A 72,089-nucleotide genomic window follows, 5' to 3' on the forward strand; every position below is an offset into this window, starting at 1 on the left:
TGTATCGATGGTCGATAGAACTTGAGGGGATATTTGTTCTACCTTTAGTTCCTCGTTGGGTTCGACACTCTTACTTATCGAGAAAGGATGCAATTGATCCCCTATACTTGTGGGTTATCAGGGGCCTCTAGCGTGCCCTGATGTCTAGTGGGCCCCGTGGGCCTCGTGTACTGCTCATTCTTGGCTTCCAAGTTTCCTTGTGGTCCAAAAAAATCTCCATAAAGTTTCGTGGCAATTGGACCTCATCTGATATGGATTTTCTGTGAAGTTGGTGGTATGTCAAAAAATAGCAAAATCAACAACTGGCACTAGGCACTATGTCAATAGGTTAGTCCCAAAAAATGATATAAACTTGCTATAAAATGATCATAAAATATCCAGGAATGATAATATAAAAAAATGGAACAATCAAAAATTATAGATGCATTGGAGGCGTATCATTCATCATGCCCATGAAGTAGGCGGGAGCGTTGGTTAGTCCGAAGGATATGACGGTGAACTCGTATAGACCATAGCGTGTGGTGAATGTCATCTTGGGAATGTTGGAGGGCTTGATCTTCAGTTGGTGGTATTATTGGAAATATGCCCTAGAGGCAATAATAAATAGTTATTATTATATTTCCTGTTTAAAGATAATCATTTATTATCCATGCTATAATTCTATTGAATGAAAACATAGATACATGTGTGGATACATAGACACAACAATGTCCCTAGCAAGCCTCTAGTTGGCTAGCCAGTTGATCAAGGATAGTCATGGTTTTCTGTCTATGTGCAAAGTGTTGTTGCTTGATAACTGGATCACATCATTAGGAGAATCATGTGATGGACTAGACCCAAACTATGAACGTAGCATATTGATCGTGTCGTTTTATTGCTATAGTTTTCTGCGTGACAAGTATTTGTTCCTATGACCATGAGATCATATAACTCACTAGCACCGGAGGAATGCCTTGTGTGTATCAAACGTCACAACGTAACTCGGTGACTATAAAGGTGCTCTACAGGTATCTCCGAAGGTGTCCGTTGAGTTAGTATGGATCAAGACTGGGATTTTCTCACTCCGTGTGACGGAGAGGTATCTCGGGGCCCTCTAGGTAATTCAACATCACACACAAGCCTTGCAAGCAATGGGACTAAGTGTAAGTAACGGGATCTTGTATTACAAAACGAGTAAAGAGACTTGCCGGTAACGAGATTGAAATAGGTATGCGGATACCGGCGATCGAATCTCGGGCAAGTAACATACCGAAGGAGAAACCGAATGACATACGGGATTATATGAATCCTTGACACTAAGGTTCAACCGATAAGATCTTCGGAGAATATGTAGGATCCAATATGGGCATCTAGGTCCCGCTATTGGATTTGACCGAGGATATCTCGGGGCATGTCTACATAGTTCTCGAACCCGCAGTGTCTGCACACTTAAGGTTAAGCGATGTTTTAGTATAGTTGAGTTATATGCGTGGTTAACTAATGTTGTTCCGAGTCCCGGATGATATCACGAACGTCACAAGGGTTTCCGGAATGGTCCGGAGACGAAGATTTATATATAGGATGACTTCATTTGGTTACCGGAAAGTTTTTGGGCATTACCGGGAATGTACCGGGAGTGACGAATGGGTTCCAGAAGTTCACCGGGAGGGGGGCAACCCTCCCGGGGGAAGCCCAAAGGACATATGGGTGGCGCACAAGCACTTAGTGGGCTGGTGGGACAGCCCAATAAGGCCTATGTGCCATAAGAGAAAAACCAAAGAAAGAAAAAAAAGGTGGGAAGGAAGAGAAGGACTCCACTTTCCAATCCTAGTTGGACTAGCATTGGAGTAGGACTCCTCCTCCTCCTCTTCGACGGCGCACCTTGGGGGCTTGGCCCTCAAGGCAAGTCCCTCCCCCTCCCTCCTATATATAGTGGTGATTTAGGGCTGATTTGAGACAACTTTGCCACGTGCAACTCACATCTAGACACCATAGTTTTACCTCTAGATCGTATTTCTGCGCAGCTCGGGCGGAGCCCTGCAGGAGTAGATGCTTCACCACCACCGGAGAGCCTTCACACTGCCGGTGAACTCATCTACTTCTCCATCTTGCTTGCTGGATTAAGAAGGCCGAGATCATCGTCGAGCTGTATGTGTGCTGAACGCGGAGGTGCCGTCCGTTCGGCACTAGATCTGAGCGGATCGTGGGACGGATCGCGGGAAGGTTCGTGGGACGGTACGCGGGGCGGATCGAGGGACGTGAGGACGTTCCACTACATCAACCGCGTTTCTTAACGCTTCTTTCTGTGCGATCTACAAGGGTACGTAGATCCAAATCTCCTCCCGTAGATGGACATCACCATGATAGGTCTTCGTGCGCGTAGGAAAAATTTTGTTTCCCATGCGATGTTCCCCAACAGTGGCATCATGAGCTAGGTTCATGCGTAGATGTAATCTCGAGTAGAACACAAAGGTTTTTGTGGACAGTGATGTTCGATTTTCTGCCCTCCTTAGTCTTTTCTCGATTCGGCGGTATTGTTGGTTGGAAGCGGCCTGGACCGACATTATTCGTCGCTTACGAAAGACTAGTTTCATCGCTTGACATGCAACCTCGTTGCATAAAGATGACTGGCGGGTGTCGGTTTCTTCAACTTTAGTTGAATTGGTTTTGATCGAGGCGGTCCTTGGAGAGGTTAAATAGCAATTTTCACATCTCCGTTGTGGTTTTTGCGTAAGTAAGATGCGATCTACTAGATACCCATAGCAGCCACGTAAAACATGCAACCAAAATTAGAGGACGTCTAACTTGTTTTTGAATGGGTATGCTTGTGATATGATATGGCCAATGACGTGGTGTGATATATTGGATGTATGAGATGATCATGTTGTAATAGTTAATATCGACTTGCGCATCGATGGTACGGCAACCGGCAGGAGCCATAGCGTTGTCTTTAAACTAACGTTTGTGTTTGCAGGTGTGTTTACTATATTTCTAGGACGTAGCTTTAGTAGTAATAGCATAAGCAGCACGACAACCCCGATGGCGACACATTGATGGAGATCATGATGATGGAGATCATGGTGTGGCGCCGCTGACAAGAAGATCGTGTCGGTGCTTTGGTGATGGAGATCAAGAAGCACATGATGATGGCCATATCATGTCACTTATAAATTGCATGTGATGTTAATCCTTTTATGCACCTTATTTTTCTTAGAACGAGGGTAGCATTATGAGGTGATCTCTCACTAAAATTTCAAGTCGAAATTGTGTTCTCCCCGACTGTGCACCGTTGCTACAGTTCGTCGTTTCGAGACACCACGTGATGATCGGGTGTGATAGACTCAATGATCACATACAACGGGTGCAAAACAGTTGCACATGCGGAACACTCGGGTTAAGCTTGACGAGCCTAGCATGTGCAGACATGGCCTCAGAACACATGAGACCGAAAGGTCGAGCATGAATCGTATAGTTGATATGATTAGCATAGAGATGCTTACCACTGAAACTATCCTCAACTCACGTGATGATCGGACTTGAGCTAGTGAAATTGGATCATGTACCACTCAAATGACTAGAGAGGTGTACTTTTTGAGTGGGAGTTTAGCAAGTAATTTGATTAGTTAAACTCTAATTATCTTGAACATAGTCTAAGTCCACTTTGAAAATATTTGTGTTGTAGATCAATGGCTCACGCGACAGTCACCCTGAATTTTAATACGTTCCTAGAGAAAGCTAAGTTCAAAGATGATGGAAGATACTTTGTAGACTGGGCTCGTAATCTTAAGTTGCTCCTGCAAGCTGGGAAGAAGTATTATGTCCTTAATGCTGCGCTAGGAGATGAACCACCCGCCGCGGCTGACCAAGATGCAAACAACGCTTGGTTAACACGCAAGGAGGACTACTCAGTTGTTCAATGTGCAGTCTTGTATGGCTTAGAGACGGGACTTCAACGTCACTTTGAGCGTCATGGAGCATATGAGATGTTCCAGGAGTTGAAGTTTATCTTTCAGAACAACGCTCGAACCGAGAGGTATGAGACCTTCGATAAATTCTATGCTTTCAAGACGGAGGAGAATTCGTCTGTCAGTGAACATGTGCTCAAAATGTCTGGGTACTCAAACCGTCTAGATGAGCTGGGGATTGAACTCCCGCAAGAGGCTATCACTAAAATAATTCTTCAATCACTGCCACCAAGCTATAAGAGCTTTATGTTGAACTATAACATGCAAGGGATGAACAAGTCACCCGGCGAGTTATTCGCGATGCTGAAAGTCGCAGAGTTAGAACTCCGTAAAGAGCATCAAGTGTTGATGGTGAATAATACCACTAGTTTCAAGAGAAACAACAAAGGAAAGAAGGGTAATTCAAATAAGAGCGGCAAGCCTGTTGCCAATCCGACGAAGAAACCCAAAGCTAGACCTAAGCCTGAAACGGAGTGTTATTATTGCAAAGGTATGGGTAACTGGAAGCGCAACTACCCAAGTATTTGGCTGATAAGAAGGCGGCCAAGGAAAACTCAGGTATATTCGATATACATGTTATTGATGTGTACTTAATCAGCTCTCGTAGCAGTGCATGGGTATTCGATACCGGTTATGTTGCTCATATTTGCAACTCGAAACAGGAACTGCGGAATAAGCGAAGGCTGGCGAAGGATGAAGTGATGATGCGCGTGGGAAATGGTTCCAAGGTTGATGCAATCGCCGTCGGCACAGTTTCACTTCAGTTACCATCAGGATTAGTTATGAACTTAAATAAATGTTATTTAGTGCCAGCGTTAAGCATGAACATTATATCTGGATCTTGTTTATTGTGAGACGGTTACTCGTTTAAGTCAGAGAATACTGGCTGTTCTATTTCTATGAGTATTATCTTTTATGGTCATGCACCCAATGTGAGAGGATTGTTCATATTGAATCTTGATAACGGTAATACACATATACATAACACTGAGACCAAAAGAGTTAGAGTTAACAATGATAGCGACATGTTTTTATGGCACTGCCGCTTAGGTCATATTGGTGTAAAGCGCATGAAGAAACTCCATACCGATGGACTTTTGGAATCACTTCACTTTGATTCACTTGACACGTGCGAACCATGCCTCATGGGCAAGATGACTAAGACTCAGTTCTCCGGAACAATGGAGTGTGCACGTGACTTGTTGGAAATCATACATACCGATGTGTGTGGTCCGATGAGTGTGGAGGCGCGCGGCAGATATCCTTATTTTCTCACGTTCACTGGCGATTTGAGTAGATATGGTTATGTCTACTTGATGAAGCACAAGTCTGAGACGTTTGAAAAGTTCAAGCAATTTCAGAGTGAAGTCGAAAATCATCATAACAAGAAGATCAAGTTCTTACGGTATGATCGTGGGGGTGAATATCTGAGTTTCGAGTTTGGTGCTCACTTAAGACAATGCGGAATTGTTTCACAGTTGACACCGCCTGGAACACCACAGCGTAATGGTGTGTCCGATCATCGTAATCGTACTTTATTATAGATGGTGCGATCTATGATGTCTCTTACCGATTTGCCGTAATCGTTTTGGGGTTATGCATTAGAGACAGCAGGATTCACTTTAAATAGGGCACCATCAAAATCCATTGAGACGACACCATACGAACTATGGTATGGCAAAAGACCAAAGTTGTCGTTTCTTAAAGTTTGGGGATGTGATTCTTATGTCAAAAAGCTTCAGCCTGAAAAGCTGGAACCCAAAGCGGAAAAGTGCGTCTTCATAGGTTACCAAAAAGAGACAGTTGGGTATACCTTCTATCTCAAATCCGAGGGCAAAGTGTTTGTTGCTAAAAACGGAGCTTTTCTTGAGAAGGAGTTTCTCTCGAAAGAATTGGCTGGGAGGAATATAGAACTTGATGAGGTTGTTGAACCTCTAATTCCTCTTGATGGTGGCGCAGGGCAAGGGGAAACCCCTATTGCTGCGGCGCCGGTTGAGGAGCAAGTTGATGATGATGATCATGAAACTTCGGATCAAGTTAGTATCGGACCTCGCAGGTCGACAAGATCATGTACTGCTCCTGAGTGGTACCGTAATCCTGTCTTAACGATTATGTTGTTGGACAACAATGAACCTGCGAGTTATGAAGAAGCAATGGTGGGCCCGGATTCCAACAAATGGCTGGAGGCCATGAAGTCCGAGATAGGATCCATGTACGAGAACAAAGTGTGGACTTTAGAAGTACTACCTGAAGGCCGCAAGGCTATTCAGAACAAATGGATCTATAAGAAGAAGACAGACGCAGACGGTAATGTTATCGTTTATAAAGCTCGACTTGTGGCAAAGGGTTTTTCATAAGTTCAAAGAATTGACTACGATGAGACTTTCTCACCGGTAGCGATGCTTAAGTCTGTTCGAATCATGTTAGCAATAGCTGCCTTTTACGATTATGAAATCTGGCAGATGGATGTCAAAAGGGTGTTCCTTAACGGTTTTCTTAAGGAGAGTTGTATATGATGCAACCCGAAGGTTTTGTCGATCCAAAGAATGCTAACAAAGTATGCAATCTCCATCTATACATTTATGGACTGGTGCAAGCATCTCGGAGTTGGAATAAGCGCTTTGATGAGGTGATCAAAGCATTTGGGTTTATACAAGTGGTTGGTGAATCTTGTATTTACAAGAAAGTGAGTGGGAGCTCTGTGGCGTTTCTAATATTATATGTGGACGACATATTGTTGATTGGAAACAACGTGGAGCTTTTGGAGAGCATAAAGGATTACTTGAACAAAAGTTTCTCTATGAAAGACCTAGGAGAAGCTGCTTACATTCTAGGCATTAAGATATATAGGGATAGATCAAAACGCGTGATAGGACTTTCACAAAGCACATGCCTCGATAAAGTTTTAAAGAAATTCAAAATGGATCAGTCCAAGAAAGGGTTCTTGCCAGTATTACAAGGTATAAAATTGAGTAAGACTCACTGCCCAGCAACTGCGGAAGATAGAGAACAAATGAGTTCCATCCCCTACGCTTCAACCGTAGGTTCTATCATGTATGCAATGTTCTACAGTAGACCAGACGTCAGCTTGGCCATAAGTAGGGCAGGCGGGTTTCAGAGTAATCTAGGAGTGGATCACTCGACGGCGGTCAAGAATATTCTGAAGTACCTGAAAAGGACTAAGGAAATGTTTCTCGTGTATGGAGGTGACAAAGAGCTCGCCGTAAAAGGTTACGTCGACGCAAGTTTTGACACCGATTCAGATGACTCTAAGTCACAAACCGGATACGTATTTATTTTAATGGGGGTGCGGTAAGCTGGTGCAGTTCCAAGTAGAGCGTCGTAGCAGATTCTACATGTGAAGCGGAGTACATGGTGCCTCGGAGGCTGCAAAGGAGGGTGTCTGGATGAAGCAGTTCATGACAGATCTTGGAGTTGTGCCAAGCGCACTAGATCCATTGACTCTGTTATGTGACAACACTGGTGCCATTGCCTTAGCAAAGGAACCAAGGTTTCACAAGAAGACCAGACACATCAAACGATGCTGCAACCTCATCCGCGACTACGTCGAAGCAGAGGACGTGAATATTTGCAAAGTGCACACGAATCTGAATGTAGCAAACCCGCTGACTAAACCTCTTCCACGGGCACAACATGATCAACACCAGAACTGTATGGGTGTTCGATTTATTACAATGTAAATCGCATGGCGATGTGAGGACTAGATTATTGACTCTAGTGCAAGTGGGAGATTGTTGGAAAGATGCCCTAGAGGCAATAATAAATAGTTATTATTATATTTCCTGTATAAAGATAATCGTTTAGTATCCATGCTATAATTGTATTGAATGAAAACATAGATACATGTGTGGACACATAGACACAACAATGTCCATAGCAAGCCTCTAGTTGGCTAGCCACTTGATCAAGGATAGTCAAGGTTTTCTGGCTATGTGCAAAATGCTGTTGCTTGATAACTGGATCACATCATTAGGAGAATCATGTGATGGACTAGACCCAAACTATGAACGTAGCATATTGATCATGTCGTTTTATTCCTATAGTTTTCTGCGTGTCAAGTATTTGTTCCTATGACCATGAGATCATATAACTCACTGGCACCGGAGGAATGCCTTGTGTGTATCAAACGTCACAACGTAACTAGGTGACTATAAAGGTGCTCTACAGGTATCTCTGAAGGTGTCCGTTGAGTTAGTATGGATCAAGACTGGGATTTGTCACTCCGTGTGACGGAGAGGTATCTCGGGCCCCTCTCGGTAATACAACATCACACACAAGCCTTGCAAGCAATGTGACTAAGTGTGAGTCACGGGATCTTGTATTACGGAACGAGTAAAGAGACTTGCCGGTAACGAGATTGAAATAGGTATGCAGATACCGACGATCGAATCTCGGGCAAGTAACATACCGAAGGACAAAAGGAATGACATACGGGATTATATGAATCCTTGACACTGAGGTTCAACCGATACGATCTTCGGAGAATATGTAGGATCCAATATGGGCATCCAGGTCCCGCTATTGGATATTGACCAAGGATATCTCGGGGCATGTCTACATAGTTCTCGAACCCGCTGGGTCTGCACACTTAAGGTTCGGCGATGTTTTAGTATAGTTGAGTTATATGTGTGGTTACCGAATGTTGTTCGGAGTCCCGGATGAGATCACGGACGTCACAAGGGTTTCCGGAATGGTCCGGAGACAAGATTGATATATAGTATGACTTCATTTGGTTAGCGGAAAGCTTTCGGGCATTACCGTGAATGTACCGGGACTGACGAATGGGTTCCGAAAGTTCACCGGGAGAGGGCAACCCTCCCGGGGGAAGCCCAAGGGACTTATGGGTGGCGCGCCAGCCCTTAGTGGGCTGGTGGGACAACCCAATAAGGCATATGCGCCATAAGAGAAAAACCAAAGAAAGAAAAAAAAGGTGGGAAGGAAGAGAAGGACTCCACTTTCAAATCCTAGTTGGACTAGGATTGGAGTAGGACTCCTCCTCCTCCTCTTGGCCGGCACACCTTGGGGGTTTGGCCCTCAAGGCAAGTCCCTCCCCCTCCCTCCTATATATAGTGGTGATTTAGGGATGATTTGAGACAACTTTGCCACGTGCAACTCAGATCTAGACACCATAGTTTTACCACTAGATTGTACTTCTACGGAGCTCGGGCGGAGCCCTGCAGGAGTAGATCCTTCACCACCACCAGATTGCCGTCACGCTACCGGAGAACTCATGTACTTCTCCGTCTTGCTTGCTGGATCAAGAAGGCCAAGATCATCGTCGAGTTGTATGTGTGCTGAACGTGGAGGTGTCGTCCGTTCGTCACTAGATCGGAGCGGATCGTGGGACGGATCGCGGGACGGTTCGTGGGACGATTCGCGGGGCGGATCGAGGGACGTGAGGACGTTCCACTACATCAACCGCATTTCTTAACGCTTCCTGATGTGCGATCTACAAGGGTACGTAGATCCAAATCTCCTCTCGTAGACGGACATCACCATGATAGGTCTTCATGCGCGTAGGAAAATTTTTGTTTCCCATCCGACGTTCCCCAACAGGTATCTTGTATGGAGATCGATCTTGCAAAACACTTGTGCACCATTCAATTGATCAAATAGATCGTCGATGCAAGGGAGCGGGTACTTATTCTTGATGGTGAAAGAGTATAATGGGCGGTAGTCCACGCTCATCCTCATTCTAGCGTCCTTCTTTTTGATGAAAACTACTGGTGATCCCCAAAGTGATGTGTTTGGACGGATACATCCTTTCTCGTGTAGCTCGTCCAGTTTCTTCTTGAGCTCGACCAACTCAGTGGGCGACACGTGGTACTACTTCTTGAAAACTGGTTCCGTCCCTGGGATGATGTCGATTGTGAACTCTAATCCTTTATCAAGTGGCATCCCTAGTAATTCCTCGGGGAATAAGTCGGTGAACTCTTGAACCACTTTCACCAAGTTCATATCTACGACAATTGTTAAGCAAACCATGCTCTTGACTGTGTGGTCTTGTTGGCCATGAAGGTGAATTTCTTCCCATTTGAGTTGACTAAGGTTACTTCCCTTGTTATGCGAGATGCACACCATATCTGCACCAACCATCTCTTGATACCACAAGGAGAACAAGATTCTTCAACATCAACATCTTCGGTAAGGGAATGATACTCAAGCATCACCGTCATCGAATCCAACCACCGAAGACCACATTTTAGGTTTTCACCCCAAAGAACCCCAAAGAACAACTTTGAGCACATTGGAACAATGCCTTGAGCAAGGCCACAATGTGGTGATGGTTGGCCCTTTGTCTAGGACTGGGTAAGGGTAATGGTTCTTACTAGCATTTCATCCTCTGCTCTTGAAAAATATGTCACTAGCATACTTCTTCCAGGATGGGAAAGATATTGGTAGTAATAACTAAAAATGACATTGTATTACGGAATTGAGTTTGTTTCCTACCTTGGGGGCTTGGAATAGGCTTCGATAAGATTGCCCACCTTGGATATATCCAATCTCTTACAATAGCGGAGCTTGACAAGAATCTATAGGGGGGCGAAGGCGAGTGGCGAAGGGCCGAAGACGACGGTCCTGGACATGCCATTTTTTCCATCTTGGGCGTCGGGATGTTCGCCAGCCACACGCGCGGATCAGGGCGAGTTTTTAGTCGGCGTCGTTGATAAGGGAGTGCGGCGGCAGGGCCACTAGTTGCCTGGTTTGTGGATAGAGGCGATTAAACGTTTGCGAGCGTGGCTGGGTAATAGAGGCAAAGCAGCCGAGCGTGAAATGTGTGCGCGTGTGATGGACTGATGATGCAAAGATGTGTTTGTGCATGCTGCATGCATGCGGATGTCATGATGTGCTATTCCCAAAGTTGTTGAGAAGCCACGGAGTAAATCGGGAACTCCTATCTGCGGCGTGGTTGCAGCAAATTGCCGCCGCTTCGCACAAGCAAGGGAGCTAGCGAAGCGATTGGGCCGGCCCTGTTAACCAGCTCGTTTTTTTTCTCCTTCTCTTTGTTCCCACTTTTTCGCTTTTTATTTACTTATTTTCCTTTTCCTTTTTTTCTTTTTTCACTTATTCTTTATTTTCTTTAGTGTTTCTCTTCCTTTTTTTTATCAAAGGTAACTATTTTGAAAAAAAAATTGAATTTCTGAAACTTAAACAGCTTTTGTATTTACTAACAAAATTTATAAATGGACATATTATTGAATTCTTTTAAGGATTTTCAAAACACAAACATTTTTTTAATATGCGAACAATCCTCGAAACTATGATTTTTGTTTGAAAACAAGTACATTTTTTCAAATTCTGATGCTTTTTGAAAACACGGATATTTTTTTGGAAACACAGATGCTTTTAAAATTTAATACTCAAATTTGTAAAATAGGTACATTTGTTGAATTTTTTATTAATTTTGACGAACAAAATATGACTAAGTTTAAATTTGTGAACAAACTTTTTAAAGAGATAAATATTTTTTGTAAAACAGAAACATTTTTATAAAATGAGAAAAAGAACGTTTTTTGAAAACTGTGACCAATTTATGAAGAAAGGAACATTTTTTGAAATTTGTGCAGTTTTTTAATATAAGAACAATTTTTGAAACACGGATTTGTTTTTTAAATATGAATACATTTTCAAAGTAATAACATTTTTTGCGATTCCTGATTTTTTTTTAAGCACGAACATTTAAATAAAAATTTTAACATCATAATTGTTTTGAAATTCAAAAAAAATGTCAAACAAAAAATAGGAAAAGGAAAAAAGGGAATGAAAAATTTGAAAAAAAACAATAACATTTTTGGAAAATAATGTTTTTTGAAATAAAACCGAACATGTTTTTGAAAATATCAGTAAAAAATCATACACATTTTTAAAGTTATGAATCTTTTTTTAAAACGGAAATAATTTCAAATTTAGAACATTTTTATAAAAACAAGAACATTTTCTTAATTTCAAGAACAATTGTCAAATATAAACTTAGTTCAAAAAAATACCTTGGCAAAAAAGAAACAGAAAAGAAAAGAAACGAAAGCAGAAAAAGAAAAGAAGACCGGAACAGAAAAACGAAAAAACAAAAAAAAACGGTTCTGGGAACCTCCTGGAATGTTTCCAAAATTGGTGACAACCGAAACGGGGCTGGCCCAAGTCTTCTGAGAGTGCGTGCGAAGCCTCGTCTATTCGCCGCAAAGCGCGGCGAATAGGGTTTTCCATGTAAACCTGCATGTGGAAAGCACACAGACTAAAAAATAAAACACATTTGGGCTGGGAAGGACACGCCCCCCTTGGACTTGTGCATAGCTCCGCCGTTAATCTCTCTGGTAGTAGCCCATATTGTCCAATGGTGCGTGTTGTTGCACCCGTTTATTTTGACAACATAGCAATAATAAGTATGGGACATTAGTAAGGGAAAAAACAAGGGCATCATTTATCAAATAGCATGTCGATATAACCATGGGGCAAACAAAGTAAATACATGCATGTATTGTAAGCAATGACCAAGGGAAAAAAAGGTTATGGCAAGGAGAAATGATAATCAAAATCTTGTGTTCCTGCCGACAACAAAAAGAAAGCACTCCAGTTGTTCACCAGCATCACATACAAACCAAGATGATTTGCCATTTTTCATCGACATCACATCTAGATACATGGATTTGCAAATACTGGTAGCAATTCTTCAATGACATGTGGTCCTATGCTTGTACTTGGAAATTTGTCTCCCTCATATTGTGCTTCCATGATCTTAGCTTGAGTTGTATTAGAATAAACAAAGTGTTGTACGAGTGCAACGTTTCGGTGACTAGACTCATCTGCATCCGGTCAGAAAACAAATTAAAACAAATATTAAAACAATTCAAAAATATCCAATTTTTTCCCATGATAGATAAGTTCTTGCATGAGGTCCGCTCCAATTTTCAAGTTATTTAGACATCTGAACAACTCTCAGGAAAAAAGACAAATCGGGTCAAAAGAGTGCATGAAGAGTAACCTTTTTTAGAGACCCTGAATTTGTCTTTTTGCCGAGAGCTGCTCAGATGTCCAAATAATTCAAAAATTGGAGCGAACTACACGCATCAAATTATCTACCATGCAAAAGAAAATGGATTTTTTTGATTTTTTTTAGTATTTGTTTTAAAAAAATTATTGAGTGCGGGTGCAGATGAGCCCGGGCTCATAAATGGATTTTCGGTGTTGTACTCCTTATTACATGTAATCCTACACATGCTCAATATAGTTTGCCTCTCTAATTTGTGTAATAAGAAGGGCCCATAGATATGCTAATTTTCCACAAAATGAGGCAGCCCTGCGACCGAAGATATGGAGTGCTGCAGTAGGACTTTAGAGTGGCAAAGTTAGTTATGTAAGAGTTCAAAGTAAAACAAAAGGAATATCAAATAGAGTACCATATAGCAGGAACTATTTAGGGAGAGATCATGAATGCGAAATATTATTTCATTGGGGTAACAGAAACCCCACGGGGAGGGTATCATATTAATAAACCGATCATACTGAGATAAAACCAATGACTCATAACAGTTTTCTTTTCATCCATTAACAATGTTGGCTAATGAGGCAGAATAATTTACATGTCGTCGGCGGCAACTGCAAAAAGAACATAGCATGTCAATGTCAGTTGTAAAGAACAAGCTCATAATCATCTCAATTGACTATAAAAACGTCTGTGCATAAAGAATTCAGTTCACTATCCTGCAAACCTAAACAATCGTGTTATACATGCATGACTAAAAATACGTAATTTAATATCCCCACATTCATTATGAATATATGATTATTGTGAAAACATGATTTCTAAGGAAGTGTAGCTAAAACAAACACATATTTTTCTCATACACTTGGAGTACCACTAAACACTAAACTTGATCAAATGAGCTATCTTACCACCCAGGTCTAGTTCGTTTACACCTCTAAAATCTAACGCCTGAACAAATCTCTCAGACTTAAATCACTGATAACTACAAATAGTCTGCCAATTGCACTACATTTGCTACAATACAGAGCACACAATGGCGTCTTATGCCCACATATATATGCACTACCATGTAATCCATGTTATAGAATAGGTTTGCATCATCATGTTACTACATGTTGACAAAGAACATGCATGGAATATTTGCTACCAACACCACCAAAAAACAAAGAGATAGTTGCTATCCCATCACCTAATCTTCCTTCACTAAATAGCCGACAAAGTTGTCATTTTAAATTTTTAGTTACAAAATGGTTTGTTTTCAATATTGTTTTTTTCTTTGTGTTTCAGAATAGAGGCTGGACTGCTCGTACATATAACTCTATCTTCACTGTGGATGGTCGGTGTTCATCACATAATAAAGAAAACAAATTGCTAATATATAATCAAAATGTTGAAATATGAACAAGCAAGGATAAAAATTGCACCACCAAGCGGTAGAAAGATTGTTGAACTGACTCTTCACACTCACTTTCTATCTGCTAACTTCACAGACAGAACTTTTTGTATGAAAATTAGAAAATATGTAGACCGGCAACAAACTTAATTTCAACTAGATTAGCAAAATGGTTGGACTCTAAAATATGTAGAGCATTCATGTACCTATCACGATCTTTGCTCATCCAATGCAATATGTGAAATCCAGGGCATAGTTGATGGCCAGTAGACATGTTAGTTTTCACTCCTATTGTAACTTGAAGACCTCACCAACGTAGCTTTCTTAAGGCGCTAGTGCAACATAACATTTGCTTTTGCTTTATTCAGCCTATCCATGTGTAGTGAAATACATCAATTTGCAAATATGTAAAGATTCATGAAAGCAATACTCATCGGAATTACTTATGTCCCAATTCACATCATGTACAGTACCAACATATGTCATATTTGAGAGAAATAAAATCAACCTTTATTCATGGAACATCCATGAAATAGTTCTATACAAAATTTACAATCTGAACTAAACCATCTGTGGCTTGATGCATCTGGGTGCCGGATCTGAATTAAGTTAAGGCTACTAATTCTTTCTGCTATGTCCTCTCATGCCTTCACGCCCATCTCCATCTGCTAGCCTCTAGTACCAAATCCAACAAGATCAGACAGAATTAAACCACTCCACTATAACTGAGGTGCGAGCAAATTAGAAAATAAAGCACTTATCTCGTTGGATTATCACTCAAAATCAAGGTAAGATTGAAGTAACTATTTGTTCATCAAACGAATATGTAGAAATAGCTTATGTGCTACCGTCTCCTTCTTACGGAATTTGATGAGCCTGTCGTCAAGCTCGAGGTGCTTGGCCTACACAACACGGTCCCCAAAGATTTCCTTGTCGATAAGGCCCTAGAGCGTCTCGGGATCGCCCGTGGGCTTGTGCATGTCCCGTGGCCACGAGTCGGACGTGAGCAGCAGGTTTGAGTTGGCCCGACACTCGTACTGCTTGAACCTCCGTGTGTGCCTTTGCTCCCCAAGAAGTGTCACAACAACGATGATCTGGCTACTAAATAAATGCAATCAGATCATACGTCCACAAGTGAAACTCTCTACGGGTCCAAAAGTACAAATCTTGATATTGGATAGATGCATCATTGCTATATGCCTATATACCCAATATTGCAGGAAGTAACTGAATCGGATTTGCTTGATAATAGCTTTTGATACGAGCTATTCTATTTTGCATTTTTCTGAACATGATATTATTAGAAATGCTACCGACTTAGGTATTTCACTTGGTAGTAATGGGCTCGAGATATCGACTTCGGTAAATGACTTACTAGACTTAGAGGAAGAAAGGGCAATTGAGATGGTGAGAAACATTGCAGCCGTCAAACCAATGACCGATCGGGATATAAATGCACTAGGGTTGGGAGCTTTAGAGTGTTTATGTGAGGATCTTGTTTCATCTCCAATTTTGCCTGAAGAACCAAATGATTTCGTTGAGGAGGGGTACGAGGCCCCTACACGAATGTCTAATATTACACAACAACAAACTGGTTATGTGGACCGGTCGGACGTTCAAGATAGGCCCAAAAGGACCTGGAAGAGAAAGATATATCATGTTTCAGCTGTGCGCCGTAATGCTAGATTTAGGACGGCTAAAAAATTTCATGACGAGTGATGAAAGGAATTTTCTCGAATAGCAGAGGTCTAGCCTACTTGGCTAAAAGAAGATTTCTAGCTGAAACAACTATTGGGCAAAAATTAGATTTCATTGCATTAATGGAAACTGGGAGGGATAATTATACTGCTCAATTTCTAAATGCTTTATCTGGAGGGTCTGAATTTGACTGGCATTGTTTACCTCCAAGAGGAAGATCCTGTGGGATCTTGCTTGGGGTACGATGTGACACTCTCGAGGTCCGACATGTGGTGTATGGGGACTTCGCAGTTAAGTTTAGAGTTCGCTCCAAACTGGACGGGTTCCAATGGGCCCTCGTACCAGTGTACGGGGCAGCTCAGCCAGAGCTTAAGAGAGACTTCTTAGCTGACCTTGTCCGAATATGCGGGGATGAGAGATTGCCAATTTTAGTGGGGTGACTTCAATATAATCCGAAGGCGAGATAGGAAAAATAATGATAACTTTGATGGCAGATGGTCATTTATGTTTAATTCTATCATCGAGAGCCTTAACTTGCGTGAGATAGTGCTATCAGGGAGAAAGTTTACTTGGGCCAACTCCTTACCCAACCCAACTTTTGAGAATTTGGATAGGGTTCTCACGAGTGTGGATTGGGAGCAGAAATTCCCACACGTCACAGTTCGCGTGTTACCAAGAGCTATCTCTGATCATACGCCTTTGTTGGTAGACTCAGGGGAAGCAACTCATATTGGGAATAAAAACCTTTTCTCTTTTGAATTAGGATGGTTTGAAAGAGAGGCGTTTGTCGACATCGTAGCCAGAGAATGGGCTATGGTCACAGATGGGGATACCAATGTTGACAGGTGGCAAAATAAGATAAGACACCTGAGGCAATTCTTACGGGGATGGGAAAAGCATGAGAGTGGAATTTATAAGAAAGAGAAACAAAGACTTCTCGATCTTATAAATACGCTAGACACTAAGGCTGAACAAACATTATTAGATGACGATGAGAGGTCATCTAAAACGGAAGCTGAAAAGAAGCTCAAACATATGCTCAGAGAGGAGGAAATAAAGTGGGCACTTTGAGCGAAAGTATGCCACGTCATACAAGGAGATGACAACACACAATATTTTCATCTGATAGCCAATGGAAAGCATAGAAAGAAAAGAATAATCCAGCTCGAGCAAGATGAGGGCACAATTGTGGGACACGAGAATCTGAGATTATATATCTCGGAGTATTATAAAAATTTGTTCGGGGCTCCAGAGGATAATTTTGTATCCATGATGGAGCATATGGTCGGGGACATACCTCAGCTCGGGACCGACGTGAATGAGGTACTGTCCACACCGTTTATGGAGAAAGAGGTGTTTGAAGCGATATTACAAATGAAAAATAATAAGGCACCAGGCCCGGATGGGTTTCCGGTTAAGTTTTATAAGAGATGTTGGCACATTATCAAAGGTGATTTATTACCTATGTTCCAAGACTTATTTAACGGAAACCTACAACTATTCCATCTTAATTTTGGGACAGTGACACTGTTGCCAAAGAAGGAAGGAGCGGTGCATATCGAACAGTTTAGACCTATTTGCCTTCTGAATGTCAGCTTTAAGATTTTCACCAAGGTAGGGACGAATAGGTTGACGAAGATTGCACATGAGGTGGTGCAACCTAGTCAAACAGCTTTCATGTGAGGCAGGAACATACTGGAAGGGGTGGTAGTCATGCATGAAATGCTACATGAAATCCAATCGAAGAAACTAGATGGGGTAATCTTCAAGGTGGATTTCGAGAAGGCCTATGATAAGGTCAAGTGGCCTTTCCTACAGCAGGCATTACGTATGAAGGGTTTTGATGATATATGGAGAAGACATATTGAATCCTTTGTACAAAAAGGAAGTGTTGGAATTAAGATCAATGATGACATGGGCCATTTTTTCCAAACACTTAAAGGTCTCAGGCAGGGAGATCCAATGTCACCTATTCTATTTAACATAGTTGCTGATATGTTGGCAATTCTAATAGGTAGGGCTAAACAGAAAGGCCAAGTAGGTGGACTAGTGTCGCATCTGGTGGATGATGGTGTATCTCCATTTTACAATATGCTGATGATACTATCCTGTTCTTGGAACATGATATAGCAAAGGCCAGAAATTTGAAACTCATTCTCTGCCTATTTGAATAATTGTCAGGCTTGAAAATAAATTTTCATAAGAGTGAGCTGTTTTGCTTTGGGAAAGCCAAGGACGAACAAAATGCTTATAAACAATTGTTCGGCTGCGAATTGGGGAGCCTACCATTTAGATATTTAGGCATACCCATTCACCACCGCAAACTTTCTAACGGTGAGTGAAAATGTATCGAAGATCGATTTGAAAAAAAGCTAAGCTGTTGGAAGGGCAAGGTTCTATCTTATGGGGGAAGATTGATTCTCATAAATTCGGTATTGACGAGTATGCCGATGTTCCTTCTATCCTTCTTTGAGATACCAGTAGGGGTACGCAAAAGATTGGATTTTTATCGATCAAGATTCTTCTGGCAGAGTGATGAGGACAGTCAGAAATACAGATTATCTAAATGAGATATTATTTGTAGGCCTAAGGACCAGGGAGGTATGGGGATTGAGAATTTGGAAGTAAAGAATAGATGTTTGCTGAGCAAGTGGCTATTCCGACTTTCTGTAGAGACAGAGGGTATGTGGGTACAAATCTTACGTAAGAAGTACCTACAATCTAAAACATTGGCTCAGGTTAATGTTAAAGCTAATGACTCACCATTCTGGAAAGGGTTGATGAAAGTAAGGCCAGCCTTTTTCCACATGACTAAATTTATTATTGGAAATGGTGAGGGGACAAGATTCTGGGAGGATACCTGGTTGGGGGACAGGCCTCTAGCTATCCAGTATCCAGCCTTATACAATTTAGTGCAACGTAAGGATGCATATGTTGCAACTATTCTACAATCCAACCCTCTAAATATCCAGTTCCGTAGAGCTTTGATTGGGCACCGTTGGGAGGACTGGCTCCACTTGGTGAGGAGACTCATGGATGTCCAATTATCACAAGAGTCTGATAGGGCTCTTTGGAAGCTTACGAAGAGCGGTATTTTTACGGTCAAATCTATGTATCTAGATCTTATTGATACTATTACCATCCCCAAATCTATTAATATTTGAAAAGTCAAGGTACCACTCGGGATCAAAGTCTTCATGTGGTTTGTACACAAGAGGGTGATCCTTACTAAGGATAACTTGGCTAAACCAAATTGGGGAGGCAGCACTAAATGTTGCTTCTGTGATAATGAAGAAAATATTAAACACCTTTTTCTTCAATGTCCACTCGCCAGAACCTTATGGCACACAATACATATAGCCTTTAACATTATGCCTCCAGATAGCATCGACACGTTATTTGGAACGTGGCTAGATGGAGTAGACATGCCGATTGCAAAACAAATTCGTATAGGAGTTTGTGCATTTCTTTGGGCTATATGGAATTGCAGGAATGATGTCGTTTTTAACAGACGTATCAATATACATTTTTTGCAGGTACTTCACAGAGGGGCGACATTGATCCGTATGTGGTCATTACTCACTCCTGCGGAAAATAGGGAGCCTTTGGTCATTGGGTCTATCCGATGGGAGATGGTAGCGCGGGATATCTTCAACCGGTTTGGATGTAGTCTAGTAATAGGATAGATGATTAGGCATCTAGTCCTATTCTGCGCACTTTTGATTATACTTTTTCATGATTTTGTTTTATCGGAGACAATGTGGAACCGTGAACCTTTTATTTACTTGCAATAAATGGGCCGTATGCATCATGCTGATGCAGAGGCCGAAGGTAATCCTTCTTTTCTAAAAAAATTAACATGCCATAAGATAACCATAAAAGTAGAAAATGACACTAATCAAAACGGCCAGGAATAGCTCATGATCCAACAACTGGAATATTCAATGATCGTTTGTGCATGTAAGTACCACAACTAAGATTGAATCTGCTTGGCAGTAAAGTTTTGAAGATTTATTACTATGTCAATTTGGATCTCCTGCTAGAATACTTGAATCTCCTGCAAACAGAGTGCATGCTAGGGTATTCACATCCACCACGAAGCCTAATCAACATAAAGTTGGAAATTTGTGGTACCCAATAATGGTTCTCGTTATATGGTTCACAATAGTTTATTTACATCAACCAGAGGGCGGGAAGGGATTCAAGGAAGGGTTGTAGGGAGGCGTTGCAAAGGAGCTCCCCAACATTAGTTGTCGAGCACCGCAAATAGGGTAGACGAGTCGGGAGGCATACCACCGGCGTGAAGAACGTGCCACGGCCGCATCCCCTCGCGTTTGTCGATCGAATACCCTCAGAAGATCCCCTCGCAGAACCCGCATCGACCCCATCGCAAGGCGCCTGGACTGGATCCCCACTCTCTTGCTGGTGGGCGAGGATGGAGGCGTCCTTCCGGCGGCGGAGGAGAGGTTGCGTCGTTCCAACTTAGTGCGCCGCCATTCTCTCTGTGTTCCAGAGGATTTTATTTTAAAAGACGGTTGAGAGAGGATAGGCGAAATCGCTAGTTAGCGAATACACTTTTCAAAATTACTCCCACCTTTATAGATTGCGACAAGTGACTCACCGCATGCGTGCCACTAGTCGCAACCTGAGAGTTTTCCTTTTTTTCGTAGATCCGTATTTTCAAAACGTTTTATCTTCTAAACCGTGCGTTCAAATCTTAAACCGTTTTCACCGTTGGCTTTCTCGCTTTGAGATCTTCAAAACTAGATCTCATGTTGATAGGTTTTGACGAACTTTTTTTGTGAAAAAACCGGAAGAAAAAACCGGATGAAAAAACAGTGCCTCACGCGATGGAAAAAAAATAGAAAACGCGTTTTTTTTCCTTTCCGAGAGACACGGGTCATGCCTTTCGTAAAAAAAAGAGAGCAGAAAACGCGTTTTCCCCTTTTGGGGAGAGGCACGGGGCGTGCCTCTTGCAAAGGCAAAACCGTGCCTTCCGCGGAAGCAAAACCGAGCCTCTCGCAAAAAAAACAGAAAACACGTTTTTTTTCTTTCGGGCGAGGCACGGGCATGCCTCTCGCGAAGGCAAAACCGTGCCTTTCACGGAAGCAAAATCGTGTCTCTCGTAAAAAAACAGAAAACGCGTTATTTTTTCCTTTCCGAAAGGCACGGGCATGCCTCTCGCGAAGGCAAAACCGCGCCTTTCGTGGAAACAAAACCGTGCCTCTCGCAAAAAAATGAAAACGCGTTTTTTTTCCAAAAGGCACGACCGTGCCTCTCGTGAAGGCAATACCGTGTCTTTTGCTGAAGCAAAAAACCATGTCTCTCGCAAAAAAACAGAAAACGAGTTTTTCACGTAAAAACGCGTTTTTTCGTGAAAAATCCAAAAGTTACAAAAGACCGATGAAAAACCATAACACTGAAAAAAACGAAAAAAAACCACTCAAAAAAAACGAAAACGCGTGCAAAAAAATAAAAGAAAAACAAAATCCGAAGCGAACGGCTAAAACGCGACACGTGGCGGCGGCTGGAAACGCGTCAAGTGAAAGGCCCCTAAGGGAGCGATCGCTGGAAGGCTCGTGAGGGAGCGCTCCCGAGCTAGTTGCTCCCGAGGATAGGTGAACGAGTATTGATCGGGGCCTTCTCTTGTTTCTCGCGACGAGTAGGTAGCTAAATGGACCGGCATAAAAGGCTCAATCAATCAGAGATATACCAGATTTTTTTTTCGGGAGCAGCTGTCCTTTAGGACAGTTCGACCCAGATCCATCCGACGGCCAGGAACAACCTGCAAAGGCTGCAAACGTCATCTGATGGCTGAAAATGTCAAGTGCGTGAGAGGGTTGGGATTAAAAATAAATGTGACCATTTGCTTGAACCTCCACCAACGGTGATTCCTCATTGGCTAGATGTGCAAAGAGTGGAAGTAAATTGCCAAAAACTACCATATTTCACGCAACCGTGTCTAGTAGCTATCACTTTACGATTCTGTGCGGAAAACTACCAAATTTTTTCTAATCCGTTGCTAAAAACTATCAAGTGTGAAAACTGCTCCATTAACCTCTTCTAAACACCTTTCCGACATGCTGGGCCCACAAGTCAGGTTGACCGTTAACTTTGACCGTTATTACAGATAGGACCCACACGTCAGACCTTTCTTCCACCTCTCTCCACCCTCATATGTATTACATCGAACAGGTTATGTGGGTCTCGTCACAGAGCACGGAGAGCTCGAAGGCCGCCTCCTCATCATCATCATCGGCCTCTGCATCGTCGCCGTCGTCCTCAGCGCGCTCCTGCCACGGCCAGTTCCGACGCATCCTCTCCGGCCTCGCCCACGTCGTCGTCGGCGCTATGCTGTGACTCCGGAAGGCCGAGTAGGACTCGAGCGCGTCTTCTCGCTCGAGCTCGAGCGCATCAGGGCAGGGCCGGTCCTGGAGCATGGCTCCAGTGACTCGCCAACCGGTGGAGACGGGGAGGGGCTGGGTCACCGGTGGCTGCCCTGGGGAGCTTCGGGACGACCATGACAGCGGGCGAGATGGTGGCTCCTTTGGTGCTTGGCCAAGGAGAGCTCCAGCGCGAGGCACGGACGACGAAGAGGCAAGCTGGAGGCGAGGCGTGGTTCCTTGGCCTCTCCATGGCAGACACCACCAGGGACCTCCTGTCCATGGAAGCGGTGTGTCCATGCCGGTCAACAACGACGACGACGTGCGTGTTGGCCGAGAATGGATGCTTTGGACCTAGGAGAGGCAGGATGCAGGGGGAGGATCCCTTTCCCGATGAAGGCATGGGCGGGAGGTGCTCGGAATCGAGCTCCTGCTCGAGGGCTCCATTGGGTCTCGTACAGAGACACGGGAGAGAGAGGGCGATGAGACAGCGCGAGGCAAGGAGAGTGATGGGGCGCAGGGGAACTGCTGCTAGTTGCTGGTGCTCTCCGGTGGCTCGCCGTCCACCGATGCGACATGGGCTCGGAAGCTGTGCGAGCAGGTGCTGGCGGCGGCGCGCGAGGTGCTGGAGGAGGTGGCTCCGGAGCTGACGACGTGGGCGAGGCCGGAAAGGATGCGCCGGAACTGGTCGTGGCAGGAGCGCGCCGAGGACGACGGCGCCGATGCAGAGGCCGGTGATGATGAGGAGGAGGCGGCCTTCAAGCTCTCCGTGCTCTGCGACGAGACGCACATAACCTGTTTGATGTAATGCACATGAGGGTGGAGAGAGGTGAAAGAAATGTCTGATGTGTGGGTCCTATCTGTAATAACGGTCAAAATTAATGGTCAACCTGACTTATGGGTCCAGCATGTTGGAAAGGTGTTTAGAAGAGGTCAATGGAGCAGTTTTGACACTTGGTAGTTTTTAGCAACGGATTAGGAAAATTTTGATAGTTCTCCGCACAAAATCGTAAACTGATATCTACTGGACACGGTTGCGCGAAATGTGTTAGTTTTTGGCAATTTACTCAAAGAGTGATGATCGATGAAGCATATTGATGTAATTGCAAGATTGAGGCAATCCAAAATAGGCATACCAAAACCATGTCTCCTGATCTGCCACGGTTTCAGGAATGATTATGGCATCCTTCACATGGCCTTTGAACTGCCCATTTCTGACGCATGACAATTCTTTCACATCCAGTACATGCAATCAGTTAAACCGAACATCCAAAAAAAAAGCTCCATACTCTCACCCAAATGCTTCAAAGGCTGGCCTGAAAGCAACTGGTAGAGGCTGTAGAGGCGGTAGGCTCCCGCAGAACGGCTGGCCCGTCTCCAGCTCCAGGAGCGTGCAGGTGAAGGTCGACTGGTGGAGCTGGCTGGCGGCCAATCATTCAAGGACGGCAACCGAAGTGTCTGCGGTTTGTGGCATGCATCAGCAGTTCAGTCCCACTTCCAGGTAGATGATGCTGCTGTTGCAACGAACCAACAGCCTGCCAGGTCCCCCACCGCATCGGAATTTAGCCAAGCTGATCTATTAGACTCAGTGAAGTATACTGGAATTAGATTGGGAAGTGTAGTGTAGTGCAGCTCCGGCCTCACTTGATCATGTTCATGTAGCAGCAGCAGCAACAGATGCACAGTAGTATCAATAGCATGTACATGGTGCATGTACTCAAAATGTAAACTGGATCAAAGACATGTACTTCCTTCGTCCCAAAATAAATGTCTCAACTTTAATACAACTTCAGTATAAAACCAGGTTTGTATGTAGTTCCTGTGAGCTACTTATGTATCTGTAAGAGTACAATTAGGGCACTGATACGATATTGAAACCTAGGAGGTACTTTGTGTGTAATAGCTGTATCAGAGTATCACAATGATGGTTAACCCTTTCAGCTGCACGCACATACACACACACACAAGTTTGGGTATTTGCTTTTTATCAACAGAAAGATTCTGGTTTTGTGAAGGAATCCATATAACTGGTTTTTTTAAGGAATGTCATCATGGCTATATTACTTTGGAGAACATTGATACATCATGTGCTCACTCCAATTAAAGACATGAAGGTTGAGGTTGTTTTAGGAAAAAACAAAGATGGGCGAAAAAAAAACATATGAAAATATAAGACGTTCTTCGCACTTTAAATTAAAATGCAAAAAAAGTCTTATATTTTGATAAGAGACGATGGCCAAAGGAGAATGAGAGTGTGTGCACCAAATGCTGAGTTGAGGGTGGCTTTGCAAAGCACATATCAAGGGAATGAACCAAAGGTAGTTGGTAGGAGTAGTACTTTTGGCAAAGTGGGACAAAACGAATCAAACAAACCCAGTTGGCGACGCCTAGTTAGTAGTGGTGCTGTTGGGTCACCTAATCCAACAGTGCAATCTAGCAAAGAAAAAAAATGCTACACACGTACGGACTGTTAGGATCGCTACGGACCCTTCCATAACTTCTCCTCACCACCCCCTGATTTTATTTTGTAAACTTAAGAAACCTTTATTTCTTTTGTCACCTTGCGGCTTTGTCTAAACCTTCTTCTTTATTCAATAAAGTGGCAAATTTTTTGTCTTGTTTCATGAAAATAAAACTTAAGTAAACATCCGTACGTGTACCATTCCTCTTAGCTAGCAAAGTTGTGGAAACAAATTGTGCATTGCGCTTTCAAACATGGTGTCATGTCACATGTGCAAAGAAAAGAGCGGTGCTGCGCGCATGGACAATTTCCCGCCCGATTTCGGTCGCTCGGTCGATCCTAAAATCATTTTAGAAACCGTGTGGTTTTAAAAGAAGCATCGTTGGTAACGGGAATTGCTTTTTATGTACTCCCTCCGTTCCTAAATATAAGTCATTTTAAAGATTTTATTAGTAGACTACATACGGATATATATAGACATATTTTAGACTATAGATTCACTCATTTTGTTCCGTATGTAGACCTTTAATGATATCTCTTAAAAAGACTTATATTTAAGAACGGAGGGAGTATGAGAGTGTGATAGTGTTATGTGTGATTTCTGTACGATGTGATCATATATAGCCGTATGGTGGACAGAGTTGATGGCTGCTGTTACGCACCGTTGTACACGGATCGTACGCCCGCAAATGCAAATCTATGTTCGTACGTAGGCATACCACATACGGACTACTCACTAACGTACACAGATCGTACGTCTGCAAATGTAGCCTATGTTCCTGCCTACTACTGCCTGGTACTACAGGTACAACCTTCTACAAGGATAGTAAGCATCATCAGCGATCTTTTGACAGGTCGCATACCCCTCGGGCCCCGAAACCCTAGCCGCGAGACTCTCCTTTCCTTTTCCTTCCCCGACCGTCGCTGCCGCCGGCAAGGGCCGCGGTGGTGGGGGGGCCTGCGCCTTAGAGCGAGGGCGGGTGGTAGCCACAGATCCCCTGTGAGGCGGAGGTCAGGGCGGCGTCCCTGCTGCGTGGCGGCGTTCGAGGCCTTCATGGTCGGCTGTGGTTTGAGCTTGGTGGCGGTAGCGGCGCTTCATCCAGCGAGGGTGGTTGTCGCGTGCATTGGCTGGCATCGAGGCTTGCGGATCTGGCGTGTCCTGTCTAGATCCGTCACGGTTTGACCTTGGTCGGCTAGTGGCGCGAGGAGGATCGGTGAGGGGCGGCTGGAGGCCCCCTGCCGGCGTGTCGACGGTGGTCCTCGTCTACACGACGAGGCCCCCTCGGTCCCACCCAACCGCGAGATCGGGGGGACGCGACCTTCGATGAAAACCGCGCCGACTTCGGTCATGGCGGACAATGTCGGCGTCTACGACGTCGTTACCATCTCGAGGCATCGTTGTTACAGGTCGTGGCACCCCGTTCGTGATGCTCCGGGAGAAATCCCAGATCTGGATCTACCGGATCGGACGATGATGGCATCTTCGATGTATTTTCCCTCCTCGGGGCATCGTTTTGGATTACGTGATGAGTGGACGGGACAAGAGAAGGAGCGGTGTTTGTTCTACCGTGAGCCTTGCGGTGGATCCCGACGGCAATGGCGCTGCGGTGGTTCGGTGTCAGGCGCGTGTGGACGGACACGTGCAGGATGGTGGCGTTGTCTGACGCCATGGTGGCGTCGACGACAGGCCTAGCAAGGAAGATGCGTATGTTCTGGCTCTGGAGATGGACCAGTGAAAGATGGTGGAAGGCTGCCTCTGAGAGTGCACGGACCGGTATGGGATCCAGTCCCAGTGTGTGACTGGGCTGGGGCATCCGGCTATAGATGTTAGGATTTAATGCGGCGTGTGTTTGGTATTTGGTCCGGATATTCGGCACACCTTCATCAGGGGATAGGAGTAGCAACAGGTGTTGTCTAAACGGTGGCTTTAGGCTGACAGATGTATTACTTTGTATGATGTGTGTGAATAATTAATAAAATGGTTGTATGCATCGTTCATATGCAAAGGCCGAAAGTATATCCTCCTTTTTAAAAAAAATCAACGATCTTTTGTCTTCAACGTAGGCACGGTGTCGGTCCTATTTAATGCTATGGTTGATGTGTTTTTTTTCTTTGTCTTTTGTCACGTAATTGCTATATACTCCTTCAGTTTTTAAATATAAGACCTTTTAAACATTTCACTATATATTATATACGGATTTATATAATCATATTTTACAGTATAGATTTACTTATTTTATTTTATATATAGCATATAATCAAATCTCTAAAAGGTCTTACATTTCGAAACAGAGGAGGTAATTGTGTACATATTTAATGCTGCAAAGCTCCGATATTGCTCACCATACTTTATGTTGGTTTAATGCGATATTTCAAACAAAAATAAACAAACAAATATGCGGCCAAATGGTTAGGAGGATAGTGGTATTTTTTAAGAAAACACTTGCTATCCTACGTCTGATAGGAGTCATATTCCTCAGACCAGTCCAACAACGTTGATGTGTTTTCAATCTCACGGCTGATTTGCTTCCGAAATCCGTCAATCCCGTTTTCAAACGAGCCCGACTTTATTGCCTCGTCACCCCGTAACCCACGTTCCCGTATTAATCTCAGTTGCGCCGACCCACCTCACCCTCGTCCCCATCCCGCCTGCCCCCGACACAGCTCATTGCCGTTCTTGTCGTGCCCCTCGCCGCCATGGCTCTCTCCACCAGCGACCTTCCACGGCCGCGAGATTCACCGCCCCGGTGTGCCGCCCATCCGACTACGTAATGTGCGGCCCGACTCCTGTTTCACCATGTCGGCCAGTTCTTCTTCGCTGCAGTGCCTCCACCTTGATGGACTGACGTGTCGCCAACGCCACCACCCGATGCTCCATCGGTTTCACTGCGCCAAGCACCACCGCCTTGATAGCTTGTCGTGGTGCGGGTTCCCATGGATCGACTCATCAGGCTATAGAAGGTTTGTTGCCCTTTCATTCGGATACCCTTTTCTTGACTTGTAGCTTACTATTACGGCTTATGATCTAACTCGTCTTCTTTTTTCTATGGTTTGTTCATCACAACCGGATTTGATAATCACAAACTTATGCATCTACAACTTGGTGCCAAATGTGTTAATTTGTGATTTGAATATGCTCTTCCTAGGTCTGACCCGCGTTGTGATAGCATCACTTGTTTGCTTCAGAGATTCACGCTTCCACTTTCTTTGGATCTGGAAAAGAGCAACGATACGAACCACAACCATGAGCACGAAGCCGGCCAACTGCCATGCGTTTGGTTGCTCCGGCTCCGGCCACCTCGTCATCGTCGTCAGCAACTACATCATGCATGGTCGCCTCATCAGCGATTTCGTCGATCCACGGAAGGGCAAGTAGTGTGATGGAAGACGTCACTGTCTTCTTCCTCCAACAGTCCAACGGCCGCTTCGGCAACTCTAGCGGCCCACCCTCTCTCCTCTCCGGCTTCACCTTCTGCGTTAGCGACTACCTCGACGATGATGCTCGAGTGTTGAAGCAATATTGGTGAATACAGGAAGCAAATAAGATGGATATGTACACGTGTATTTGAAATGGAAGTAATGGAATGTAGTTTTTTTATTTTACCTTTTGGAAACGAAGCACCAAATAAAGACTTAAGAAGCCTCACTACATTATGTAGGAAGAAAAAAAATGCAAGAAAACATAAATTAGCTCCAAGGAAGCATATGCGGCACTCATGGACGCATGGTTCTTATATAATGGAAACAACTATTACAAGCTAAGAAGCATACATGATTAGAAGGAAATCATTTTAAATATTTCTTTCGAAGCAAATTATGTTAAACTCAAGAAAATTCAATTTAAAATGAAGCAAATTTTTCTATCAACAAACACATAGTTTTGCTGCTTTGTGCCCGCAAAAAACTAGTTTTTTTGCTTTCAGAACAAACAGTTAAATTTATTTATTTTAATCACATTGATTAAAGTTCCTATTACAATGGAAGCAAATTCTTCTATCCACTAAACATAAATTGTTGAGTTGGAAGCAAACCATTACATTTCAAATTAATTATCCTGCAAAACATATTATTACTACAAAGCATCGAAGCAGGAAGCATGGACGTACGTATCTCATAAAAAGGAAGCATGTATGTAAATGGAAGGCAAAGGTTATGGTAGATGGCAACGTGCTTTACGGAAGCATTTACACAAAAGCAACAATGAATGGGGGCAGTTATAAGAAAACACTCAATTACAACCAAATCAATCAGCAAAACTCACGCGGACCTAAATACCACTACATGGGACGTCTACCATGCATTGCATCGAATGGCCAACTGCTAGTCCTGCTAGTCCGATGGAAACCAAAAATCAGTAGTCTGATGGCCAGAGGCGCCCATTTTTTTACCTATCAAAGCTTGAGTCCTGGAGTTGACGTTGACGCCACCATTTTTTTGAATTTATTGCATGTGCGTTCCCCATTTCTTGCAGGTACTGTATTTGTTTATTTAAACAAAATAGAAGGTGAGGTGAAAGGGACGTGGGGGCCTGGGGGACAAGGGCATGTCGAGAAGACAGGAACTAGGACTGTAGCTGTTGAGCAAAAAAAATAGCTGTGGAGAAAAGAAAAATGTGACGAGTGTAATATAAAAGTGAAGTGGAGTGGGTCTGGGTTTGGACTTGGACAGGATGATTGTGGGGTGGGGTCGGATGCAGGGGAAAAGCGGGGTGTGCGGCCTCATTGATTGATTCAGGCATACGTAACGTACGTGGTAAACAAACGCCCGACGGACGGAACCATTCATTCCTGTCTGCCTGCTTGCTTGGTTGATTTGGTTCGCCACTTTACCACTCCACTCGTAGTTCACTTCACTTCGCTTCCTTTCCTCGCTGCTGTTTTAAGGCTGGTTATAAAGGAGAGTATCGGGATGCGATATACATCCATGATGCATAATATTATATTTTAATATTATAAAATAATTTATTTATTGTCATGCATGACGTGTAGTAGCACATCATTAAATATGATACAATATATACTTAATCCTTCTTTTTTCATTTAATTCTATGACACCTAATTAAAATTACCTACTTGATATACATGATACTACTTATGATATCCTAATTACGACCAACCTAAGAAGTGAAAAGTAGGGACAAAGTGGGAGGGACACAAAGCAAATACTAAGGCTGGCCATAGCGGGGTAACTTCGGTGATATCATGTATTTGGAAATAGTAAACATGTTGATGCGACAGGAATAAAACAAAAGAGAGAGAATTAGAGTAACATATATAGATACCGTATCATGTTAAATGTTATGCTACTTTATATCATGCATGACAATAAATATGATTTTATATGATATTGCTTTATAATACTATGGATTATGAATGTAGTATAATACACTTGTATCATATGTATAATACTAGTACATGGTACTTTTCACTATGAGCAGCCTAATACGACAAAGCAATCCAAGCGAGATTAAGAAAATCAAAGAGGTCTATAAACCAAACTAGAGCAAAGCAAGCAAAAAAAACTAGAGCGAAGCATGATCGGACGCATTGAAGGGACGACATGTGCTCCTGGGGGTGGGCCCCAATTCCCACCGGCTTGTGGGAGCACGCACGTGTCACGGTAACCCGTCGGGGTAAAATTCATTGTTTTGAAATTTTTCAAAAAGTAAAACCGAATTTAACCCCGGATGAAAAATAAATTGGATCTGACCCTTTTGCTACCGCAAGAGCTCTTAGCGGTAGGGTATAACAACCTATCGTCGAAGCCTCTGACGGTAGGAAAATGGCCTACCGTCAGATAGGCCGGCGGTAACGCATGTGACCCTACCATTAAGGGTCCCGACGGTAGGCACTCGCGTGCAATGTGTCCGCAACTTACAAATATTTTTACGATAGACGTGCAACCCTACTGTCAAGGGCCTCGGCGGTAGGTTATTTATCCCCTATCGCTAAGGTATCTGACGGTGATGAATTTTTTTATCAGGGTCATATCGGACTTAACTTTTCGAAAAAGTTTGAAACAGTGAATATGAGTACCCGTCGGTTGTCTCTTTCGCTCGTACCACACCTGTCTGTCTACTGTGTGCGCCTGCCTGTCGTGCTGCGTGTGGTCTCAGTCACAGCCATCCTACCTACTTATAGTATAGGAAAAATATACGTGAACAAAGGATATATAATGTCCGGTTAGTAAACTATAAATTCGGCGCGAAAAATGACCGCCCGTGCGACGCAGATATGGAGGGCTATACTGTATGTACGTACACTGTACCAGCTGAACGTTGTGTGCTGGTACAACTACTCATGTACAACACTGTAGCAGCAGTAACTTGTAACTAATTAGTGCTGTGCAACCAACTTATACTCGTACTAACCGCCAACCCACTGGATTCGATTCGTTTCGATGGCGACGGCGCACCAAAGCGATACAAGAGATATCTCAAAGATAAGAAATACAGAAAAAAGCGACACAAGAGACTACACACACACACGCAAAAAGAAACCTATATGTATACATATAGTACGTCGAGGTGTAGAAATTGTGGTGGAGGTGGACATGGAGTTTTAGCTCCCCAACTCAAATGCTCCTTTGTGAACAGTAAAATCAAAAAAATAAAATAAAATTGTTTAAAAAATTCTGAATTTTTTTGTGGTAAACTTTAACAAATATTTTGTATGCTCACAAAATTTTAGCTCGAAATAACATTTCTGAAAGTCATGGCAAAAAAAAAAATCGCTGCTTCAAAAATGCTAGTTTTGGATACATTTTGGACTATTGATTTTGTTTTTCTTCTCTGCGACTTCTACAAATGTTATTTCGTGATGAATTTTGTTACGCATGTAAAGCATTTCTCAAAGTTAATCACATAAAAATTAGAATTTTTTGAATCATATTACTATTTGTTTTGATTTTACTCTTCATGAGGAAGCATTTGAGCTCGGGAGTAGAATAGGACTTTCGGGTGGAAGTGTTCTACCCTCTCGTGAGAGGGCCGCCGGTATATATTGATAGGAAGGGGCTTATCTATTGAGCGTATGCATAACTTGGAGTACAAGTAGGAAGGTAGAGATAACATGATTTAAACTACCTAACATATTTTCTACATGCGCTAGGATTGGCCTAACAACCTAACAATAATATCTTCAACACGCCCCCTTAACCACGACTTGGCCAAGTTGAGATTACGGTTGAATTTCTCGAAGCTCCATGTGGGTAGCGCCTTGGTGAAGCCATCTGCAATCTGATCACCTGAATGCACAAAACGAACATCCAATTGCTTGTTGGCAACTCACTCTCTGAAAATGAAAATCTATCTCAATATGTTTGGTTCTGGCATGAAAAACTGGATTAGAAAAAAGATAGATAGAACCAAGGTTATCACACCACAAGCAAGGGGGTTGTACTTGTAGAACTCTGAGTTCTTTCAACATGGACTGAAGCCATATAATTTCTGCAGTAGCATTGGCTAGTGCTTTGTACTCAGCCTCTGTACTAGACCTGGAAATTGTTGCTTGCTTCTTGGCACACTAGGAAACAAGGTTAGGACCAAAGAATATGGCAAAACCACCTGTGGACCTCCTGTCATCAACACTGCCTGCCTAGTCAGCATCAGTGAATGCACTCATAAGATTGGATTGTGACGTGCTGAATGTTAGTCCAACACCAACTATATGTTTCACATCTCTCAGGTTACGCTTAGCAGCAGTCCAATGTAAGGTGGCAAGAGCATGCAAAAACTGTCATACTTTGTTCACAGCAAAGGATATATCCGGTCTAGTAAGAGTCAAATATTGGAGAGCACCAATCATGCTTCTATACTGAGTACCATCCTCTTCACTAAGAGGCTCACCTTCATATAAAGACATCTTCTCTGAGCTAGACAAAGGAGTTGGTGAAGGCTTGCAACCCTGCATACCAACTCTCTTCAACAAATCAGCTGCATATTTTTCTTGAGATACAACTATACCATCTCTGTGTTTCTTGACTTCAATACCTAGAAAGAAACTTAGGTCTCCAAGGTCTTTTAAGGCAAACTCAGAGCCCAGATCCTTCAAGAGTGTTGTCAGTGCTTCATGTGATGAACTTGTGACAATAATATCATCAACATATATGAGCATGTACATTGTTATATTGGACTTGTGAAAGATAAACAATCAAGTATTAGATCTGGAAGGAACAAAACCAATGCTTTGCAACTTCATGCTCAACCGAGAGTACTAGGCACTAGGGGCCTGTTTCAGACCATAGAGACTTATCAAGTTTTCACACATGGAATGCTGCATTCTTCCTCTCAAACCCAGGTGGTTGTTTCATATATACCTCCTCTTTCAGAACACCATGTAAAAACGCATTTTGTACGTCCAATTGCCTTAAGCTCCATTTCCTAGACACAACAATAGACAAGACCAATCTGATGGTAGTAGCTTTAACAACTGGCTAAAAGTGTCCTCATAATCAATGCCATATCTTTGTGTGAAACATTTAGCTACCAGTCTAACTTTATACCTATCAATGTTTCCATTTGATTTTCGCTTAATTTTGTATACCCACTTACAATCAATTAAATTTTTACCTTGACCTCGTGGAACCAAGTGCTATGTCTCATTCCTTTTTAAGGCCATGTATTCTTCTTCCATGGCTCCCTTCCAGTTCGGATATGCCAAAGCTTCTTCAACAGACCGGGGCTCTCCTGTAGTACAGGTTAGTCCAAACTTCAAAATATTTGTGTAGTTTACTAGTTTAATTTTCCCTATCTGAAGCCGTGTACCGACACGTGTAGAGGTGGACGCAGGCCTTGTCGCAGAAGATCCCACGCCCGTCTACGCCGGTGATCCCGAGGAAGATCTCGCGCTAGAAGTGGCGGACGAAACCACCTGCGCGTCACTGGATCCCGAGGTGGGATCGACACCGAAAGCATATCGCGTAGCATCACCATCACCACCCGCCATGGGCCCCGTGCGAGGGCCCACCACACCAGCATCACCATGCGAGGAGGGACCCCCATCTCAGATGCGGGTAGACGAGCGCTGCGGATGCCGTGCGTGCGTGGCTGATGAAGAGTGGGCCTCCTCAGCCCCACGCGATTCAGAGGGAGCGTCGCGCCCCGAGGCAGAACCAGGTGCAGGCGGCGCAGAACCAGTGCCGGTGGCGGCGAATCTGCATGGGATCCCATGCCTCGCGATCCCGAGGCTGCAGACTGGGGCGAATCAGCCTCGTGTCTCGTGTTGTTGTCCTATTTTGTGGCATGAAATAACGGCGGATTCACTCCGTTTTTGAGCATTGTCTGAGCCGATTTCTTCAGCAAAAATTCTTCCTGCACGATCTGCATCATTGTGAGACTGAGAAGCAGGGTCAGGAGAATTAGTCATATGATCAGTAGTATTGTTTTCCTTTGTAGCCGTTTCGATAAGATGACTAGGAAGAAGGAGAATTTCTTTGCGTAGGAGTGTGCCGGCGTTGGGATGGAGATTTTTAAAGGGGAAGACTGTCTCATCAAAGACAACATCTCTGGAGATGTAGACTCTACCTGTCGAAACATCTAGGCATTTAACGCCTTTATGCTGAGGACTATATCGAATGAACACACACTGTTTAGACCTAAAAGAAAGTTTTCTGGAATTGTAAGGTCGTAGGTTGGGCCAACAGGCACAGCCAAAAACTCTGAGATATGCATAATTCCGTTTGATATGCAAGAGTTTTTCAATGGGTGTCTCAAAGTTAATAACTCGACTAGGCAGGATATTGATAAGATGAGTAGAAGTAAGAAAAGCTTCATCCGAGAATTTTAATGGCATGGATGCATTTGCAAGAAGTGAAAGGCCAACTTCAACTATGTGTGTGTGTTTGCGTTCAACGGAGCCATTTTGTTGATGAGCATGAGGGCAGGAAACATGGTAAGAAATACCCAATTTTGAAAAAATGGGTTGAGTTTTTCATACTCACCATCGCAGTCTGATTGGACTGAGTAATTTTGCTATTAAACTTTCGTTCAACAAGTTCTTGAAAATTTTGGAAGATTGAAAGACATCAGATTTATGTTTAATAACGTACATCCAAGTGTACTTGCTATAATCATCAATGAAACTCACATAGTATGTGTGTCTACCAACAGAGAGAGGTGCTTTCCCCCATACATTAGAAAAAATGAGTTCTAATGGTTTGGAAGAAACACTAGTTGACACAGAGTAAGGTAATTGATGAGTTTTGCCTTTCTGACATGAATCACAAACTGTTTTACTACTAGGCTCACCAACAATTGGGAGCTTATTTTTCCTAAGCACACGTTGAACAATAGCAAAATAAGAAAGCCCTAAGCGATCGTGCCACCTTGCTGAGGATAATTTGGTGACATCAAGGTCTTGTTTATTGAAACTTCTAAACCGAGAGATCAATGGATAGAGGCCACCGACGCATCTACCTATGTAGAGAATTCTCCTCGTTGCTTGGTCCTTAATCAAAAAGAAAAAGGGGTGAAACTCAAGAAACACATGACTGTCCAAAGCAATGCGATGAACAGATAGGAGATTTGTTCTAGCATGAGGTGAATGAAGTTTTTTTATATCAATAGGACGGCTGGAAGTTTGTAATACTGACTGACCAATATGATCTATTCTCATACCTGACCCATTGGTGCCATGTATCTGATCTTGACCGCGATATTTATCGCAGACAGTCGCCTTCTCTAGCTCTCCGATGAGGGAGGTCGCCCCGCTGTCGACGTACCGGTTTGTATCCATCCCATACTGGGGGGCAGCAGCCACCTTCTCCTCCATAGCATCATCGTCAAACCTGTACCAGCAGTCCTTGGCGTTATGGCCAAGCTTCCCACAGATCTGGCACTGGATGGGATCATTGCTTCTGGAGTTGTTGTCGTTCGGCGGGCCACCAGGGCCTCTTGGACCGCCTGGACCGCCGCCTGGTCGGGCACCCTTGTTGTTGTTGTAGAAGGGGCGCCCACCGCCGCTTTTGCTACCACTGCCGCCGCCTTGTTTCTTCCTGTAGCCGCCACCAGATTGCTGCTGGTCTTGAGGCTTGCCACGAGATGGGGGCGGCCCTCCTCGGCGAGCAGCAGTGTTAGCAGAGGATTTTAATCCTCCGCCGCTTGCACCACCCATGAATAGCTCCACGCGCTGATCGAAGTTGTAGACCTGCGCGTAGAGGAAGTCGACGGTGACCGGTTTCGTGCGGGCATCTAGGGTCGAGACTACAGAGTTGTAGTCAAGGTCCAGTCCCGCGATGATGAAGGAGAGAAGTTCGTCTTTATCGAGTGGCTTTCCTGCAACAGCAAGTTCATCTGGTAGCACCCTCATCCGTCCGATGTACGCTGGGGCAGATTGGGTTCCTTTCTGAGCATTGGCTAGGGAGATGCAGATGTTATTGATGCGTGAACTGGATTGTTAAGCGAACATATTACCGAGGGAGGTCCAGAGCGCACGCGTTGTGCGGATGAAGACCACCGAGACAAGCAGATCTCTTGACAGGTTGTTCAGCATGTGCCCAAGGACCTGCTTGGTCCTGTCTCACCCATACCTCATAGGCTGGGTTTGGGATCGACTGATCCTTCCCATCCTTGTCCTTGACGACGATGAGTTTCTTCGGCGCACTAATGAAACCGTCAAGGTAGCCATGCAGGTCGGCGCCAAGGAAGTGGGGGAGGATCTGTGCCTTCCAGAGGAGATAATTCTCCGTGGTGAGCTTCTCCGCGACTTGGGGTGCAAGACCGCCGGAGATAGCTTGGGTTGATTATGAGGACGCCATCGGAGCTCTCATGGAGATTGGTTTTTCTCTCTAGGACGTAGGGAAGAGGTAGCTCTGATTACCATGTAAAAATTATGATGGAAGCGTTCTACCCTCTCGTGAGAGGGCCGCTGGTATATATTGATAGGAAGGGGCTTATCCCTTGAGCACATACATAACTTGGAGTACAAGAAGAAAGGTAGAGATAACAAGATTTAAACTACCTACCATATTTACTACATGCGCTACGATCGGCCTAACAGCCTAACAATAATATCTTTAACACGAGAAATAGAAATACATCAGCGCATACACATAAAGAAAAACAGAAGAAAAAAAGAAAAAGAAAGAGGAGAGAGAGAGAGTTATGCATCTGCCTCTATCTGTATCAAAAAGATGAAGAAAAATAGACATGGTCGTATGCGTGCATCATGGGGATTGTGGTATCTTTATCCGATGTTATATTACCCTCGTTCCTAATAACTTGACGTACTCAGAAAAATCTAAAACAATTAACTCAAGACGAAGGAAATATATATACCAACAACTAAGATTTTTAGTGAGAAAGAGAAAAAAACGACGAGAATGGTATCATTTATTTTTGGATTTATTTTAGGATTTTTGATGATGTGCATTCAGTGAAAAAAGACATTTCGATGGAGACGGCTACGGCAACTTTGCTCATAAGAGACGTTACGGTTAGCGACAAGGCGCTTATGATGATTTCGTAAATCTTAAAATGATATGCCGGTTCAGTCTTTAAAGATGCTCATAGAGATATGATGCCCATATGCGTTTGTAGGGTTGAGTGTATGCATGTTTATGTGAAGGATTGCATCTGTACTGTCTTTAAAAAAAAAAGCAACACAGCGGTGTAAATTTGAAAGAAACCCAAAGTAGAAACAGGGTAACAATAGTGGCGTGAGCTGGCCGCTTCGGAAGGATCGCTTAGGGTGGCCGCTAATGAAGCCATTTTATTACCGTACTACCGCCAGTTGATTACCCGGCCCGTCCCCCAAGGAAAGGAAAGGAAAGGAAAGGAAATGGAAACGGACATCACCACTAACTACCTATCAATGGTGGTCATCATTTGGCCGGGCGGCGGTCGTCTCCTCTGTCCTCTCCCCTCCCCCCCTCTCTCTTATATATCTATCTAATCGTCTAGATAACCTCGTCTGAATTAGAATTAGAATTAGGATTAGCGTAGGCCGGGAGGAGGTGATCCCTTGAGCTTGAGTATGGTGCAGCCAACCCAAACCACAACCCAAGACCACCACCACTCATAAACTAATTCCCCACCCTCAGCAGGAAAGAAAGAAAGAAAGAAAGAGAGTGAGTGATGAGTGAGCGAGGAGGGTGATGTATAGCAGCAGTATTGGAAAGAAGTGAGGTGAGCGGCCAGGCCACACTCCACACTCCCTCCAATGTCCCCAAGCGGAAAGGGAAAGAGACCCACCCCGCCCCGTCTCTGCCTCCCTTCTCCGCCGTCCTCCGCCACCGCCCGATCTGCTGCCGCCATTCGCCCAGGTAGGTAATCCACGCCGTCTCCTCCTACATCCTCCCTGCTCCTCCTCCTCCTTCTTCTTCCTGCTCTTTGGTGCGCGCCTGGCCGCAGCGGCAGCGGATTCAACCTGCTAGCGGGGCTCTGCTAGGGATTCGGGTGTGGGATTTGAGACGCGCCCGGACTGACGGGCTCCGTGCCAATGCCGCCGCACCACCTTGTTTCTCCGCCTGCTACAGGTAGGGGGAGGGGAGGGGAGGGAAGGGGATTCACTCGCGGCGCCTCCAAATCCGCCACTTCTCTTGTTTCTTGCGCACATCCTCTCCACCCAACTAGCTTCTTCCCTGAGATCTGCAGGCCGCCGGCCCCCATCTTGGACGAGCACCATTTTCTCCGTTTGGGATTTCGAGATCCTAGGCGGCAGGCTTTGCTTTTTTTTTTTCCTTTTCCTTGTTCTTTCTTCTCTTTCCCTTTTGCCCCTCAAATCACCACCCGATGTGATGCTCTTGCTACCACCCCACTGCAATTCCTTTTTTCTTTTCTTTGCATATATTGTTTGTCTTTCATGCTTGCTTGTTGGTTCCTTCCTGTTGTTGGGATTGGGGAGTCTTTTCTCTCTACATCCTTCAAGTCAACAATGCAACCTCTATCAACATCACATTTGCTAATCATAGTATTAACCAGTCTAATCTTACGTCTCTGTCTCTGTGTTCAGGTTCCATCAATGGGGCAAGACTCCGGCCTAAAACGCCAGTCCAATTCCCATTCCCATTCCAGACTGAGGCCAGTCCCTGAACTCCCACAAACCCCTACTCGCCGCACCAATGCCGACAACGACATCAGGAGATACATCCAGCTCAAATGCTCCGACGCCGGCGACCACTCCCGCTCCGGAGAGCTCCGCCTGGCCGCGGGCGGCCACATCCCCAATTTCCACTGCAAGAGCCTGCCGACGCGAAGCCGGCTCACCAATGCGGAGGATATCCCCGTCACCAAGCGCGGCTCCATGTACCAGAGCTCCAGCGAGATCACCAGGATAAGGAGGCTCCAGGAGGAGGGCAGGAGGAAGATAGACTCCGCGCCTAGTGCAGATGAGTTTCTTTCATTTGATATCGTCGACGAGGCCTCCCGGCCGAGCACGAGCGGGAGCAGGAGCGGGGCTCATTACCTCTTCTCCCACCAGAGCCGGCGGTCGGAGGCCGCCAAGTCCTCCGTGGAGACCCGGAGGGTGAACCGGCCGTCCACCAAGGACTTTCTGGATTTGTCGTTCCGCGAGCTCCCTGATGAGAGTTTCAAGCTTGACCGGCCGCGGATGGACTGCACCCTGCTGAAGAATGATGACGCCGGTGGTGGTTTCTTGGAGATATCCATTGAGGAAGAGGAGGACACAGCAAGAGCCCCCTGCAGAAATGCAGCTCCCCATTTGCTGGATGCAGAGTCTGGTAGAGGTGCAGAAGCAGATCGTCAGCTCAACTCCGGCGTATGTGCTGGTGAAAGTAAACACCATGGTGAGAGGCAGAGGGTTCCAGCAAGTAATATTCCTGATAAGTCTGTGCCAGCAAAGAGGGAGAGCGCCTCTGATGGCACCAGTCCATCAGAATGTGTCAATCGCGCCACAGAGAGCATCACTAAAGCAGCTCGATCAAGTCCTTTCAAGAAGATGCTGAGCCCGATCATGAAGTCCAAGTCTGTTAGAAGCAGCCCATCTCTTGCTGAAAAGGAAGACCCCAACTCTGCAGCTGTGTCAGCAAGCAGCAGAAACTGTGTATCCCGCAAATCGTTGCTCAGTGATCTCTCGAGGACTGAGCGGAGCCAAGCATCATCCAATTGCCAGCCAAATGGAGAAAGTCGGCATATGACGGAGGCTTCTTTGTCACCTGCTCATCTTCGAGCAGTTCTTAAATGTGATTCCAGAAATGGCATTCCGTTTTATGATTTTTGTGTCGAGGGCCCGGAAGAGTCCATTTCTGCTAGGTCTTGGGAGAGTGGGAGTGAACTGAGCCGGATTTACACTTTCCATAGCGGCGTTAAACGAGGAAGCACTGCTGGGAGGTCTTCCAAAGATGAGCGCAGATGTTTGCCTCCAACTGTAGGCCAAATGCAGGTTTCCTCCTATCTATGCTCTGAAGTTGGAAAAGATGGCATTCTGAATAATTCTGTCAACACCGAGTTTGTTCTGTACGATATCGCTCACGCAAGGCGAAGTTTTGCTGCCGAGGAGAAGACCGAGTGTACAGAGCCCAGCCAGCCGAAATCCTGTGGTGCCGTTGATAAACCAGTCTCTGGTGAATATCCACAGAAGATTAATCTGATTGACCACCAGCATGATGCAAGGAATAATCCAGAGGTATCGACATCTCGGCCATGGTCTGAAGAGGATCTTTATCCTCATTTGGAGATTGCAGCAACAGTCATTCAGATCCCATTTAATAAGGACAAGAAGTGTTCGTCCGCTGGTACTATCAAAGTGGTCACACCGAGTGGGCTGCATGGATTATCAAGCGATAATGAATCCAGCCCATCATCTTTGCTAGATAGATGGAGGTATGGTGGGGGTTGTGATTGTGGCGGATGGGACATGGCATGCCCACTTGTCGTCCTCGAGAATGCTTATGATGATAACTGGGTCGATTCTGTAACGGAAGAAAGCAAGCATCCTATGGAGCTCCTTGTTCAGGTGCACCACCATGCAATGCAACCCCTATATATTTTTTATGCACACTTGTTCATTTACCTAGTACTGATTTGCAGCTCTAGTTTCTGAGGATAATAGGTCAGGTAGGACAATAGTTTATAACCTGCAAGATGACACAAAACTGATCAAACATCCTGTATAAGTAATTAATTAGCTTTGTTCCTCAAAACAATATCTTCAGATCAACTTGTTTTTTAAAGTACTTGTCTTTAGCTGCAAAATAATTCCTTCAGACTAGTACCTTGTAAGCTCAGTCATTGGTCCTTTAACATAAAATGCAGTAATTTATGAGCTTTATCTTAAAGGTCAAATGCAGCTAGCTGATGTTTGAGACCTTTAAACTTAGTGTTGTTTTTAGTCTAATCTTATGCAGTAGATATATTACCAAAGTTAGCTTAGCTGTATACATTGATACAATGATACATTCATCTTACCGCAAACAAGAGTAGTCGGTCATGTGTGTTCATTTATTGTTGAAATAGGGTAGCAAAGAAGAGCTCCCTGCTGTTTCCATGAAAGCCAATGGGAAAGGGCAGCTATTGGTGGATTTCCATGCGCGGCTATCAGCGTTACAGGCATTCTCAGTCTGCATCTCTCTGCTGCACTGCTCGGAGGCTTCGACGGCCGTCGTCATCGAGAAGGGCAAGCACAAGCTCTACTCCAGCTCCCTCAAGATGCTCCTTGAGGGGGAGGTGATGCACCTGATTGAGGCGGTCACGGCAGAGGAGAAGAAGAAACTGAAGACGACGAAGCGAGAGAAGGCGCCTCCGTCCATCACGCTCGACCCGCGGCGCCCGCCCTTCTCTCCCCTGGGGAGGGTATAGGCTGAGCGATTATCATTGTGTAAAATTCTCAGTCGTGATTCGGCTTGGTGTTCATATTTTTTTTGTGATAGAAAAGGTGGGTAAATTTACCTTGTTCATAGCTAGAGATGGAGGAGGAGGTTGCGTGTACCAGTAGTTGCTAGTCTTTAGGTTTTAGGGAAGCAGCAGCAAGGCCATGAGTTTATTTGCTGAATGAAATGCAGAGCAGAGGAGGTTGGTTGTGCAAGAGCTGCAGCTCCATGTCCCAACAGAAAGAAGAATATAAATAAATTTAGCTGGCCATTGCTTTGCTTCTGTGTTCTTTGAAGCTCGGTGTTCTTTCAAGTGGTAGCGGTACCCAAATTTGCAATTTGTGTTCATTCTGATTCTGCATTGCTGTTCTGGATGCTGCACCGGCCAAAATTCGAAAAGTTTTGAACAGAGGGCGCATTGGAGGGAGCATGTCCTCTGGTTTAACAAATGCTGTGATGGAGCAGGCCACGAGGTAGGAGTTAAAATGTTGCCTGGATCTATCTGTCCATCTATCCTGGATGTTTATTTTTGTTTGCTGCATGCATTGCAGAATCCTATGAGTTGACTGACTGGAAGTGCAAAAAAAAAAAAAATGTTCAAAAACTTGGGGCAGTAAAAGATGGTTCCTCTGCACATACATCCAGAGATGCTACCTTGCTTATTTACCTGCACTCCCATGACTTAAACTTATCATGTTTCCTAGTAGTACTTACTGTTTGGTGCTCTCCTATCAGTTCTAGGAATGCTATTAGTAGAAAAAAATTGTGATTAGGATTAGGGAGATGCTACTGGAGTATGGTATATCTATCTATGATAGGTGTCCCTGCCATGTGCTGCTGGTTCCTTGATGGCCAACAGTAGAGTAGCAGATGGAGGGAAAAGAAGAAGAAAGAGTCGGTGGAGGGACCATCTTGGATCTTGACCCGGGCTTGGACTTGGACCAGAGGAGGAAGAGATGAGACCCCATTGATCTTCTGCAACATGCCTGCTTTGCTTTGCTGCCATCTGCTGATCTGCAGCAGACACTTCATTTTCCTTTTGCCTTTCCCTTCATGCAGGGGCAGCAGTGCACTTTTCACTCCACATGCCACTGCTATGCTAAAGACTATGTATATATATAGTTGGTGATATTATGATGGGTGTTAGTGAGCTAATCACAGGGCTGATTAATTAGGTTCATGTGACCTTAAAAGCTTGCTGGAACCCTTACCAAACCAGCCACATGCTTGCTTGACAAAAAGGGAGGATAAAGTGAGCATTCTTCTCTGATGCTCTATCTGAATATTTTGGTGAATGAAAGCACATAGCTGATTGAAGCTTAACAGAAGACCAGTTTTGCCTGAGACAGGTTCTGTAGGCTAAATTTTGGCCATTGCATGGTAGTCAGTCAAAATGAAAATACGAGTGATATGGCCTCAATGCTCTTCTTCAAGGATTAACAATGCCATATATTTAGGCTAAGAATTAATTAAGAGCTAAGAGTACACCAATTCTACCCTGTAGCTCCATTACACCAATGAAATAATGCCTTGGCTGCTCAGTTCGTCCATTGAAGCCACTAAGCAAAATTCTGAAAGAAAATAGTGGAGTTGCATGGTCTGCACTGGAGAAGATTATCCTGTTGATGAGCGTTGCAATTCATGTCAGCGCACAACTTTGGCTGCCGTGCTTTGACCCTGCATGCAAATGCGGCAATTGGAAGCCGGTTTTGGGTCAGTTTCTCAGAATGGAAATATGAAGTCTTGGTATGTATACAGACAGAATGGTGTCAAATAGCAAATGAAACCATATAGTACAAAAAACCCAGCAAAGTAGTTGCTCGACAGAAACTGGAATTACATGATTTTTGTTGCCAATCACAGCTTTGCCAAGGAGTTTGTGAAGGGATGCTAGTTTCCTTTTATATACTCTTCTTTTGTTCTCTGTCTTGGCATTAGCAATTCCTTCTTAACCCAACCCAAAGGCCCACGAAAGTCAAAAGAGACACCTAATATATCTCAATACTACCTCCATTTTTGTATACAAGGCCACAAACTCATATTACAGGTACCAATCCGATGCATCCCAAGTAGATGCAACACAGGTGCTCCAACAACATGCCCCACTGATTTGATAAGAAAATCAAGGCCCACTGTCGTGAAATGAAGTTGAGCTCAAAACAGACAAGTTGGTAACCAGATGTTTCTCTATCTCCTGCTCAAAGTTGAGCTCTGCATCAGGATAACTATCTGAACCCTGCATTCCAAGAAGAAAGGGTGGTATATCATGCATGCATACATTTAATTTAAATTGGAAAACCCAGTCAATTGAGTAGGACACTAGACTAGCCCATAGTTTCAGGGACAGAGCATGAAGGGTAGACAACTGCAAGCATGCGTCTTCCCCGGTGTCGGTGAGCACCGCCTGTCCATGGGTCTCTGCAGCATGTAGGCTCACCTTCCAGTTGCAGAGGCCCCAAGGACCAAGCAGCCCAGCAGTCAGACTAGAATAGGAGCACTCCCAGGAGAGGAGACCTTCTCAACAAGTTGTGCCACGACGGACACGCTGAGCTCGTCGGCTTGGAGCGAGGCGAGCACCGGTAGGAGCGGGCCGGGCGTGACATCCCGGAAGATGATGTCGGGGAGGTGGGTCCAGATGCCGCGCCACCGGCGGGAGAGGACCTGGAGAAGCAGATCCTCCGGGAGAGCGCTGATGAGGTCAGCTCCTCCGCCGCCGCCTGAACCTAGCTCAGGACGGCGGCGGCGTGCTCCACCCTAGCTCATAGTACATGGAAATCCCCAATGCGACGCCGTTGCAGAGATGGGAAACGAAATGGGAGACCGATTTTCTGACCCTTCCTTTCCTACTGCTGGTTCACCCGGCGAGACGAACCCGATGGTTAGAAACACCCTGGTATTCCTAATTCATCACGAATTTAAATTCTAGTGCTCGTATTATTTTTAAACTTATTTAATGATTTTTTTGGCCATGCACATTCAATGTAATGAGGCGTTCTCTTTGATGACAAGATGACTTCGTAAATCTTAATATGCCGATCCAGTCTTTTAAAAATGTTTATAAAGGTAAGATGTATATTTGTGCATTCATAGGAGTGGACGTATGTGGGATGCTATTCGAAAAGTATGATTCACTCGGTGAAAATCCATTGTGCTCATGAGCACAGATGCACCTGCTGCAAACAGTAAATTCAAGAAAAATAGTTTTTTTAAAAAAATGATTCATTTAGGCAAATATTGTTGAATGTTTCAATTGCATGCGGTTTTCTTTTCTTTCTTTTCTTTTGGTTTTCTTTTGGTTTTCTTTCCTAGCGCATGTAGTCCTCCTCTCCCTTCCCATCTCCCTCTTTTTTTTTCTTTTCTTTTGGTTTTCTTTCCTAGCGCCATAGCCCACTTGGGCTAGCCTCACCAGCCCACTAAGGGATGGTGCGCCACCCCAGGACTATTGGGCTCACTACCGGGTGGGTGGGCCCCTCCCGATGAAAATCCGGAACCCATTCGTCACTCCTGGTACACTGCCGGTAATGCCCGAAATCTTTCCGGTGACCAAAGTGCATCCATGTACTCCGATGGAATCTATCTGGTCCGAGAGTTGAACATCCATCAAACATCTGACCAAGTGCATCCAGACATTCCAACGTCCTCCCATTAGAGCTCGTCTGAATTGGATATTGAGTGGTGTTGACTGAAGTACTGTAGCAACATAACCTTCCTTACGTTGTGTAATATTATAAAGGGGAGGATATTGTAAGGCTAGCGGCGTATTTCCTAGCCATGTGTCCTTTCAGAATTTGATCGGGTTTCCATTGCCAACTAAAAACTTTATCCTGTGGAAGAAAGTTACCTTGACCTTCATATATTAGTATCATGCTTATGATACTAGTGCATGATACTATTTCCGTAATTCATAGTATTATCACAAGTTAGTATCTAAAATGTTTTATTAATTACCATGCATAACACGAAATACTACATCATTTAATATGATATCACATTCTCTTTTTATTTAATGATGCGTCACATCATAAAAAGGAAATCTAGTTAACATGTATAATACAGCTTATGATAGTTCTATTACGACCAGACTAAAGGGTGCCACGAATCCTCATCCGTATATAGAATAGATATAATAGATTAATTGCACGTCGTGCTGCCATAATGAGATGCGTGTGCTGTTAGAATCAACCTGAGAGGATCAATATCTGTTTATTATGAGAAACATTGCACACCCTCTTGCAAGAATGAGAGATGCGTGTGTGCTGTCCAAATCAGGAATGTAGTACGACACCATGAGATCATTTCAATAGTATCAAGGGAGGATACGAACGTTGCACGTTCTCTTGCAAAATTGAAAATAGGATGTGTGCGCCGTCCACGACGGAGAGAACGTAGGTACGCAAGACGAAGAGTATCGTATCACGGATATATATGATTGCGCACGATAAAACAAGGGTTAACTATGTATGTATCACGGATATATATGATTGCGCACGACATAACAAGGGTTAATTATGTAGGTGTTCTATAAGAAACACTGCCCCCCGTGTCGCCCCCGCTCGGGCGACTCGGGTAGGGACGACCCCTAGCCGCTAGGGTTCTTCTTCCTTCCCCCTTCCCTCCACCGTTGTCGGGGAACGCCGCTGGTCAAAAGCCCGGGGGCGACGGCGCTGCTAGGGCCTTCCTCTCTCTCACTTCATGAGTTGATGAGGAGCCCCAACGGCATGGGAGGCGTGGTCGGTATGGCCTTGGGATGCGGCGGGCGTCCTTTTCTGGGCGACGATGGCATGACATCCGGACTTTCCTTAGGCAACGATGGTTATGGGCACGGTGGCTGGTCTTGCCTCGTGCAGTTGCGTTGGCTGCATTCGGTGGCGACGACCGAATTTGCGACGACGGGCTATCTGACTTTGGATCGGCTACAACGACATGGATGTGTGCTATGCCGTTCGGTCAGATTGAATTTGGCATGTGCGCGTGCTCGCTGCGCGGCGGCTCAGATAGGTGGCGGCCCATCCACACGATGCTGGATGGAGCTTCGTCGAGCGGATCCGGGTAAAAACCTCGCTCTCTGCTAATTCCAAGACCGACGATGGCGACGCTCTTTTGTGTCGTTTTCCTCTTAAAGGCATCGCTGTGGAAAAGTTTTAGACCTCTATTTGCTACCTACGAAGGAAACTCTAGATCGGTTGATTGAATGACGACGACACTCTTGTGTCGTTACGCATTTGGGGTCTTTATTCTTGAAGGTGTGCATAGACTTTAAGACCAGTAGACGACTTCTACGGTAAGCGGCGGTTCCTACAACGTATCGATGCGTGGAGTCTCGACCAAGTAATATATGCGCTAACAATCCTACACATGACACCAACTCTTGCTATGACCAGGACAATATTACCTAAAGAGTATCCCTAACAGGAAATGTTTTCAACATTTAATGCCCCGATCAGGCTAAGGCTGTCTATAACGGGGAGTATCATATACTTAGTATCATGCTTATGATACTAGTGTATGATATTATTTTCGTAATACATAGTATCATAAGTTAGTATTTAAAATGTCTTATTAATTGTCATGCATGACACAAAGTACTACAACATTTAATATGATACAGTATCATAATATAATATCACGTTTTTTTATTTAATGGTATGCCATATTATTAAAAAATTCTACTCCCTCCGTTCCTAAATATAAGTCTTTCCAGAGATTCCATTAGTAGACTACATACAGATGTATATAGACATATTTTAGAGTGTAGATTCACTCATTTTGCTTTGTATGTAGACTCTTAGTGAAATTTCTTAAAAGACTTATATTTAAAAACGAAGGGAGTAGTTGACATGCATCATATCGTTTGTAATACTTTCATTACGATCAGACTAAAGAACCGTTCTGTGTGGATATCAGTGTGTCGAGCACCTCGGTGCCACAAATCCTCATCCGTATGTAGAATAGATAATAGATTAATTGCACGTCGTGCTGCCCTAATGAGATGCGTGTGCTGTCAAAATCAACCTGAGAGCAAGTACAATAAGGTACAGTCAGCAGGCTGTAAGGATTAAAATACTATATTTTTACTGAGTTGGATGAGAGAGAAGAGGAGAGAAAAGGGAAACGAGCTCTTCGTGAAGAGCCGGCTCTAGAACGTGCTCCTAGGTGCTTTGTGAGGATGAAAGATGGACCATATATGATAAAAGTAGTGTTTTTTATAGCTAACTATTATACAAGCTAGCTATAAGACGGGTTATAAGACAGGCTATAAGACTGCTTATATTCAGCAGTTGGCTATAATGCTCCGAGAGGATCAATATCTGTTTTTATTAGAAACATTGCACATCCTCTTGCAAGAATGAGATGCGTGTGCTGTCCAAATTAATAAAATAACTATATTCGTGGGATGCGGAGGTTGAGGAAACCCTCCTTAAAAATACAAAAACTGTCCTATAAAAACCTTGCTGCGACTTAGGCTGCCAACAACTCTCTCTTTCTACCTCACTCTCAAAAAGGAAGAAAAGAACTAGAGCTTGCAAAGCAGAACCAGGCGCTAGCTACAATATGAGCAGCGTGGTGATCAGCAAGTCCCCGTCGGTGGTGGTCCGGCCATGGAAGCCGGTCCCGGCGGCCGGCAGCGAGATCCAGCTCTCGGCATATGACAAAATATTCGCTGATACCCTCACAGGCTTGTTTGTGTTCGAGCATGCCATCGACGAGCCTGCCGAGACCATACGAAGAGGGCTCTCGCAAGCACTCGTCCACTACTACCCTATGTGCGGCCGCCTTGCCGTCGGGGCCACCTCCGGCGAGGCCGTCATCAAATGCACCGGGGAGGGGGTGTCATTCGTTGCGGCGTCTGCCAACTGCGCCCTCAAGGACGTCCCGGATCTGTGCGACTCATCGCTGCAGGAAGAGCTCGCCCTCCTCTACCGGTGGCCATCGCTGGGCTTGAGCCACTCGGAGCCATTGATGCTGATGCAGGTGACCGTCTTCGCTTGCGGGGGGTTTATCGTGGGGCTAACATGGAACCACCTCCTCTGCGATGGCAGTGGCGTCGTGCAGTTTATCCAGGCGGTCGGCGAGCTTGCCCGCGGGCTGCCATCACCGTCCGTTGTCCCGGTCAGAACGGCGGACTCGCTCATGGTGGATCTGCCGGCATTTCCCACAAACTTTATGCGGTTTAAGGCTACCCTCCAGCCATCCCCGAGGGCCTACCTCAACGTCACTGTACCATGTAGCCTAATCAACCACATCAGGCACAGGTACTCCTCCTCCATGAGTAATGGGCGTCCATGCTCGGTGTTCGAGGCCGTGGCCGCCGTGCTATGGCGGTGCCGGACCCGTGCAATCATGTCCGATTCGGAGACCTTCGTCGCGCTCTATTTCATGGCTGATGCACGCAAGTACGCATCGGCCAAGGAGGGCTTCTACGGCAACTGCGTCACCATACACCTGGTCACGGCGACGAGCGGCATGGTGGCAAACGGAGACATCGTCGACCTAGTGAAGATGATCCGGCGCGCCAAGCATCGGACGCCGGGCCAGTCGGACATGGACGAGCTACAGCGGCGACTGCAGGGATATAATCTTCTTGGACTGTCAAGCTGGCGAAACTTCGGAGTAGGATTTGATTTTGGCGCAGGGGCCCCGGCAAGGTTGATGAGCTACAAGCAAGAGAGGATTGGCCTGCCCTTCTGCGCCACATGCGTGCGGTGCAAGCTTACGGACGAGCACAACTTCGTCATGGCTAGATGCGTGAGGGAGGAGCACGCCGACGCCTTCCTCCAAGAAATATCCAACGTTCAAATGATTTCCACTTGGTCCTCTCTTCCATCCAGGTTTTGATTGTTGTGTGGATGGGTATGCATCCATGCTTTATTAGTTTGCTGTTGTTGGTCGTTTAATTTTTATGAGTTTCTTCTTTCAACAATGTTAACCCCCTATTTATTTATTTTCAATTTCCATCAACCTGCACCCCTACATTAATTATGAGCTGTTTCTACCTTATTACGTTTTGTAAATTCAGGGTTTTATAATTAGCATTTGTTTGCAAAGATGGTATAAACGTACATGCTCACACCACTAGTGGGGACAGGGCCTTTAGTCCCGGTTCACCAACCAGGACTAAAGGCCTAACCTTTAGCTGTTCCAAGCCGGGACCAAAGGTGCTCCACGTGGCCGCCTCGGAGGGAGTACCTTTAGTCCCGGTTCTACTTATGAACCGGAACTAAAGGATCCGTCTGTTTTTTTTTTGTTTGACCCGAAAAGATAGATTTTTTTTAATTTTTATTTTTGAATATTTTTTATGTTTTATTCCAATTTTTTAATTTTTGAATTATTTGACAATTTAATCTCTAATCACCCATCCTCACTGCTCTAGCGTGGATCACTCATTTCAAATCGTCTAACTTCCCGGCCGATCACCCACCCTTTCACTCCTTCAGCCCGAGCACGCTTAACTTTCTGGTTCTATCGCCCCTAGTTGCCAAGTGTGCACTTGTTGTTTTCCTAACAATAGTAAGCTATCAATCCTAAATAACTTGGGTCTTGATGTCATGTCACATGATTTAATTTTTTGAATTACAAACAATTATTAAAATAAACTTAATAAGTAACAATAATAGTGAATTTCAATGAAAACAACCTAATATTTTTAAATAAAATTATTTTTCTTTTTTTTGGAAAAAACTTCTTTTTGAAATAACTTTTTTCCCATTTGGAATTTTGAGCATGTGAGAAAACTTCACCGGGCAAGCCCGGGTGAAATCGAGTACCAATTTTTTCTAGTTTTTTTTTTGATATATTAAATTTTTTTGGACGTCGTATGCAAAAGTTATGGCCGTTTATTTTTTTCCTTTTTTTGCAAAAACGGTCAAAATTCATATCTCAAAATTTCTATACCGACTAGACACCAAAACCTAACAACATCTCAAAGGATTTTACTTTTTGAAGATTTTATCATTTATGTTTATTTTTTGAATATTTTATCATTTTTATTTATTTTTTACAAAACTCAAAGTATCAAGGTTTCAGACGAAAACCCATCTGCTACAAAGGCATTTTTTAAAATTAATTGAACTGTAGATTTTTTTTTTGTGCATTAAATATGCACCATACTACAACATGTTAAAATCTACAGAAAGAACTAACTAAAAATAATAAAAAACAACAATTAAATGACTAAAACAACTATATAAACAAAACAATATTTCTTTAATTAAAATCCTAATTTAAATTATTTTAAAAATAACCAAATAAATCTTACTATGACAACAATCTAACACATGAGTGGGAGCAAAAAGAATTAAATTAAAAACTATTTGTAAACTCAAGTTATTCAAAAACTGGGTTCGAAGCAAATTTAAACAAATTCAAATTTAAACCATTCAAATTTGAAAACTAATGGCACAGACAGAAACTAGACAAAATTTTGAATCTAATGCAAAAAGAATCAATCAAAAACATCAAATATCCTAAAAGATATAAGCAATTTAAAACAGAAACTACAAACAAGAATTTAAAAACAGAAAAAAAAAATCTGAATACCTTTAGTCCCAGTTCGTGTCACGAACCGGGACTAAAGGTCCCATTTGAACCGGGACTAATGCCCGACCGGCGCCTTTGCCGCTCGAACCGGGACTAATACTAACATTAGTCCCGGTTCGTAAAGTAAGAAAAGAATTTGAAGCCACAACTTAAATGAATTTTTGAATGATGTTTATAGTATTATTTAAGTAGCTACGTTCCAGATGTTAAACATATTATTCTCCTGTGTAACACTCGGATAGAGGTTGTTAGACTAGCTTGTGTATCTTTTAAACTTCTATTTAAGTATCTTTTGTTACTCCATGACTAGAAAAGGCAATATCACACGATGTTTTTTCTTGAGAGGCAACATATTATGCCCCGCGCCTCCCAGGCTTGTGGGCTCCCTTGGCCTCCCCTCCCCTAGGTCTTTCGTCTATATATTCCCATAAATTACATAAAAAATGAAGAGATCATCAAAAATACTTTTCCGCCGCCGCAAGCTTCTGTCTCCGCAAGATCCCATCTGGGTCACATTCTGGTGCCCTGCCGGAGGAGGGATTCGGATACGGAGGGCTTCTTCATAAACACCATGACCTCTCCGATGATGCGTGAGTAGTTCACCATAGACCTACGGGTCCATAGCTAGTAGCTAGATGACTTCTTCTCTCTCTTGGATCTTCAATACAAAGTTCTCCATGGTCTTCATGGAGATCTATCCGATGTAATCTTCTTTTGCGGTGTGTTTGTCGAGATCCGATGAATTGTGGATTTATGATCAGATTATCTATGAATCTTATTTGAGTTTCTTCTGATCTCTTATATGCATGATTTCATATCCTTGTAATTCTCTTCGAGTTGTGGGTTTTGTTTGGCCAACTAGATCTATAATTCTTGCAATGGGAGAAGTGCTTGGTTTTGGGTTCATACCGTGCGGTGACCTCCCTCAGTGACAGAAGGGGTAGCGAGGCATGCATCATGTTGTTGTCATCAAGGGTAAAAAGATGGGGTTTTCATCATTGGTTTGAGATTAATCCCTCTACATCATGTCATCTTGCTTAAGGCGTTACTCTGTTCGTCATGAACTCAATACACTAGATGCATGCTGGATAGCGGTCGATGTGTGGAGTAATAGTAGTAGATGCAGAAAGTATTGGTCTACTTGTCTCGGACGTGATGCCTATATGTATGATCATTGCCTTAGATATCGTCATGACTTTGCGCGGTTTTATCAATTGCTCGACAGTAATTTGTTCACCCACCGTAATATTTTCTATTTTGAGAGAAGCCTCTAGTGAACAATATGGTCCCCGGGTCTACTTCACATCATATTTTCAACCTTACTCTTTTACTTTGTTGCACTTTCCACCTTCAGATCTCACTTTGCAATCAATCCTGAAGGGATTGACAACCCCTTTATAGCGTTGGGTGCAAGCTCGTTTGTGTTTGTGCAGGTACTCTGGACTTGACGAGATTATCCTACTGGATTGATACCTTGGTTCTCAAACTAAGGGAAGTACTTAATACTCCTGTGCTGCACCACCCTTTCCTCTTCAAGGGAAAAACCAACGCAAGCCCAGCCTTCATCAACGTGTCAATCTCTGGCACTGTTGTCTGTTGCCGCAGCAAGGGGTATTAGTCCCGGTTCGTATTATGAACCGGGGCTATTTCATCGCTGTTTTTTAACAATTTTTGGGTTTAGGGTTTTGCACTAAATTGGATGGGCTATTTTGCTGCCCCTTATTTTTCCATTTATTTGTTACATATATATTGCACATCGTCACCAATATATTACACCATCTCATCCGTCGTGCTATGTCTAACATATTTACAATATATGCATCTTTTTTACACTATATCATTTCATATCATTTCCGTCGAATCGCAATAGTATTCTAATCGATCATCTAACAACTCATCATCAACTTAATCATATACCAAGTTATTATATGATACACATAAAATAAAATAGAGAAACATCATAATATATATATAGTCATCATATGCATCATGCATCCTAATTAATCGATCATGTCAAGTAATAATATAAACCATAATAACTTGTCTCTCATAAGACCTAGTCCTCGCTCTTAGATATAATGTCATAAAACAGAATAAGACCTATGGCTCTATGATGAATCACAAAGATCCAACGGTCTCCAGCTTGTAGCTTGCGAACCTTCTTTATTTCAATTCATGCTTCAGTTTGGAGCCTTTTTGATCTTGATTTGAAGTTAATCAAGTATGGAGCATAGAACTCAGCCCTCAGCGGGCTTCTAATTTTCATTTGACCTTCTGGGTCCATCAATGGAGGTACTACATCATGTGGCAGTTGTTGTTGAAGAACATAATAATAATCTAGTTAGCAATGTAATCAACACCATTTATGCAATAGTAGAGCGTACTTAATTAGGAAACTCTTAGCAAGACATTTCGGCGAATGTCATCTGGACTCAACCTATGCACTAGTGGCATGTAAAATGAATAATTTTGGCCATTCCGAAATGATACGGAAAGGTATTCCTAGAAGCCAGAACACCACCAACAAGGAAGTGGAGAAGATCATCCTTCTCCTCCCAAGTTAGATATGATCCATACGTGTAGTGTGTCGTGTCAATTAATTTCCGTAATTCAGTCGAAGCAACGAAATAAGCTGTAAATTATAATTTAACAAATTTAGTATATGGATGAACATCAACTATTTCTAAATATAAATGCAAATTACTTCACATGGAGGTAAAACAGAAAGCATATCATCGACAACCACCCAAATTTTGTAATAATTTAAAGTTTCAAAAATAGTTAGAAATTTTGTAAATGTCCACAAGATATGAGTATAACTTGTAAAAACATCAATTTCAATTTTGTAATACTACACCTTGAGCTCTAAACAGTTCAACACAATGTGAGCATTATATAAACTATTCAAAACGACCACATGTGATACGATCATTCAAAGGACAATTTGGGTTGTTGTTGTTATTTGTACAACATGTAACATGAGACAATTATAACTATGACTCAATAACTAGGAACCTGCAACTGTGGCCAAAGTTTTAATAGACGATGAACATCACATGACATGTAAATTGCGAGAGTAAAACAGGTTGACTACACAAACTATTTCTAAATATAAATGAAATTACTTGACAAATATGGTTGACAAACTCACATGGAGGTAAAACAGGAAGCATATCATCGACAACCACCAAAATCTCGATGTTGTCTGGCATATTATCTTCAGGACGAAGATCGAAGGTGATTTCCATGCCCTCGTGAAATTCATATGCCTTGCAAAGATCTTCCCACTTTGGGCACCCAAATTCTGTTTGAAAAACTGAATTGAATACTTGGATAACAAATGTGTGACCATGTATAGTCTTCAGCTTAGCGCTCCTCGTCTCAATTCTCTCGTGGTCTTCGAAGCCGAGCCTCTCCAACACATATCTTCTTGCATGGCAAGGGAGGCACATATCGCCATTCTCGTCAAGCTTCATGTTGAAGAACCTATCGTCTCGCAGGTGAGCCATGTCGCACATACCCCGATAGTCGCCGCAATATTCACACTCCCAATATCCATCGTTAGACATTTTCTGTTTTAATGTGGTAAATGTGTGTAAACAACAATATAATCGTGACACACTATCGAAAGAATTGAACATCTATATATTCCGATCGACAAAACTTAGCACAATTTAGCAAGAAAAAGTGAGAAACTAACTACTGTTTTATGCATTATATTAACACCAACAAAAGGATGATATTTGTCGGTTTGGTGAAATATGTATATGTGCCATTTTTCCTCTCCAAAGTTTAAATAAGTTGTTGAAACCATTGGTTGTCTAATTCAAACCTAATGTGCCTACTTACATGAACTTTACAAAGAGGATTTTTTTCCTTCTTTCTAGTTAGCCCATCAAAAGATCTTCAATAAACACACAAACACACACACACACACATGTATATATATATATATATATATCTTGATTTTCTTATTAACATATGTATCTCAATTTCCATTATTTCAATTTGTTATATAGCTTGAACCGGCCCTAAAATCTAAATGGCAGTGCCTAGCTAGCAGCGGGAGGGGAGGGGGGCGGCGGCGCCTGGAGGGAGTGGGCTTATCGGAGCGGGATCGATGGGGAGCTAGGGGTCCGGCCGCGGCGAGGCGAAGGAGGCGGCGGCGACAACGATGACATTGACGGCGAGGAAGGCGGCGACGGGGAGGAGCGCGGAGACGGCGACGGCGTCGGGGAGGTTCGTCCACGTCGCACGCGAGAGGAGGAAGAGGATGGAAACCGCGATTTGGACATCACAAATTTTCAACTACCGCTTATATAGGCGGAGCTTTGATCCCGGGTCGTGGCTCGCACCGGGGCTAACGACCACCTTTAGTCCCGGTCCGAGCCATGACCCGGGACTAAAGACCCCTTTTGGGCAGGCGAAGCGGCGAGAAATAAGGGTCTTTAGTCCCGGACCGAGCCACGACCCGGGACTAAAGAGCTGGGCTCGCGGCGCATCGCAACATTTAGCCCCACCTGGCCTAGCGAGGACGCGAGGAGTGCTTTATAAGCACTGCTGCGCGTGCTCTTTCGAGCATCTCTCTAAAGTAGGGTTACGGGCCTAAACACACTCTCGCTACCTAAATTTAAAAATTGAAAATATATGAGAATTTAAAGACAAAATTTAACCGAAATTCAAAGTGAACACTTTGAATTTCGGTTGAATTTTCTCTATAAATACTCATATATTTTCGATTTTTTTTCATTTTTTTTGTTTTGTTCTTTGCTTTATTTATTTCGTTTTTTTCTTTACAGCTAAATATTTAGTTCTCAAATTTGAATAATTTAAATTTTGTGAATAACTTTACTTTCATTTTTTTCTTCTATTTTAGTTTTCTAAAATGTGTGCAATCTTCTATTTTTACAAAGGGATTTCATTTTTTAAACTTATTTGAACTCCATACTTTCTGTGTGTTCAAAATGCACCATTCAAAGGCACATCACAAATTTTCAACAATTTCTGACTTCGTTTGGTATTTTTCATGCATTTACTTTATTTTTTTGAGCTAGTTGACCCTAAATTGAAAAGCACTACAAATGAACTATGAAAATATTGAAAGTTGGCATGGTATCATCATTTCACCCACATACCATGTGCTAAAAAGTTGAGAGGGTTACGACAAAAACTGGATGCACTTCGTGTACAAAACAGACAATCTCTCTCGAAGTATCAGGGTTTAGATCGAGAACTCATCCGTTATAGAGGGATTTCATTTTTTTGAACTTATTTAAACTCCATACTTTTTGTGTGTTCAAAATGCACCATTCAAAGGCACATGACAAATTTTCAACAATTTCTGACTTTATTTGGTATTTTTCGTGCATTTACTTTATATTTTTGAGCTAGTTGACCTTGAAATTGAAAATCACTACAAATGAACTCTAAAAATGTTGAAAGTTGACATGGTATCATCATTTCACCCACATAGCATGTGCTAAAAAGTTAAGAGGGTTACGACATTAACTCGATGCACTTCGTGTACAAAACGGACAATCTCTCTCGAAGTATCACGGTTTCGAAAGAGAACTCATCCTTTACAAAGGGATTTCATTTTTTTAACTTATTTGAACTCCATACTTTTAGTGTGTTCAAAATGCACCATTCAAAGGCATAACAAATATCTAGCACAAGGAGAAGATGGAAGAGCGACCCCCACAACAACAGTCGGCATTCTTCTTCTCTCATATATGGTGGACACTCCCTCACCCGATTTTTCGACCGTCGATGATGGTCGCTACTCCTACTTTCCCTAGTGCATAACAAATATCTAGCACTAGGAGAAGAAGGAGAAGTGACCCCAGAACAACAGTCGGCATTCTTCTTCTCTCATATATGGTGGACACTAGCTCACCTGATTTTTCAACCGTCGATGATGGTCGCTACTCCTTCTTCCCCTAGTGCATAACAAATATTTAGCACAAGGAGAAGAAGGAGAAACGACCCCCACAACAACAGTCGACATTCTTCTTCTCTCATATATGATGGACACTTCCTCACCTGATTTTTCGACCGTCGATGATGGTCGCTACTCCTTCTTTCCCTAGTTCATAACAAATATCTAGCACAAAGAGAAGAAGGACAAGCGACCCCCACAACAACAGTCGGCGTTCTTCTTCTCTCATATATGGTGGACACTCCCTCACCTGATTTTTCGATCGTCGATGATGGTCGCTATTCCTTCTTCCCCTAATGCATAACAAATATCTAGCACAAGGAGAAGAAGGAAAAGCGACCCCCACAACAACAGTGGTTCCGCGGCACGCTACATGGTTCCGCTGCACGCCACGTGGGACTAATGGTCTTTCATTTTTAAATGTCTGTTTTAATCAAAAACAGATCTGTTACAAAAGGGATTTCATTTTCTTAACTTATTTGAACTGAAGACTTTTTGTATATATATGTGGTCGAAATGCATGATACCATGAAGTTAGAAAGGGCTAAACCATTCAAAAGTAGCAAATGAAGTTTGAAAGGGCTAAACCATTCAAATTTGGAAACTATAATGGCACAAACAAAAACTAGACATATATAAATTGGTCCAAGAGTACATGATACTAGTCCAAACAGTACATAATAATAGCTACCATAGATATATATACAAGTGTTTGGCGTTGAGAACACTACTCGTGTGAATCGTCTGAATTAGAATGTCCACCTTCTCCGAGGTGACGCTGGCCATAGTTGATGACTCGAATCTTGCGATACAACTCGTATGAAACGTATGCATATTTTGCTGCATAGTCAATGTTGATACGATCAAGTGGGGCCTTCTCCCAAAGTTTGTGCTGAGACTTTGGGAAATTGGTCTTCATATCACCATACTCCTCGTTGATCAAGGCAACTGCCATATGAGCCATCGAAGTCCTGGCATGTCGAAGCCTGAATACCGTTTGGAGATCAATGAGGCAACCAGTTGGTATCTCAATATCGAAGTTGTACCTCATATTCAGCTTGTCGTTGGTTATGTCAACGGTAGAAAAAGTGATGCCGCTGCGAAGGAAGTCCATGAGTTCTGGACAATGCTTGTCACTACTGCAGCAACAACAAATTAAAATGAAACAAATGTTATATATTGCTGTAACAAGGAAAAATGTTTCACTACAACTAAAGAGAAAATTATCTTTAGGATTCAAATGGAACATATTGCTATCCTATGCAATTTTCATATCCTATGAATTGATCAAGAAACTGTAAATTAACTATGACATATATATATATATCCTCCCACGGTTTTGCAAATATGCAATAAGCTAGACATATTGCATATTGCTATCCAATGGAACCTAGAGAGCTCACTATAGCTATCCAATGGAACCTAGAGAGATCACTAGCTATATGCATTTTTCATGACTATGACATATCATATTGCTATCCAATGGAACCTAGAGAGCTCACTAGCTATATGCAATTTTCATAACCTTGGATCAAAGAACGCCGCATAAAATTGTATTACTACAACTAAAGAGAAATTGATCTTTATAGGATTCCAAAATGTAACATATAGCTATCGATCCTATGCAATTTTCATATCCTATGAATTGATCAAGAAACCCTCAATTAACTATCCAATGAAACATATGTAGAAACTGCATATTGCTATCCAATGTAACCTAAAGAAATCACTATATATATGCAATTTTCATAACCTTGGATCAAAGAAAGCCTCAAAACATACCTCGCCCATTGGAAGATCAAGACATGGTGTTTGAAACATAGTTGGATGACGGCAACACCGCGTTGATCGACCGTGTACTCCAGATCAAGCCCCAAGAACTTCTCATGATCCACTGCGGCGTCAAACCATCGTTCCTTCAACTGTCTAAGAATATGCGGCACCTCCCTGCTCTCGTTCGTGTACATGACATCGAGCTTGGTCTTGCCATGTGCGAGCACCTCTCCAAAGCGAGTTAGCATGGTGGAAGAAAAGAAGGGAAGAACAGAGGGGAAGAATAGAGCGAGAGAGGAGAAGAACAGAACGAGAGCGAGAGAGGAAGAAGAACAGAGAAATGGCGAGGCGACAGAGACTCTGCTCCGGTTGTGGTTTTGGAAAGCGGGATGCAAACCGTTTGGGCCTTTAGTCCCTGGTTGAGCCACCAGCTGGGACTAAAGAGGGATACCAATGGTTGCCACCACTACGGCAGGCCACGTGTCAGACCTTTAGTCCCGGGTTGAGCCACCAACCGGGACTAAAGGGGGACACGAACGGTTGCCACCACCGCGGCAGACCACGTGTCAGTCGCTGGATCTTTAGTCCCGGTTTTTGGCGCGAACCGGGGCTAATGCATCGAACCGAACCGGGGCTATTGCCCCGCTAGGGCGTGGCAGCTCGAAACGGGACCAATGCCTGGCATTGGTCCCAGTTTTAGTTTGAATCGGGGCTAATGTGGTTTTGGGCTTCGACCGAAAGATCCATTTTCTACTAGTGATGGTATGGAGGCCGCTAGTATGTGGATTATGTGTTTGTACACGGCGGTCATGACCTCAATATCCATATGGAGCGTGCTCCACATGCTATATGGAGACTGTCAATATGACAACACTGCTAGAGTTGCTCTAAGCGGGTGTATTCAGATTCCATGATTTATCAATTGTAATCTCGTCAGACATCTTTGCTGATCTCATCGATGAGTAGGAATTCACTTAATGCATATGCCTCTTCAGCTATGCACCAAAAGTCGAGACTCGAGAGATATTATGTCATCTAGATTTGTTTCTTGAGTGTTGTTCTGTTTCTTGCATTTGTATTATTTATTTATACTCCTTTTATAAACTAATATAAGAGCATTTAGATTACTAAAGTAGTGTTTTAAGTTATTTTAGATTAGTTTACGGAGGAAGTATTATTTATGTTTTGTGTTAACCCATTATAAATATTTGAATACACAACTTTGAGTTCCTCGCACCATCACTCTTATCACCAAGCTAAGTGATACTAAAATTAATTTTCTATTGGACACAATAGTAATATACACATTCAAATCTTGTAAGTGGGTGGATGCCGATTCCATGATTGTTCTGCAGTCTTGTGGGTGACTTAATTAGCTTGTTTGCTTCGGACATTCGTGATTAGGAGTTCACCCGATGCAACGTATATCTTCTGCTATGTACCAAAAGTCGAGAGATATTATGGGATCTAGATTGATTTTGTGACTATTTTTTTCTTTGTTGCATTTGGATTGTTTTTCTTTACATTTACATTTGTATTACTTTTATTTTCTTTTAACCCTTAATTATGAAATTTTGATTTATATATGTGACTTTCTAGCATTAGTCTGTATATGATGTTGTGTCTTGCTTCTAGGAAACAACATATTTGCTGACAAGGTTATCATCGAAGTACGGAAAGAATGAAAGTTGGTTTTCATTTGAAGTAACTGTACATGTACTTTGCTGAGACAATTACACCGGTGATGCTATAACTTGACATAGACAGTCATTTTGGTGTTAGAACTTGTGGCATACATTAAACTGATGCAACAACATGGTTCGAGCGTGCAAATACGGTACAAATCACATTTGATACAGAAACAATGCTGACTTGGCACGCCAACGTGATGTGAAATCCGATGTCAGCGACGGGAATGTGTGTGTATTTTTTATTTTTGCTAAAACTCCCTACCCGTCAGAAGGCAAAAAAAGGCATTTTATTTTTCCACCTCTATGACACATGGGTCCCAGCTGTCAATACTGGAAAATCAAACGGGAAAAGGATGGACTCCACAGTTCGAACCAGCGACCTACATACTGCTAGCATGAAAGTCAACTGCACCACTCCACAAAAGAACTTTTCTGTAAAATCTCGATAAGAGTCTTTAATATAGTACAAGCTGGAAGCTTTGGATGGTTAAATGGGTTGCAAATAGTGGGGTCCATTTTACACGCAATACGCTTTTTAAAGATATTTGTAAAACATGTGTAATAAAATAATGTTCAAATATTCATGTGTTATAATTTTTTTTTGCTGGGATATAAATAGTATACATAAAGAAGATGATTAGTAATAAAAAACATGTGAAAGTACACACATGTATTACAAAAAAGATATAGTAAATACGGACATTTAATTTTTTTATTAAATGATTTTTTAATGAATACAATGTGCCGCTTATATTTAAATTATCAAAAATGATGAATACAAAAATTTACTAAATATTCGGTTTTGTAGAATTTCAGCTCGTGACTTATAATAAAAACATTATATAATTTATATATTAGCCATGATTGAATATTCATATGACATTTTAAAATTTAAATTACGAATATTATTTATTATACAAATGTTGAACTATAAAAGGTGTAGATTATTTAATTGTTTGTAATGATAGAAAAAATTTATTTGTATATATATAATTGTATTATACAAACAATTTTATTTTGAACTTAATTATGAATATTCATATTCATTTTTATAAATTATACGAAAATTTATAATTCATAAATCTTATTTCAAATATATTAATATATTTTTAAATAATACGTGAAAGTTATTATGTTTGTACGTATATAATGTTTTAGATAACGAATATTTATGTTATTTTTATTACTGAAATTAGAACTTACACACCTTTTTCAAAGTTTTAAAACATACAAACATGTGTAAATGGGCCGCACTGACCGTAGGCCATTTGACCTTCAAGAACACTTTTGTTATTTACTAAAAATTGCTCAAAAGAACAGAGCGCCTCTGTTAAACTACATTATGTGTAGTTATTGGTGTAAGACAAGAATGCGTTACAGGTGGAGTGACAAGTGCTGGCTATGTGGCAGTCACGTGTTGTTGGATCCAGCCGCGGAATGCAATTTTTTGTTGTTAATTTCATAGAAAAATTAAGATGCCACCTCATCAATAACAACAAGGGTTTTTTATGATAAATTTTTTTTGAAGTGGTTTTCGCAAAATACTGGCCACACGCCCCTTCTCTATCATCGAGTCTCTGGCCGCAGACCCCACGCCACACATACATGCCTTGTCAGCAGTTCGGGCGTACAAATCAAGATTTGCACCGTATTTACACGTTCGAACCAAGTTATTATACTAGGTCAATGTATGCTGCAAGTTTTAACATTACACTCATCATTTGTGTCAAGTTCTAACACCACCATCATAATTGACTTTTTTTTCTCAATGAAAATAGATCTTGCTTGCTGGCATGTACTTCCTCCGTTCCTAAATATAAGTCTTTGTAGAGATTTCACTAGTGGTACATACGGATGTATATAGACATACTTTAGAGTGTACATTCAATCATTTTGCTTTGTATGTAGACATCTAGTAAAATCGCTTAAAAGACTTATATTTAGGAACGGAGGGAGTACTGTACAACCTTTTTTTGTTATGAAAGTACATCATGCTTGTTGGCATGTCGGTACATGGTTGGCCATGGGTGTCCTTTTGTCGGCATGCGTGTCTACTAGTATCTGCTTTCGTTTCTTCTTGTTTTCAGAATCCATATATGTCTCCAACTGTCAACGCCTATGCATGCAAATGCAGTTTCGTATAACAATACGTGTACGGCATACATGAGTCGCATGTACAATATGTCTATATACCTCGGTTCCCGATCTGGGGAGTATGTAGATATTCCACGTAGGTGTAACATTTTTGGTGTTTTTGATAATGTAAAAATAAATGTCCACAGTTGATGCAACTTAAATTCAGTTTGATAAGTCTTAACCATGCGATTATTTTTATCATTTTTATTTAAGATATAATCGACGTAGATGCGAACCTAATAACAAAAACAATACTCCCTCCATTCTTAAATATAAGATGTTGTAGCTTTTCTTTGAATCGCATGCAAATAGACACACATTAGTGTGTTTATTCACTTACTTCAGTTGGTATTTAGTTTATATTCAAATTTTCCAAAAACATGTTATATTTATGAACAAAGGGAGTACCATGCTGCATTATGATAGTTGTTTACAAAAGAATTGAGCGATCTTGTGCTACCACGAAAAATGGTTCCTCCTTTTTTGTATTACAAAGCAACCAATCGATACAGCCAACGATAGGCGTTGAGGCGGACACTACAATCTTGTCCAAAAGAAAGACAAAAAAATAAGAGAAAAAATGCGAGCAGTATAGAATCAACGAAGGTTGTAGTATCCCGCAACTGTTGCGTCCATTGGAGAATTCCACCACACTCCAGTGCCATCGAATTATCGCGTGCGAAGCAACACCTTTAAGAAGGACTGTAAGGATGACGACACTGTTACCGGACAAGTCCTCAGATTTCTCCCAACATAAAAAAGAAGAGTGGGGGAGAGGTACCTCTCACGCCCTTCCAATTAGATAAAAAAGAAACTAGATCAGGCTTCACTTCCTGGATCATTTACTTTGTAAGCTTCAAGCAGAGCTTTTAATGCAAAGTTGAAAAATTTGCCGTGTGATGCGTCTCCCTAGGACCTACTACACGCTCTTTCGACACCATTGAGGTCTGGCCGGCCATAACCAAAGTCAATCATGTCAATGTCGTCGATCAACGAAAAAACAATATCGTTGTATCATTTTTGTTTTCCTTTGCATCTAGCTCTAGTCTTAGAGGGTGCTTGGATACGTTTTAGTCCCATGACTAAAAGTAGTGAGACTAAAACTTGCTAGCCTCACCCATGCTTGGATCCAAGTACTAAAGAGACTAAAATCAAGTTAATGAGCATTTATTATCCTCCAAACCCTCCAATCCAGAACTTGCATGAGGAGTTAAATGAGGAGAGAGAGGACTAATGCACATTTTAGTAGGGGTTCATGTGACTAAAAGATTTTAGTCTCTAGACTAGTTTTAGTCCCACTTTAGTCAGGGGTGATTGGAACTTTAGCCTCTCAAAGAGACTATTTTTAGTCAGACTAGTTTTAGTCCTATGGATCCAAGCACCCTCTTAGGTATATATATCTTGGAAAGCTAGTAGTACGGAGTATCTTAGATATTACGGAGTATCTTAGATATCTGGAAGATTCTATCGGAGGCATGATGCTCACGCCGCCGTTATAGTATCTGAGATTTACACCAGCATGAAATCAGCTCTCCTTCGGCAAACAAATCTGCAATTAAATGGTTAGAGAGACAGTTATATCTCTAGTCCATCAGGTTCAAGTCCTGATGTTTGCATTATTTTTGAATTTATTTCAGAATTTTCGTTGATGCACTTTCAGTGGGAGGAGATGTTCTCATCGATGACGAGGCGTCTACGTTAACTTCGTAAATCTCATGATGATATGATGGTTCAGTCTTTTGGAGTTGCTTATAAGGGTTGGGTGTGAGTGTATGTGTGTGTATATGAACGTTTGCGCCTGTATCGAGTTAAAAAAAAAAAACCAGCTCTCCTCCATGCACTTTCACTGTCTTAGGACCAGTTCTCTTACCCATTTTCTCCTACATTCTGCCCTTTAGAATCTTTCACGGTCTTAACTAGCAAGATCCTTACGTGTTTAAACTGTGAAGTTTCGGGAGGGGCTGATAATGGAAGAATGTACGAAAAGAACCAGCCCTTATGTCCGTGTATGCAAGATCTACCCGTCCTATTTTATTTTATTTTGACAAAAAGGTCATATCCGTTACAAAGATTTACCCAAAGTAGAAAACACCTCATATAAAACGTAATAAAGAATAGTCCATCCGTTCGTAAATATAGGGTGTATAGTTTTTGACACGGAAATTAAAGAACACACGTAGAGGGGAAATTTCACAAATTTTAGGTTAGATTAAACCTCACTAATTGTCATCAGGAAATACTTACCTGATATAAGGAAATGTAATCAAATCCCCGAAGCAAATATCCAAACAAGTGGTGCAATGCAATACACCTTATATTTTAGAAAAAAAATTCTTAAAAATCTATACACTTTATATCAAAGAATGGAGGGAGTATACGAAAGGACGTGTACCATGGAACGAGCATTGCTGCCACCAGAGCCGCGAAGTGGGGTAGAGAAGAAGAAAAAAATGACAGTGTCGTGGGCACATTGTGTGGTGTGGGTCAAGAGTCACGCCTCGGCACCCGGGCACAGCACGTGCGATCCACCCGCAGAGAATCCACGCCGCGCTCACACGGGTTTTGGCTCGTTGTACGCATGGAGAACGTGTTGACTGAGCCATTCGTTTTGGCTATCTGTCACATACAGGCCGGTCCCGCGCGCTCCTGGACCCACGCGTCACTGGTTCGCCTTCGTCAGGTCCTCGCTCCGCGCGCGTGGAAGAGGCAGCACGTGGGCGTGGCGGCATCCAACGCTTGCGCAGCGCGGGCGGGCCTACTGGGCCGACCGACTAGTAGGAGTAGTAATTAATTGCAAACCTCACAGACAGAGAATCCACGGCCCACTTGGCAAATAAACAACGGAAATCTGGCTCGATCCTCGCGTGGGGCACGTGTTGACTGGGCCCCGCCCGCCATGCACGCACCTCCATGCGTTCACTTGGCCTCGCGCGCATCTCGGAGTACGCAGTAACTAACCAGCGACAGACTTCTTCTTCTTCCTCGTCAATGGAGATTCGGAGCAGCCGGCACGTACACCAGGACGAGCCAATCTAATGACAATGAAGCCGGGATCAGGTCCGCGATTCCTCCTCCCTTCACTCTGATTATATGTAGCGTTAAGCCCTTAATCACTTTGTTTCTTCCTCCTTCAGAATACCCGCCGCCGCCGCCGGGGCTGCTGCTGCGAGGAGGAGCACCTGCGGCCGCGACGCACCGGGGGCAGTTGCAGCCCATTCCGGCGCCCTTCATGTCCTTCAGGCCGCCCACCGCTGACGACGCCAGCACGCCCATGGCAGCGCCTCATCATCAGGTTTGTCGTCTCGTTCAGCTCCTGCTCATATGCCATTCAGATGCTGCTCTGCTCCTCCCACAAGATAATAAGGTGCTCTTATGCAGGGGCAGCTCCGGTTCCACGGCCACGGCGGATCCAGCCCGTTTCACCAGCCGCCGCCGGGGAGAAACCCAAACGCCGCGGATAGCGGCGCGTCCACGACTCACCAGCGTTTCACCGCCAACAGTGCCGCCTACAGGTCTGCGGTTGGCATCTACGCCCCAAGGTTTGAGCTGTTCTTCGCAACTTCATGCTAGTGACCGACGACAGTAATTTCGAACTGCTTGTTCTGAGTTCTGACGACTGACAAATGAGTTAATGTTTGGCCTGCAAATTTATTCAGGCGCATATGGAATCCAAAGTCAACACTGATGACTATGTTCTACAACGGCGCCGTCAACGTCTTCGACGTCCCGATGGACAAGGTATACATACATACATTGCTCGTGTGCTATTGCTGAATGAGCCAAGCATTTTTTTTTACTTCTCAATTCTCATCATGTCTGCAGTTGCTTAGAGATGGGTTATTGATAATTATTATCTCTTCTTGACCATGGCATGCAGGCCCAAGAGATTATGGTTTTAGCAAGCAGGGCATCTGTTTCAAACCTACCAAGACCCACTCAAATCCAGAAATCTGATTCCCAGGTCCCTACCAATACCACCAGATTTGCCATGCCTGACCCGAGGAACACCTTTGCAAATCATGTGTCAGTCATTTCAAATCCAACCGCCTCCGCGTCACAAACTCCGACGCTCTCCAGGACAACGCCAGGCTACCAAACTTACACTCCAGCTCCGACGACACATTCAGGCGTACCACCATCAGTTGTTCCTCCGGTACGAATTCGCGCATCCTCAGCGCAACCGATGCAACAAGCATCTTCAGTTGCCGTCGCAGAACCTATTAGGCCAATAGGTACGTGCAAAGTTACTATTTGTTAGTTGTTACCACTTGTTGCTTCTTAGCTAGTTGCCTGGTTGTGCACTTCAATCCTGAATTTCTGATTGAGTGAAAGTGTTATAGTACTGATTCATGCTCTTGCCTCAGCTGTCCGTCAATCTCGGAAAGCGTCTCTCGCCCGGTTCTTGGAGAAGCGAAAAGACAGGTATAAATATATCATGTGCTGGTTTGGTGATTACACTTTGCAAAAGCGGTATCTCCTTGGATCAAAATTTCATCAATTTTCTTCTGCAGAGTTTCAAGTGTCATGCCGTACCAGTTGTCGAAGAGCCAGCAGGGAGAGAGCAGTGGCAGCTTGGGCAGTGCGAGCACTCCAAGCAGGTTATCTAGCGCAGACGATGCCACACTGAGCAACAACTGCCAGGAGTCTATGAGCATGGACACGTACAATGGCACTAGCTTAGCAATGTCCCGTAGGGTGGTCATTGAGTTGGAATGAGAGATAGAGAAAAAAAAGAGGTTTCCGTTACAAAGATATGGCAATTTTTCGTATTGTTTGAGATTGTTTTTTTTTTTCCTTTAGTTGCATATCTTCTAGTTTAGTTTTAGTCAAATTATATTTTTATTAGCAGCATGCAGCCATTAAAATTTAGAGATAGCAATAACCCATATTGTATTTTTTTTTGTCTTCTCTACAGTAGATGTTTTGCAATTGCATAATGGACATTTATTTATACTACCGGTCTAACCGCCGCCTCTTAATGGAAGAGATGTGCAATGTCGAATGTTCGAAGGTCTTTCGGATTTGGCTTGCTCCACCGCGGTCAAGATACATCGTTGTTGCTTATCTCAAAGCTACATGTAGGAGCTTGAGCATGTACACGTACAACGGCGCTGGCTTAGCAATGTCAAGGAGGGTGATTGTTCAATTGGAATGAGAGATTAATGAAAAAAGAGGGTTGTCTTCTCTTAGTAGCCGCCAGCCACCCTTAACATCTCCTACCTTCCCTTGCCATTGCCGGATGAGGTCAATGGACTAAGGCCCTGTTTGTTTCATAAGTTCTAGGACTTTTTTAAGTTCCAACTTATAAGTCATAAGTCCCTACCTGTTTGTTTACATGGACTTATAAGTCCCGAGTCCCTACCTGTTTGTTTACAGGGACTTATAAGTTCATGTTGCACCTAATAATACACTTGTTCACATAACCCTTGTTCATACAAATGAATTGCAGAATAGTGACAACCGAAATAACAATTGTTCATAACACTTGTTCATACAAACGAATTAACACTTGTTCATAAGAACCAAAATAAGAGAGAGTACATAACAACCGAGATAACAAAAATTACATAAGCGAAGAACACTTCTTCATATCATTGTTGTTTCAAGGACCACAACCCATCAGCGACCCAAGCTCTGAATTGATTCATAGCAGCATTGTCCATCTCATTTGTTGAATCATTTGTTGTAGTTGTTGGCATAGACAATGGTACATAATTTTCATCTTGATCACACAAGTCGAAATCTATATCGGCGAGTTGACTTTGTCTAATAAAATTGTGCAGTGCAATGCAAGCCACAGTCATTTTGCTTTGTTTCTGTTGTGGATAACTAGGCAAGTGAAACAAAATCCTCCACTTGTTCTTCAGGACTCCAAAACACCTCTCGATGGCATTTCTAAGTGAAGAATGCGTGAAATTGACGTGTTCCTTTTTTCCCCTAGGCATTGTGCCATCACGGTACTCCTGGAAATGATAGGTTAAACCCTTGTATGGTGCAAGATAAACCGGTCTATTTGGGTACCCTGAGTCCACAAGATAGAACTTATTAGGTGGAGGTTTTGGAAACTTGTCACCAAATCTGGATCGGGCATCATTGAAGACCCTCATGTCATGCACTGATCCTGGCCAACCAGCTAGGACAAATGTGAATCTCATATCAAAGTCACACACACACATCACATTCTGACTCTTCTCCTTATGTCTATTCCTATGCTGGGCAGCAGTGGCAACTGGTACCACAACTTGTATGTGTGTATCATCTATTGCACCAATGCAATTATCCATAAACAGTGCATACTTTCTAGATCTTAATTTAAAATGCACAGTCCTGAATTGACGATCTATTGGCCTGATGATGTCTTTTGCAAGGTTGATCATACATGCCAAAACCTTATCAAACTTCCTTACAATTGTCTCCAATGACCTAACAAATCTATTTTCTGCTTGTCTTACAGATTGAGGGGAACCTAATATCCACAGAAACAGGCCTAGAGACTCAACTGATGACATTTTTTTTAGTGGACTTCAAACCATAGGAATCAACAAGCACACTATGCAATTTCTCAAACACTGGTCTGTGCATTCTAAACATGTTGTAACAGGCCGTTTCGTTGCGTAGTGTTGTCATAACCCAATCATGCCCAGACTCTATTGGTACTCTTCTAGGTCCTTTGTTACAGTAAGAGTCCAAGTGGTACATACCAATCATGCAGGCCATCTGCATCATTCTTCTCTTTCTTTTTTGGTGCATGAACAACATCAGTGCTTCGTCATCACTGCTGCTCCCATCATCACTGCTTATTCCATCAACACTGATCTTATCATCCTGAAACATGCAAACATTAGTACAACTTCTTCATCATGCACCACCTCTTCAACTTGAAAACATTAGTACGTGCAAATTAAACACATTAACATGCAATGATCATTTAACAAGGTCACACAACACAGGTCCATTACATAGTTCTATTAAAAAGGACAATCAAGATAACTAGTACAACTTCTTCATCATGCACCACCTCTTCAACCAAGTCAGCCTAGCCTCCTTAGTTGAAATGTTCTCAAATATGACTCTGTTTGCCTCATCTGCAAAAAGTTGAGTCGCCATGAAGTACTCAACACTTGTTTCTTCTACACCACATTGAACAGCCAACAGTTGACAATGAGTAATGGATTCCTTAGTGTTGGTTGATTTCTTCTCTCTTGCCTTGTCCTTTGCTTCCTGCCTTTTGTTTGCATATTCAGTGATCATGTCAGAAGTGTTATCACTGTTAATAGTATTGATGAGCCCTGTCATTAGTTTCATCATTGGGCTCTTGTGTTTCTTTCCTGGGCTTGAAGCTGACTGTTCACCGCCGCTACTCCCTCTCTTCTTGCTGGTGGTGCTCATTGGACTCTGCTCATTTCCATCATCGGCAACATCATATTCTTCTTCTTCATCTTCATCTAAGGGCACATAAGCTGATGATCCGTCAACTGCCACACCTTGAAATAGCTCTATTAGCATATCCAAATACTCAGGATTGCCACCCTTGAATTTTCTGACATCTCGTCTCTCCTGCATCATTAGTTAGATAATTAGGATAAGGCTGAATAATGTAAACAAGTGTGAGCAATTCAGATGTAATTTGAAGAATAATGTATGTACCTTAATTATTTTTTTCCACCACTCATTTGATGTGGTTATAGCTCCATCTCCAGTTCGGCCACAACCAGTTTGCTGCCCCAACCACACCCAAGCAGTATAGTAGCTCTTGAGTCTAGCTATGTAATTTTTGAATTGCTTGGTACTATGCAGGAGGCCCGCACGCTGATAATTTTTTTCTTCATGTTATTGTATGCTCTACTTGTCCAAACACCATTCACACAGTGCCCATCCCTAGCTTCCTCACAGGCGATGTTACAAAATATAGTAATATGCGCGTCTATCCAATCGGCCTTTGCAACGGTTTTCTAAACAAAAATAACAAGTACACAATTCAAACAAAAATAACAACTAGACATTTCAAACAAAAAATAACAAGTTCACACAATTAGCTAGCACAAAAAGAAGATGAATTTGCACGCTGATACAAAAAAAGAACTTTATACACAATTTAAAATTTTACCTCTCCAAAAGCATTGTTGTCATCTTCATCTTCAAAGCCTTCATTCTCGTCGACATCTTCTGAAGACGCAGCAGTTGACGACACACGTTGCATACGATCCTCCCACGGCCTATGACGCCTCCCTCAACGGCAGCTGCGCCCGGGGCGACGAACGGACGCAGGTGAGAGCCGGCTCGACCTCCGATGTTCAGAGACCGGCTGCGACCTCCTCCTCCCTGGGGCACGGGCCTACCACGACCAGGTCCGACCGGAGGAAGGCCATGACCGGCCGACTGTTCTTGACCTTTGGCGTGGGGACAACAACCGATGCTAATACCTCCCTGTCTATGAAGCAGCAAAAGAATCCCTGTCTACGATGCTATTAGCAAGAATCACGAGGAAACTGGATTAATTGCATCGCACATGACCGGCTTAATTGCATCGCACATACTGGGTGAATCAACAGCGAATCATCAGTGAAATTGCATCGCACAAGCCGATGGGACGGGACGGCGGGGGGACGGGGCGACGGGCGACGGGACGGGACTAACCGAGGCAGAAACGGGCGACGGGATGGGGCGGCGGGGGGACGAGCTGAGGCCGACGGGACGGGACGGCGGGGGGACGGGGCGACAGGGCGGCGACGGGGCGACGACGGGGCGGGCGGCGAGGGGGCGGCTACTCCAGCGATGGGGGGCGGTGGGGCGGCGGCGGGGCGGGCGGCGACGGGGCGGCTAGCGATGCGGGGCGGTGGGGCCGCGGCGATTGGGGCTGGGAGCGACGCGGGGTAGGGCGGTGGGGCGGCGGGCACTGATCGATGCGGGGAACGACGCGGGCCAACGAGCATAAATCCCAATAAGCTTCTTCTTGAGAGTCTTATTTGATAAGTCTCAAATCACCACAATAAGTCCCAATAAGTCCCTTGTATTTGGTTTAGGTGGGACTTATAGGGACTTTTTTAAGTCCCTAAATCAATAAGTCCCTCAAAACAAAACACCCTCTAAGTTCATGTGGCGGTTGGCGACGGCGGGGCATCCCTTGTTCTGCGGCAGGATTTCCTCGATGAAGGGAGGCTCGCCCTTTCTGCGGCGCGTGGAGGCGGCTTCTACAGCGGCAATCTTCATGGTTGCGTTCAAGGGGTTTACAACCTAGTGCGCCTGCCGGCAAGTGGGGTAGGGTGGCAGCTCCCTTATCGCCTTCGGAGGCTCCTTCACACGTGGGACGATTGCTTACCGACCTCTAGTAGCTTCTTCTCCGTGTTGCGACAGGTGGTCGCCGAAT

The 72,089-nt window shown here is 43.3% G+C and overlaps 3 protein-coding genes across 5 annotated transcripts; all 3 read left to right on the forward strand.

Annotated features, from left to right (window-relative positions):
• The first annotated feature begins 37,817 nt into the window (after positions 1-37,817).
• LOC123449960 lies at positions 37,818-41,943 on the forward strand. 3 transcript variants are annotated; one of them, XM_045127344.1, is made up of 3 exons: positions 37,818-38,143; positions 38,833-40,794; positions 41,300-41,943. In XM_045127344.1, the coding sequence occupies exons 2-3, from the start codon at positions 38,842-38,844 to the stop codon at positions 41,495-41,497; spliced, it is 2,151 nt and encodes a 716-aa protein (XP_044983279.1). In that variant the 5' UTR covers positions 37,818-38,143; positions 38,833-38,841; the 3' UTR covers positions 41,498-41,943. The 3 variants fall into 3 exon arrangements, with proteins under 3 accessions (XP_044983279.1, XP_044983278.1, XP_044983277.1); XM_045127343.1 differs by having other exon boundaries at positions 37,834-38,147; positions 41,295-41,943; XM_045127342.1 differs by having other exon boundaries at positions 37,834-38,143; positions 41,295-41,943.
• Positions 41,944-48,199: 6,256 nt separating this feature from the next.
• LOC123450897 (acyl transferase 15-like) lies at positions 48,200-49,483 on the forward strand. The gene has a single exon (XM_045127941.1). The coding sequence runs from the start codon at positions 48,200-48,202 to the stop codon at positions 49,481-49,483; it is 1,284 nt and encodes a 427-aa protein (XP_044983876.1).
• Positions 49,484-55,358: 5,875 nt separating this feature from the next.
• LOC123450898 (protein TIFY 6a-like) lies at positions 55,359-67,724 on the forward strand. Its single transcript, XM_045127942.1, has 8 exons — positions 55,359-55,423; positions 65,352-65,428; positions 65,857-66,014; positions 66,101-66,261; positions 66,379-66,460; positions 66,600-66,954; positions 67,087-67,144; positions 67,234-67,724. Exons 1-8 carry the CDS (start codon positions 55,359-55,361, stop codon positions 67,436-67,438), a joined length of 1,161 nt encoding a protein of 386 aa, XP_044983877.1. The 3' UTR covers positions 67,439-67,724.
• Positions 67,725-72,089: the final 4,365 nt, after the last annotated feature.

The sequence above is a fragment of the Hordeum vulgare genome, chromosome 4H (assembly GCF_904849725.1).
Source record: "Hordeum vulgare subsp. vulgare chromosome 4H, MorexV3_pseudomolecules_assembly, whole genome shotgun sequence".
Taxonomy (NCBI): domain Eukaryota; kingdom Viridiplantae; phylum Streptophyta; class Magnoliopsida; order Poales; family Poaceae; genus Hordeum; species Hordeum vulgare.

Bases quoted from the DNA above. Each gene is read 5' to 3' on its own strand.
- LOC123449960 (XM_045127343.1), top strand. From the start codon at position 38,842: ATGGGGCAAGACTCCGGCCTAAAACGCCAGTCCAATTCCCATTCCCAT. The intron at 40,795-41,294 runs GTGCACCACCAT...TTGTTGAAATAG, and splicing joins CTATGGAGCTCCTTGTTCAG to GGTAGCAAAGAAGAGCTCCC.
- LOC123450897 (XM_045127941.1), top strand. From the start codon at position 48,200: ATGAGCAGCGTGGTGATCAGCAAGTCCCCGTCGGTGGTGGTCCGGCCA.
- LOC123450898 (XM_045127942.1), top strand. From the start codon at position 55,359: ATGACATTGACGGCGAGGAAGGCGGCGACGGGGAGGAGCGCGGAGACG. The intron at 65,429-65,856 runs GCAGCACGTGGG...TTCCTCCTTCAG, and splicing joins GCTCCGCGCGCGTGGAAGAG to AATACCCGCCGCCGCCGCCG. The intron at 67,145-67,233 runs GTATAAATATAT...TTTCTTCTGCAG, and splicing joins TTGGAGAAGCGAAAAGACAG to AGTTTCAAGTGTCATGCCGT.